The sequence below is a fragment of the Diabrotica virgifera genome, chromosome 6 (genome assembly GCF_917563875.1).
Source record: "Diabrotica virgifera virgifera chromosome 6, PGI_DIABVI_V3a".
NCBI lineage: Eukaryota > Metazoa > Arthropoda > Insecta > Coleoptera > Chrysomelidae > Diabrotica > Diabrotica virgifera.
The window spans coordinates 25,645,137-25,706,421 of NC_065448.1; the positions used below are offsets into that span (position 1 = coordinate 25,645,137).

General features: G+C 32.5%; 1 protein-coding gene across 2 annotated transcripts; it reads left to right on the plus strand.

Annotated features, from left to right (window-relative positions):
- Window positions 1–15,874: 15,874 nt before the first annotated feature.
- Window positions 15,875–60,632, plus strand: LOC114326998 (androgen-dependent TFPI-regulating protein). 2 transcript variants are annotated; one of them, XM_028275492.2, is made up of 3 exons: window positions 15,875–16,250; window positions 47,010–47,368; window positions 60,367–60,632. In XM_028275492.2, exons 1-3 carry the CDS (start codon window positions 16,026–16,028, stop codon window positions 60,542–60,544), a joined length of 762 nt encoding a protein of 253 aa, XP_028131293.1. In that variant the 5' UTR covers window positions 15,875–16,025; the 3' UTR covers window positions 60,545–60,632. The 2 variants fall into 2 exon arrangements, with proteins under 2 accessions (XP_028131293.1, XP_028131296.1); XM_028275495.2 differs by lacking the exon at window positions 15,875–16,250 and adding an exon at window positions 42,033–42,387.
- The last annotated feature ends 653 nt before the right edge of the window (window positions 60,633–61,285 follow it).

Sequence of the window (61,285 nt, forward strand, 5' to 3'; positions counted from 1 at the left end):
ATCTGAGCGTGATGACGTAATCGATTATTTTTTTAAATGAGATTAGGGGTTGTGTGATAGCTCATTTGAAAGGTTATTTAATTCTCTATTCACTAATATAAACATTAACATAATTATTTATACAGGGTGTACAAAAAAATTTCTTTTATTAAATTAACTTTGATTAAATTTGACAAATAGAAGAAAATTTTTTTTGTACACCCTGTATAAATAATTATATTAATGTTTATATTACTGAATAGAGAATTAAATAACCTTTCAAATGAGCTATCACACAACCCCTACTCTTATTTAAAAAAATCATCGATTACGTCATCACGCCCAGATGGATGACGTCACTAGTATTATATATATATATATATATATATATATATATATATATATATATATATATATATATATATATATATATATATATATATATATATATATATATATATATATATATATATAAAAACAAAAGATGTAGATCTTTGAAACACACTCAGTGATCAAAAGATCCACAGGTACTGGTTTAACGACCACTCGTAAGAAATCAAACAAATGAAATAGAGAATGTGGAAAAATCCCCTTACGAATAACTCACACATCCACTATTTCTGGCTGGGAAAAATTTTTCGAATAGAATCAAGATCCAAACACCAGTTCTTAGAAATGTGTTTCGCCCTCGGCGAAATCTTTACCGATGAGCCCACGGAGGTTGAAGAGGGCGAAACACATTTCTAAGAACTGGTGTTTGGATCTTGATTCTATTCGAAAAAATTTTCCCAGCCAGAAATAGTGGATGTGTGAGTTATTCGTAAGGGGATTTTTCCACATTCTCTATTTCATTTGTTTGTATATATATATATGTTACAGTGAAAGTTGACGTTTCAGGGAAGGTTAACCTTTACTAGTCACGGTCGACTCTCGCTGGGCATCTTAGTGAAAGTTGAATTCTGAAATAACAAGATCAACTTTCACTAGTGAAGGTTGACCATTCTTAGTGAACGTCAACCTCCCCTACAGCAGTCTAGGGAAAGTTACACAGACGTACAAACAAGATCAACATCCACTAGTGAAGGTTGACAATTCCTATAGTGAATGACAACCTCCTCTACAACAGTCTAGGGAAAGTTAGAGAGAAATAAAAGACTAATCTTAAATCACGTATACTTTTATAACAAAAGTAAATTTAGAATTTGAAAGATGAACAAATAAGAACAAAATAAAACGTGAAACTATAGTCTACAATTTAAAGACTATAATAGAGACGAAAATACTATAGTCAACAATAATAAAATTATTTGTTGCAACATGATAATGCTTTATGGCATTTGGAATTGCATAAAACATTGTTTTTTATGCAGTAACACTTCTTTGTTTGGCACTTCTTGTTACAACTGCACTTAAAAAATCCTTGCCCACTTCCGGTTGACTGAGTAGTAGCAACTGTTCGTAAAGTAAGTGTCTTTTCCATTGGAATTTCATCTTCTTTTATAATGTTTACTGGACAAGTATTAAACTGGGATCTGCAAATAAAAAGATACTTGCAGGCTTAAATGTAAAATTACTAATTATTATACTATGCGGTATTAAATACGTTCAAACAAGTTAAACTTCATAAAAGTATGGAATTTCAGTATGGAATTTTTATTGGAATTTCATCTTCTTTTATAATGTTTACTGGACAAGTATTAAACTGGGATCTGCAAATAAAAAGATACTTGCAGGCTTAAATGTAAAATTACTAATTATTATACTATGCGGTATTAAATACGTTCAAACAAGTTAAACTTCATAAAAGTATGGAATTTCAGTATGGAATTTTTATTGGAATTTCATCTTCTTTTATAATGTTTACTGGACAAGTATTAAACTGGGATCTGCAAATAAAAAGATACTTGTAGGCTTAAATGTAAAATTACTAATTATTATACTATGCGGTATTAAATACGTTCAAACAAGTTAAACTTCATAAAAGTATGGAATTTCAGTATGGAATTTTTATTGGAATTTCATCTTCTTTTATAATGTTTACTGGACAAGTATTAAACTGGGATCTGCAAATAAAAAGATACTTGTAGGCTTAAATGTAAAATTACTAATTATTATACTATGCGGTATTAAATACGTTCAAACAAGTTAAACTTCATAAAAGTATGGAATTTCAGTATGGAATTTTTATTGGAATTTCATCTTCTTTTATAATGTTTACTGGACAAGTATTAAACTGGGATCTGCAAATAAAAAGATACTTGTAGGCTTAAATGTAAAATTACTAATTATTATACTATGCGGTATTAAATACGTTCAAACAAGTTAAACTTCATAAAAGTATTAAAAATGTAAACTAAATTGACGACTGTGGCCTACTTAGGGTAAGATTTTACTTGTTATAATAGAATAATAAAACTTACCGAGCATACAGCTGTTTCAGAACACCATCTCTGGTTCCTATGCGGTAAAATCCATTATCCACTACATCCAACACAACGCCAAGAATTGACCGTGCATCCCCTCGGCCTCGGTCCACATCAGGAACAGGAACTCTCACAGTGCAACCTTTGTCAACAGGTTGTAGTTTATGGTCAGATGTACTTTTCATACGTTTTGCTTGATCTGTTAGGCATTTGAATGCTTCATCTCGTTGTCTTTTAATGTCCATAGTTGATTTGTCCAGGTCAGTTAAAAGGTAACTAGTACCTTCTAAGTGTTGGTCTTCGCTGTTCTCTGTAACACTCAAATCACCCTCATTTTCAAGTGTACTGGAGGTTTCCTGTATATTTTCACCTGTATCGTGCTCACCACTAACAGTAATGTCCCTAATAACGGCTTCAAGATCTTCTTCAGACTCTACATTTGTTAAAGCTTCAGTAGGGATACTGGAAGTAGCTAATCCGTGCTTAGGTGGACATCCAAACATGGCTTCATACGGTGTTCTTTTTATGCCGCTGTGTAAAGCACTATTTTTCATCAACTGAATAAACTTCAGACCGTAGCTCCAATTAGAAGATTTGTGGTCATGCATCCATATGGTAAGCATATTTTCCACATCCTGGTTAGCCCTTTCGACACTGCCCTGACTTTGGCTATGTCTTGGTTTCCCATGGACAATTTTAAAATTAGGCCAAAAATCAACTAATCCATTAATAATTTTATTCACAAATTCCCGTCCATTATCTGACTGCAATACTGTTGGGGCGCCTAGCAAAGTAAAAATATCTATTATATTTTCACAAACCTCATCAGCTGTTTTAGACTTTAGTGCTCTGAGAACAACAAACTTTGTGAGATGATCTTGGTACACTAATATAAATTTATACTCGCCGTCTGGCTGCGATTGGAAATCGATTAAATCAACTTGGCATCTATGATTCAACTCTTTAAAAAGCAACGGCTTAACTACAATACCTTTCTTTAGGCTTTTTTGTTTCTGTAGGCAAGGCTCGCAGAGACTTAAAAAGATTGATATATCCTTGTAGGTTATATTCTTGTATTTTGTTTTTAAATGTTTCACCATGCGATCTCGCCCACCATGTCCGGTTGTAATGTGAGCATCATTTAATATCTGAAAAAGATCTTCATCGCATATAAAATACTTGATGCTATCTTGTTCAGTTACTGGGGATATTAATTTGGTGATTCCATTCACCTCAATAACATCATACCTTTTCAAAAACCGGTAGTCATTGCCATCCTTATTAGATTTTATTTTTACAGTCTTAACCTTATCAATAAGAAGCTCATACTTCACCTTATTCACTGAAACACAATTCAACTTGGAATTTTCACGCTCATCTTTAAGTAGTTCGTAAAACTGCGCAGATTTAGACATTATCGTTCATTAACACTGAACCACTTTAAAACATAAGCGCACCACCTTCAGAATTAAAATACCACATCAGGATATAACACACAGTTGCACAATAACATAACCTCACCAACACTGACGGCCGGCTGGGCGGGAATGTAATATGCACAATGCTGCAGACACCAGACATCACTGGCACCAGGTCAAGGTCGTTCGCCCGCCGTGCACATCCGCCAGATGTTCAACATTCCCTAGGCTGATTCCGTGAAGGTTCACCTTCCCTAGTGAAAGCTGATATATATTTTCTACTATCAACATTCACTGGTCATTTCAGTGAAGGTCGACAATCACTAGCGACGGTACACCTTGACTAATATTCAGCTTTCACTGTAACATATATATATATATATATATATATATATATATATATATATATATATATATGCCAAAAAGTCCTAATTCAAAAATAAAAATCGACCTGTCTGAGGATTTCTCTTGAAATTTGCCCATTCTCGAGATAATGAGTTTATGCAAACTCAAACGTCCTCACTTATACTACAGTGTCGCGCCCGCTTGGTTAGCAATTAAAAAAACAAAGAGGTTTTCAATATTTTATTGCAAAAAACTCTTCGGGATTTCATCAATCAATGTTTAAAGAATATCTACGTACCTTGGCAACATTGAAATTTTTAGATAAATGTCCGATTTAGGGTTAAAAATGGCCGATTTCGAACTTAAGAGAGAAAAATCACTAAAGACCTTTTTTGTTTGGAATGATTCAAAAAACCTAAAAAAAATTTGTTCGATGCAAAAAGAAGAATTTTAGGAAAAACCCCTAATCTTTTCCCTCGCCTGGCAAGGTCTTATGCTCTTCAGAATCGCCTGTCATTGTACACATTTCTTCTAAACGATTTACTCAAACACATACTTAAATTTAAACTTTACAGGAGAAAGTTTATTTTACCCCCTAAATTTGCACTTTTCGATTCACCTGGTAGATACACGTGCACCGCTGATGCCTGCCAGGTCATGGTTTTTAGCCTTGGTGTGCTATGAATTATCACTAGACAAATTTCTAGCCTTACAGGACGACCGTCAGTCGGAGGGTTCACTAGCTCTTAGACTATTAACAGCTTTATAGAAAGTGACTTCATTTGCATCAAAGTACTTCACATTTAAACGCATTTTGATTATTTTTGTCGATAGGACACTTCGTTCAAACGATATCGAATTTTTGTGTGTCCATCCATAGTATGGTATAACTAGACCCAAACCCAGATATCCAAAGTGAAAGTTATCCTCCAACACCAAATTGTTCTATATGGTCCACATAATGTTCAGAAAAAAGTCACACCATTTTGAGCGTCGGGTTTGGGGGTGAGGGGGAGAAATCGGTAAATTCGTAGTTTTTTACGTTTTTCGTCAACATTTCTAAATTTATGAGGTTTAGCATGAACAACCTTCTATACAAAAATGTTCTATATTAAATTTGAAATAAAAAAGGCCCTATGCATAATCCTTCTAAAATGAACGGTTCCAAAGTTACGGACGTAGTATAGAAATTGGTCCAAAAAAGGCCAAACCCAAACATCCAAAGTAAAAGTTTTCCTCCAACACCAAATTGTTCTATATGGTCCACATATTGTTCAGTAAAAAGTTACACTATTTTGAGCGTCCGGTTTGGGGGGCAGATGGGGGAGAAGTCGGTAAATTAGTAGTTTTTTGACGTTTTTCGTCAATATTTCTAAAACTATCCTTTCGCGTAAACAATGTTCTATACAAAAATATTCTACATAAAATTTAAAACAAAAAAGGTCCTATACATAATTGTTATAAAATCAACGGTTCCAGAGTTGGGAAGTCTTTCAATAGAAGTCAATAACAGTCAATAACAATCAGAAGAACATACCAACAACAATAGGGGAGTAATAGGAAGTTCGAAACATCGGCTACATTATACCCAATACCTATGCAACACACAATACACAAACATATAATCCATGTTTACACAACCTACGTTTATACAACCAAAACTACGAAACACGTACAAACATATAACACAAAAAAAAAACACATAAAATAGTGAGAGTTTGATATTCCGAGGGTAACAACACCACCCTCAATTTTTTTTCAATCATAAGCATGCTGTTGCGCACAATTTAATATGTTTTACGTACTTATTGAATTTTAAAATCATTAATATTTGATAATATTTCGTCACCCCCTGGTCACTGGTACAATTGGCAGTAACAGTACTTTTTTGAAAGCTAAAATTACGTTAGTTTTATGCAAGTGAGCAAAAACTTAAAGAATCTTATCACCACGTTCCGCTCCAAACACTTTTTATGTTAATCCACACTTGTTTAATAAACTATTTTTGAATATCGTATTTTTTTCGCATAGTTCGTGACTATCAACAAAATTTTTAAAATATAATAATTAGCACAAATTAAGGACATATGCACTCGTTTGTTCAAGTGCACTATGCTATCCAATGTACTAAAAAGGTCAAACAATTTTACTATGTAGGCTAAACTAAGCGCCAACTTAAGATTAAAGTAATTACCATAGGGAATCCATATACGAGGGATACACCAATAATATAAGGGCTGATAGAATAATATTTCATGATGTATTGGTCACTTATTTTAATTTTTTTAGAATCGACTTGCTCCCTTGGATATCACAGTATTCTGTGGAAAATTGAAGGGCTGGGCTGATTTTGTTTCATATTCCTTTTTAGACGGAGAGGCAGCGCCGAAAAATCTCTCTGAATTTACTAAAGCTAGTTTTTTCACAGTTGATTACCGTGATTGTGTAGAGAAATATACTGCGGTCAGTCAAGCGAAACGTAGAACAGGTGGTACTGACAGCTTATCAAAGTTGCTTACCTGCGGAGGTATTCTTTTTCTCATGATCATCTTTCAGTGCGTCACAGTTTTTCGATTTCTTTCTAACACATTAAATTGTACGTGACAGAAAAAAAGGCACGTCCGTGATTACAGACATTTACAACATTTATTCTAGTTATTCTAGTTGTCGATAGATGGCGCCATAATAAAAAAAAAATTTTTAATTAGATAATAATATTACAAATATAATCTGTATAATTTATAAGACTATAGAAATCAAAGAAATTACCATTTTATAAATGCAAGAAACACATTTGATTTGTTTTTATTCCAAATTGAAAATAAAATGTGACAACTGTCAGATTTAACTAAAATGTCATGTTAGAATAAATGTCATAAATGTGTATTATCACGGACTTACCCTTTTTCCTATCATTTGTTACGCACTGAAAAATGCTCATGAAAAGGACAATAATTACATCCATTTACTAAGGCTGAAAATCAGGACACACATTCTAAATCTATATATATAAAAGAAAGTCGAGTTATGTTAGTTACACTGATAATAACTCGAGAACGGCTCATCAGATTGTTATGAAATTTTACAAGTGTATTCTACCGGACTGGGAATAGGCATAACTCTGAATTCATGCCCGTACGTCATAAAGGGGCTTGCCCCCCCTGATATATTTTTTTAATTTTTTGACAAACCGTTTTTTCTTAATTTTGTATGATGTAGAAGCAAAAGATACATACAATCCTAAATTTTCACTTTTTTATCTTCAACCGTTATTTTTTAATAGCCATTTAAATATTTTACTTCTATATATATAAAAGAAAGTCGAGTTATGTTAGTTACACTGATAATAACTCGAGAACGGCTCATCAGATTGTTATGAAATTTTACAAGTGTATTCTACCGGACTGGGAATAGGCATAACTCTGAATTCATGCCCGTACGTCATAAAGGGGCTTGCCCCCCCTGATATATTTTTTTAATTTTTTGACAAACCGTTTTTTCTTAATTTTGTATGATGTAGAAGCAAAAGATACATACAATCCTAAATTTTCACTTTTTTATCTTCAACCGTTATTTTTTAATAGCCATTTAAATATTTTACATCTATATATATAAAAGAAAGTCGAGTTATGTTAGTTACACTTTGTTAGTTTGTTGCCATACTCCTCCGAAACGAATTGACCGATTTTCATGAAATTTGGCAGGTAGATTCCCTGCTGAATTCCGAACAAAACGCTGCTATTTTTTCTTCTCTAGCGCAGTCCGTTTCTGAAATAGCGAACCGTAAGCCGTGGCAAAATTCTGAGCACAGAAGAAGAACCAATGGGAAATTTCATAAAAGAAAACTGCAACAGATTAGCTTTTGGACTCAAATTGGATAAAATATGAATTTTTTAATTTTACGAATTTTTAAAAAATCTTGCTTTCGCGTGGGCAAACCATCCAGTTTATTTATGTTTAGTAGATGAACTAACGAAAAATATCATGTACACTATTGCATGTACAGTCGGAAAAATGAAAGAATACTCATGAACGAACATATAAAACACGCTGTATTTTCCTGTCACCGTATCACAAAGAAAATTGTCCAGTGCAAGTACATGTAACAATAATTATTACATGTACTTGTGCTGGCCAATTTTTTGTGTGACACGGTGACAGGAAAATACAGCGTGTTTTATATGTTCATTCATGGGTATTCTTTCATTTTTCCTACTGTATGTATTAAATGATTGATAATATTTTTTGTTATTGTGATAATTAATTAATATTTAGAATTTTAACCTTTAACTACCCGCACATCAAAATATAACATAACTACACGCGTGGCGTTCTTTATACGCCACAAGAAAATATACTTAAAAACAGCGGATTTGTTTTTTTTTTGAAAAATTACACTTATTTGTTTGTTATAAACCTTACTCGTCGTCAGCGGATACTTGGAGTTCCTTCTCAGTAAGCAAATTGGGATATATAACTGGAATCTGATTCCATGATAAATAAAATTGCTAATAATATTTTTTTGAAACGATATTTTTTACCTGAGAAGAAGTATTGTTTATAAAGAAAAATATATTTGTGCCATAATGACTAAAAAACATTTGAAATATGTACTTATATTACTAATTGTATTACTATAATTGTGGCGTATGTTATCCACCACCGGAAACAACAAATAATAAATTGTAAATTACGATCTTCCTAGAATGCCGATTATAACGAAACTAAATCCAGTGTAAAGCACATTCCAGTGATAGGTTAGATAAATAAACAAAGACAAAAATTAAATTTTTAAATTCATTTGTAGTAGAATTCTTATATGTCGCGTACAAAAATACGCCAGCGCGTGTAGTTAAAGTTTAAGGTATGAATTAAAATAATAAAATTTATTTTACTTTAAAACCTAAACAGTTTTTCCATTCTCTTAGGCCAAAAATATTTAGCTACCTACTACATTCTCATATTTTGACGTTTATTTGTGTCAGTCGAAATGATTTGTAAATTTTGAGGTTAATGCCCCTTAATGCTAACAACCATATTGTCATAGAGAAAACTCAGTTGCCTCAGTTATCTCAATATAATACAATGTATGTATTTATGTATCTAAATCTATATATTGTATGTTCCCTATGTCCAGCTGAACGATTTACGTACTGTATACGTGGAATATCATATAATTTGTCATATTATGTATCTTTCTTATGTATTGTACCCTCGGAGATCGCTGGGAAAATTTAGACTCAAAATAACAAAATCCAGTTTGGCAACACTGTGTGAATGTTGATAGTATCATATCCCTTTTAAGATAAACAGATCTGTAATTTAGTCCAGACAAATTAATATATTTTTGGCCAGCAAAAATGAGATTTTTCAACCAAATACTCTCTCAAATATGATATGCAAAATAATTTTTAATTGTTTTCCACTCATTAAATCGTTATCGTCCAGTTATTGTCTTAATTATTTTAACTTTTAATAAGTGTCGACTAATTCTGAATGATTAATAAGTTGTTAAAACATTTTATCTGTAGCGGCTTCTGGAATGCCTTAAAACTATCGGATTTCATTCGACCATACTTACAAATTTTGCATAAAATATTTGGACATATAATTTTCTTTTTTATTCGAGGAAATTGCATTTCGATCAATTTTCATGTCTAGAAATTCATTTTCGAGCAGTTGATTTTGAGTAATTGATTTTTAGCCATTACGTTCAAGCAACTGATCTATAATCAAAATTATGACAGATTATCTAATTATGACACACTATCTAAGGTGCAACGAAGTTCACCGGGTCAGCTAGTTGAATATAAATAAAAGTTATTATAGTCGGTCAGCTATATGGCGGGACAGAGCCGGTCGGTCGGCCCCAATGAATGTACAGGGTTATTCACTATATTTTGACCCCCTTGTAAACTGCTTTATTTACAGAATTAGAAAAAAAATGTAAAATACAAAAGTTATTCGATTTTTTAATTATGATTTTTTGACATATATATCGTACTAGTGACGTCATCCATCTGGGCGTGATAACGTAATCGATTATTTTTTTAAATGAGAATAGGGGCCGTGTGCTAGCTCATATGAAAGGGTATTCAATTCTCTACTCTATGCAGTAATATAAACATTAAGATCATTATTTATACAGGGTGTCCAAAAAATTTTTTTGAATTATTAATTATTAATTTAATTAAAATTTTTTTATTATATACTGATATTAATACGGACACTGCAGGATCCACTACTAGTACTAGTATAAATCTTATTATATAGTGTACCTGCAAAGCCAAAATGAACAGATAAACTAAATAACATATTTTGTAATTGGAATATAATCATTTTTATTAAAACGAAAATGATTCGTCGTTAAAACTAATGACCAATTGGTAATACAAACAATCATATATTATAAAAAATAATCAGTGTTTTTTATAAAAGCAATAATTTTACCTCAATTAAAAAAATTGTGGACAAAATACTGTGGAGAAAAAATAGTACAAGAAAAGAAACAACTGTGGAAAAAATACCTAACAGACAGAAAGCAAGAAAGCTATGACAAGTACAAAGAAAACAGAACAGAAGTTAAACAGATGGTTAAAAATAACAAAGACAGAACGTGGGTAGAATTTGGAAATAAATTAACAGAAGCATTCGGTGAAAACCAGAAATTGTTCTATAACACACTTAAGAGCATGAAAAAACCAAAACCAAATACATTGAAAAACGTGAAGGATAAGAATGGAATCATACTTACAGAAGAGAATGAGATTATGGAGAGGTGGAGAGAATACTTTGAAGAACTCTTGGAAGTGGAACAAGTAGAAGGAGATAAGATAGAACAAAAAAAAATCAACACACTCCACAAGAGCAACAGGAACAGATAGGAAATATAACACAAAAAGAATTAACAAATTTAATGCAATCAACAAAATCAAGATGGGAAAAGCACCGGGACATGACGATATAACTGCAGAAAGACAACAAGAATTACTAAACATCATGAACCAAGCTAAAAATGAAAAGAAAGTACCACTAGACTGGCAGATAGGCATTATAACACCATTGTATAAAAAAGGAGATAGCAAAGAATGCTCAAACAATAGAGGAATAACACTTGGAAGCACAGTAGGAAAACTTTATGCTAGTATACTAGAAAACAGGCTAAGAGAAAAATTAGAAAACACCTTTAAGGAGAGCCAGAGTGGTTTCAGAAAAGAAAGAGGGACGAACGATCAGATTTTCATAATAAGACAAATAATAGAAAAAGCTCTTAAAACAGAAAAAGAAATACATGTATGTTTCATAGATATGGAAAAAGCTTTCGACAGAATTAAAAGAGAAGATATTTGGAAAGAACTAGAACTAGAGAGGAGAAAAATTGAACAAGATCTAATAGGATGCATCCAGAGTTTATACGAAAAAACGAAACGCTATGTAAAGACAAGAAATGAAAGATCAAAAGTATTCGACAGCAACATTGGATTAAAACAGGGTTGTGTCCTTAGCCCAGTAAACATAGTACTAGATGACGTAATAAAAGAATGCAAATGCAAATGGAGAAAATATAATGTAGGATATTGGAAGTTGAGAATGATACAAATAACAGAACTATGCTACGCAGACGACCTGGTGATCATTGCGGAGTCAGAAAAACAATTACAAGAAAATATAAACATATTGTATGAAGAGCTAAAAATCAGAAACATGAAAATAAACCAAGAAAAATAAAAAACAATGATAATTCGAAGACAAAAAGGAAAACATGAAATAGAAGTATGTAGATGGCAAGCAACTTGAACAGGTAGACAGATATAAGTATTTGGAGGTAATCATAAGCCGGGATGGAAAATTAGAAGATGAGATAAATAAAAGAATTGCAAAGACTGGTAATCTATACAATATTATCAAGAGTAACTTTTAAAAAAGAAAGAAATAGCTAAGAATATAAAAACGGAAATAGTAAAAAAGATTGTAAAACCCACTCTAACCTATGCCTGTGAATCTTGGGCATTAACAAAAAGGCAAAAGAATAGACTAATAAGCACAGAAATGAGATTTTTGAGAACAATAGAGGGGAAAACAAGGAAAGATAAAATTAGAAATCAAACCTTTAGAGAAAATCTGAAAATACACCCAGTTACAACAACAATCGAACAAGGACAACTTAGAGCTCGGACATGTACTGAGAAGAAGAGAAGAGAAAATAGTAAAACAAATATATGAAGCGAGAGATATGGGAAGGAAGAAGAGAGGAAGACCAAGAAAGACGTGGACAGAAGAAGTGAGGGAAGCGGCCGACAAAAGAAGAATAAAATGGGAGGAAACAAAAGCATTGGCCATGGATAGAAGGAAATGGAAGGAAATGTGGAAGAAAACGACGGAGAACCTAACTCCGTAATAACTCACACCGAAAGGTAGACGAGTTCTGGATTAAGTAAGTAAGTAAGTATAAAAATTATTATTTATTTTTCCATGTAGTGTTTTGGTGACACTTAAAATTACTGAGTATCATTGACTTTTTGCACTTGCATCTGTTTGTGCAAGAGTTTTTGTTCCAGCTGCATTGGACAAAACCTTGTCCCATACAACTGAATCTCTCGTACCTGCAACCCTTAACGATATTTTAGAGATAAACCTAAAATATTTTAGAGATATATCTAGCTTTTTGGGGTATTAATGTCTCTAAAAGAATTTTAAAATTTTTCAGATCAAAATTCGATTTTTGCCATCAAACTTTTTAGAGGTAGTAGATATAAACTAAGGCTCTGAAATATCGTTAACTGTTTCAGCTACGAGAGGTTCAGTTGGATCAGGACAAGATTTCGTCAAATGTAACTGAAACAAAAACTGTTCCACAAACAGATGCAAGAGCAAGAAGGCAATGATAATCCGCAATTCTAAGTGTCACCAAAACACTCTATGGAAAAATAAATAATTTTTCTAATTGGGGCATAATTATTGCTCTTATAAAAAACACTAATTATTTTTTATAATATGATTGTATTACCAATTTCCATTAATTTTAACGATGAGTCATTAACTTTTAATAAAAATTATATTTTCCAATTACAGAGTATTTTATTTAGTTTATCTATTTATTTTGGTTTTGTAGGTATATTATAAAGGCCTTACTAGTTTATCCTGAAGTGTCCTTATTAATATCAGGATAAACTGGTTTGGCCTAGGCCAAACTAGTTTATCCTATCGCATTTAGGACAAACTAGTTTGGCCTAGGCCAAACTAGTTTGTCATGAAATCGGGTTTGACCGGTAACATATATAGTATTATTATACATATAGAATAGTTAACATCTCTCTCTCTCTCTCTCTTGTCGTTTCCCCATTACTGAGGATCGTGATTTCTTCCAATATTCCTAACAATGTTTCTCCATTGGTCTCTATCTTCAGCTGCTCTAAGAGCTTCGCAGAATGAGTTTCCAGCTGAATGCTTTATTTGGTCAGACCATCTAGTTGGTGATAGTCCTCTTGATCTTCTCCCCGGAACGTTTCCAGAAACAATTAATCTCTCCAAACTATCGTCACCTCTGCGAACCACGTGACCAAAGAATTGCAGAATTCGTTGCAGACATATTGTGGACAGCCTTTTTTTAATATTGAGTTGGTTTAGAGTGGAAACGTTTGTCCTATGAGCTTTCCAAGGTATGCGCAGCATTCTTCTCCAGCACCACATCTCAAAGGCATCAATTTTTTGGCGCTCGCATGCGCGAAGAGTCCAAGTCTCTGCTCCGTATAGAAATATTGAGAATACAAGGGCATTCACCAGTCTTATCTTGATATTTTGAGAGATAGATCTGTCTTTCCCAACTTTGGTTAAGCGACTCATCGCATTTTTTGCCATACCAATACGTCTCCGAACTTCTGCTTCACAGTTACCATCGTTAGTTATACTAGACCCGAGATAGATAAAGGTGTTTACTATCTGGTATTCTTGTAACATGTTAGTCAGTTGAATAGGGTCGAATCTGCCGACCACCATTATTTTTCTCTTAGCTTTATTGATTTTCAGACCAACTTTATTGCTTTCGTACTCAACTCTTCGCAGAGGATCAAACATTTCTTGCTCATTTGCTGCTATAAGTGTAGTGCCATCAGCAAATCTTAAATTGGAGATTTTCCTACCAGCTACTGTTACTCCACCGGCCCATCCTTCTAAAACCATCCTCATGACATGTTCACCATAAATGTTAAATAAGTCAGGTGACAACACGCATCCTTGTCTAACACCTCTCTCGGTCTTGAATTGGTTTTGAGAACTTCTGATCTAGTTGTACTGTCGTTATATTAGACTGGTACAGATTTTTAATAAGTGTCACCAGGTGCTTATTTATCCAGCTTACACAAGCAAATGGCTTTTGGTAGTCAACGAAGCATATAATCATAGGTACTTGAAATTCTCTAGACTCTAGACTTTTCAATGAGTTCTCAGGTTCAGGATTTGTTCCCTTGTACCTTTACCCTTTACAAACCCCGCTTGTTTCTTAGGTATTTGGTAATGTAGATAGGTTTTTAATCTGTTTTTGATGATAAGCAACAAGATTTTACTAGCATGTGTTATTAGTGACAGTGTGCGGTGTGCGGTAGTTTTCACATCTAGTAGTAGTTCCTTTTTTGTGTAGTGAGATATAAATTGAGGTACACCAATCAGATGGCCATTTTCCTGAATTCCAAACAGCGACACAGATAGAATGGATGATATGTAATCCTTTGTCACCTAGTAACTGCAGTATTTCACATGGTATTGAATCAGTGCCTGGGGATTTATTTCTCTTTAGTGATTTAATAATTGCGTCTTTGACTTCAGCGAGTAAGACAGTAGGTTCTCTAGGGTAGTCAGAAGGCCACTGATTTTCTGCTGATACCTCGTTATTTTTATATAGTTCGCCACAGTAGTTCGCCATGTTTCCAATATTTCATCAGTATCGGTCTTTAAATTACCTTCCTTATCTATTACGGACCACGTTTGAGGTTTAAATTCTCTGGTAAGGAGTTTGATCTTCTGGAATAAGTCCCTCGGTTAATTTCGAGAGCCATGTTCCTCTATCTCTCTGCATATTTGAGAGATGTAATCAGCTTTATCTTTGCGGCACTGTTTTCTGATTTCTCTCGATAACGCTCTGTATTCATCGTTTGTTCCGTATCAATAGTTAACATTTATAATAGTTAATGCTAGAAACAGCAATGATGAAAACCCTGAAAGATGAAAGAAAAATCGAAGGTATTACACTATTGGACGAAGCTAGAAGTACAGATATACGACGGAGATGCAAGATGTAGAATTGTACAACATTAATAACTGGGTAAGAGACAGAAGAGTAGAATAAACTGATCAGATAAGCCAAATGACAACAAATAGAGTAGTACCTAAGGACGGGGAGAGACGGTTCCCCAATAGGAAGACGATCAGTGGGACGACCACGAAAAGGATGGAATAATATCTTACTGGAGGCACATTGAAAAAATAGACAGAATCTATACAAAAAGAAGAGGAGGAAGAAAATATTCAGTTAAATCTTTAGATTAAGATGATAAATTTAATTTGGAATTTAGATTAGAACATAAAATTCTTTTTTATCTACCCTTGTATGATAAGTTCATTAGAAGACTTGAAGAAAGTAAATTACCCCGTATACTTATCTGCTAATGTATATTTGTATATATAGAGATATTCAGTACGCACGATCAAGAATAATTATTATTGTATCACAACAGAACAGTTTAAAACGACACCACTGACAGCCTGCAAAATCATAACAGACCCGTGCGAATAGATTTTGACCTGGGGTCACTATTTACTATTTAGTATTTATTGTTCAAAGTTCTAAGAGTGACCAAATAGAAAAATGACAGCCACGAAGGACTCCGATACATTCTCAGAAGGTAAAAAAACATATTATAAGGAAAACTATACACCTATCGTGTTATTTGTGGCAGTTTTATCCCTAAATGTTTTCTCATTTTCACATTTCCTTAAACTAGGGGAACATTTGAAAGGGAAAGTGTACTTTGGAGAACAAATCGAATACATGGATAAATATAAATACTGTTTTTTTACATTATGGACCTTTGTAAGTATTAAATAATTCGTAAATGTATAATTATGTAATGTCTGATAAGTTGAGTGCATGTATGTGTATGTATGTAATGTCTGTATATGTACCGAAATGTAAACAAAGTCAATTTAAAAAATATTTTTATCTTTTCTTCTTTTTATCTTTGTTTTAAAAGTAAAAACTGTACTGTTTATTTTGGTAGTGACTGACGTTTCAATTTCTTCTTCTCTATCCACTGTTTTAAGTGCAAATGTACTGAAATTATACCGGCAGATTATTATCAAACTTCCGTTGAACCAGCTGTTTAGTCTGATTAAATAAAATAAAATCAAAATGTAACTCGGTACAGGTTGGAACAAATTTTCAAATTTTAGGTGAAAACAAAAGATAATTTCAAGAAAGTACGTGGTTCATTAAATAACGGGATCATTGTTTAAAAAAATTAAAAATGAGTCGTTTTGGCACTCAATTTACTGGTTTTTACCTTAGAGTAGGGAGAATTTCACAAGTGTAAAATTCTCCCTACTCTAAGATTTTTACGATTTTTTTCTGCAAAGTTGAAGGAAAAAGATTTCATTTAATACTTACTAAATTAAATTTGACCTTTAATTTATTTAAATAATTATAAATATAGCTTAAAGATCATATTTGCAAAACATTATTATTTTTATTATAAATGAGCACTACAAAATGTTTTATTTTACTCGATAAAAATTATCAGTAGTAATTGCACAAGAGCTCTGAAATTATTGAATTTTTCCCGAGTGACACTTTGACAGTTTTAATTTCACGAGCCGAAGGCGAGTGAAATTATGTCAAAGTGTCACGAGAGCAAAAATTCTATATTAATTTCTTTTTATTTGTCAACTTGACAGTATTTAACTCGTTATTTAAATTTAATAGGCCCTAGGGCGTTATTTTTCAATAACACGCCCTTGGGCGTTATATCGTATTTAATAGACTTCGCAATAATGCCATTATTTGTCAAATAATAAACCAGTCGGACATTAATAATTTAATGTCCGACTGGTATATTATTTGACAAATAATGACATGATTTCGAAGTCAGTTACGTATGATATAATGCCCTAGGGCGTTATTTTTAAAAACAACGCCCTAACGTCCTAGGGCATTAAATTTAAATGGCTAGTTAAATACTGTCAAGTTGACTAATAACAACTTAAGTAAAACTATGGTTACCACAATTACGTTACGACTATTGCTGGTAAATGTACTTATTTTAAAACTAATTAATTCAAAATTCACTCAAATTTTTTGCATATAAAAAATAATTTAGTCGGGCATTAAACGTTGAAAGCACCGCGGGTATTATAGACATAGGCGTAACCAGGATGATCCTAAGGGGGGGGTTACAACTACCTGAAAGGGGGGGGTTACAACTACTGGATGGTCTCTGAGGGCTACGGTGTTAAGCGTATAGAGCTCAAAGTGCATCCCAATGGGGGGGGGTTATAACCCCCAAATCCCCCCCCTGGTTACGCCTATGATTATAGATAATAACGCTTTCGGTCAACGTATATCCCTCGGACCAAAGACCCTCGGTATATACACCATTGACCGCAAGCGTTATTATCCTTATAATATCTTTGGTACCTTAATAACTATAACAGAAAATACAAAAACATAATAAGTACATATTTTATAGATTTATTAAAAATAACATCACAAAAAACTTATTTGGAAAATATTACAGAATGTGTATAGAAATATAAAATTACAAAATATTTTTCCTAAATTTATATGATACTATTTTGACAAATTCTAATCTATTTATTTTACATTCTCTTAATTCTAAAATTTTTTCATTTAGAAAATTTATTTTTGCTTTACTTTCGGCAACATTTTTTTTTTGGTGTCGAAACAGAATTCATTTTAATATTAGTCTGGGCTGATTATCGGAGAATAGGCCATTTTTGGGAAAAGTTATTTACCAGCAATTTTATTGCTGGAATCAAATTATAAAATCCTATATATTAATAATATAGGTATGCAAAGTCCTCAGATAGTGTGCTACTTTTTTTATAAACAAAATGGCGCCCGAAGATCGTGTTTTTTTCAATTATTGCTCTAGAACTCCGAAGATTTTAACTTTACAACAAAAACACTCAAATAAAAATTCACCGTGATTAAATTCTGCATAGAGACGTGTTTTTCCCGATCTGCTCTGACGAAAATTTTCCTCGGAAAATGCGGGTTTTCCCAACAAAATCTTTAATTTTCAAATAAAGTTTTAGATGAGTAATTATTTACCAATAATTAAATAATTTGGTGACTTAAAAGCCTTCTTGGTTTAGATTATAGTTCCAGAAGCTGGTGAAAATTAAACGAATATTTTAGCAACAATTCAATTGTTAATTAATAATTTACGGTCGCAATAATAACCAAAATAATTATGATACTCTGATCAAACTTTGAAATCTTATAAAGATGAGATGCCTATTTAACATTTTGTTGACAAAATATATATTTTTTATTTTTTTGCATGATCTTTAAATGTTTAAAAAATATAGTTATAAACAAATTAACGTTTCTCAGAAAGTTTTTATTATATTATAATTTTAAAAAATAGCTAAAATGCACATTTCAAATATCTTGAAAATGAATGCTTTAAAACTTTTTTGCAACCATTTGCAAAAAAGTTATGAAACAGCAAAGTAAACATACGATTACTACGGTGTTAATAATTTTTTTTAATTCTTTCAAAGCGTAGAAGTGAGTTTAAAGTACAAGCTAATTATTTATAAAACAATATCGATTATCAGCTTAATGGTTATATTTTAATTAAAGATTATAAATATATTTTTTTGTAATTTACACGCGCGAAAGTAGAATAATACAGTACCGTAGCTACCCGCCCACACACACAACCAGGGTTACCATGTCTAGGGATTTTCCCCGAATCTAGGGATTTTTTGAAGCTTTTGGAGCTCTGGAGGGATTTTTTTTGAAATCTAGGGATTTATTAAACTGTGCTGGCGCCATTTTTTGTTGTTATTAAATATCTTTTTGTTCAAATATTATTATTATTGTCATTATTTATTGTTCCCTGACATAAATATTCCTAAGTAAACATTAAAACATTACCTAATCAATGATTAAAGTGGATTAAACATAGTGTTTAATAGGTTATAAATTAAATTGACAGCTGTCATCTGTCAACTTCTTCTTTTTTTAGGTCAAATTGATACGATTTAGGGATTTCTAGGGGAAATTGAAGCTCCCGTCTAGGGATATTCTGAAATTTCATCTGGCAACCCTGCACACAACTCGCGCGAGTTTAAGCGTGTCAGTCGCTTCGAGTGAACATTTTATCTCCGGCTCTGTATCAAGCCTTCTTTCGCGCTAAAAATTACAAAAAAAAGTATTTTTAATCTTTGATTAAAATATAACCATTGCACTAATTTTTGACATTCTTTGTGAGTAATTAGATTGTACCATAGACTCACTTTTAAGCTTTGAAACAATTAAAACAAATTATAAACAATGGAGGTATCGTATATTTATTTTGCTGTTTCCTAACTTTTTGCAAATGGTTGGAAAAAATTTTTAAAGCGTTCATTTTCAAGACCTATGAAATACGCATTTTAAGTATTTTTTAAAATTAGAATATAATAAACAATTTCTAAGAAATGTTAATTTGTTTATAACAATTTTTTTTAAACATTTAAAGATTGTGCAAAAAATGAAAAATTTATATTTTGTCGACAAAATATTAAATAGGCATCACACCTTTATAATCTTTCAAAGTTTGATCAATGTCTCATGATTATTTTGGTTGTTATTGCGACTGTAAATTGTTAATTAACAATTGAATTGTTGCTAAAATATTCGTTTCATTTTAACCGGCTTCTGAATTTATAATCTATACCAAGAGAGCTTTTATTTCACTAAGCTGTATAATTATTGATAAATAATTACTGGCCCAAAAAATTTATTTGAAAATTCGAGATTTTGTTGGGAAAACCCACGTTTTCCGAGGAAAATTTTCGTCGGAGCAAATCGGGAAAAACATGCCTCTATGTAGAATTAAATTGGGGTGAATTTTTATTTGAGTATTTTTGGTGTAAAGTTAAAATCTTCGGAGTTATAGAGCAATAATTGAAAAAAATACGATTTATCGACGCCATTTTGTTTATAAAAAAAGTAGCACACTATCTGTGGACTTTGCATACCTATATTAATAATATATAGGATCTTATAATTCGATTAAAGTAATAAAATTGCTAGTAAATAACCTTTCTTTGTACTTTACTAATTAGACCAACGTATTATAACTATTTTTTTTTCAAAATTTAAAGATTATGCAAAAAAAAAGAAAAATTTATATTTTGTCGATAAAATATTAAACAAGCATCTCATCTTTATAATCTTTATAAGTTTGATCAATGTATCATGTTTATTTTGGTTATTTTTGCGATCGTAAATTGTTAATTAACAATTGAATTGTTGTTAAAATATTCGTTTAATTTTCACCAGCTTCTGGAATTACAATCTATACCAAGAAATCTTTGATGTCACTAAGTTATTTAATTATTGATTAATAATTACCTACCTAAAACTTTATTTGAAAATTATAGTTTTTGTTAGGAAAACCCGCATTTTCCGAGGAAAATTTTCGTCGGAGCAAATCGTGAAAAACATATCTCTATGCAGAATTTAATTGCGATGAATTTTTATTTGGGTGTTTTTGTTGTAAAGTTAAAATCTTCGGAGTTATAGAGCAATAATTGAAAAAAATACGATTTGTCGGCGCCATTTTGTTTATAAAAAAAGTAGCACACTATCTGCGGACTTTGCATACCTATATTATTAATATATAGGATCTTATAATTCGATTCCAGCAATAAAATTGCTGGTAAATAACTTTTCCATGAATTTTGCTAATTAGCCCAGAGCATATAGGTACTTATTTGAAATTGTAAATTATATCAATAAAATTATTAATGTTGGGATGAGGGCAGTAGAAAGAAGAATTATACTTGGAATGAACACTTTCGCATGGGTTTGTGGTTCTTTGTAAGGATGAAGAGTGCTCAGCCCAAAGATGTGGAGGAAATGTTGAATTTTCAGATATGTAATTATCAACAAGATAATCACAAAATTGGGTGACTCTTTCATCGACTGGTTTAATTTCTGCCAAAATAGCAAAAAAATCGCTAAGAACTTCGGGATATAAGAATTAAAGACCAAAACTATAAATAAGAAAATGCCTAATTTCGGTTGAGTTAACACCTTTTTTCTGGTATTCTGGTGCTAATCCCAGTGCTTGAACCTTTCTATACCATGCCCGTCCCAAATGAAAACGACATCCATGAAGATCTGCTTCAGGAAATGCCATACGAATACCATTATGAATGGAAATTTCAAAGTTGAAGTTGTTACTTTAGAGGATAGAGGACAATTAATTGTAAAACATTCTTCTATGATATATTTAAAAGCGAGATAATATGAAGACGACTTTTTATCTTGAAGTAAACAAACGACAAGAGGAATATAATGTCCATTTTTTAAGCCATGTATACTTAACAATTGAGTGAAAGAACGAGGACAGTATTCAAAAGTTCCGTCAACATACCAATTGGAAACAGTCGAAAGAAAACGAAGATTTGAAAAGCATGTTAATATAACAATATGATAATCTTTGTCATTTTTAATTATAAAATTTTCATTTCTATTTGTAATAATAGAAGATAAATCAAGAGCTTGATGAAATTCAGATATATTTTTGGGAAGTTTAATTAAAGAATTAGTGGTTCTAGCATAATATAAATTTTGTCTCACCTTATTGATATCATTGATAGTAAAAATGTCTCTATATTTGTCTTCTTAAGTTCTTTACAGATGAGCTTCATTGGTTTTTCGCTGAGATCTTCCACGGCTGCTCTTTTTATTGGATTGCTTACGGCTTTTCTATTGTAAACTTCGGCAGACAACTTCTCGTGGTTATGATCTAATATTGATTCAATTATCGTATTTTCACATCCCTGTGTTTCCACAAATGCTTTGCAGGTTTTTTTAGTACATTAGTACATATTTAGTACAATATAAACAAACAAAAAGATTAAGGTAAAAGTACCTATTCATGGAATCGTTAAGAAGAGATAAGAATCGGAATTAATTACCCAGAAAAGCTGGCTATTAGATTGTCGGAACAAGTTTCTTTTCTAAAAAGAAATATTGTCATACTGTGAAATATTTATGTCACCATATTTTATGTACATTTTTTAGTACCTATTTAAATTATGAATTGGCAACATTGTCTCATACATAGATTAAGTAGACAAAATATCAGCCTAAATGTTTAACAAACCCGAGGCACTTCGATTGTACCTGGGAGGCATTTCATGTATGAAAATATTTACCTGAAAAAGTGGGAGGCATTTCGATAACGCCGGTTAAAAAAGTAAATTGTTTACAAAATTTGACAATTTTTCCTTATTTAAACAATGCTCCCCTTGTATAAATCATAATAAATTTTAAAATCAATGGAAAAATCCCAATAGTTGGCTGTATACCATAGTTTAAAAACCTATACCGAAGTAAAAACTTCAAATTGTATTTTGGTATAAAATAGTTTATTTAAAACTTCTAAAAGTCATCCACATGGATTACAAAACGTTTTCGTTCTGAACAGAACGTCACAATTTCGTTGTTACAGTCACAATTTTAACCTTTTTGCCTTAATCTAACGTGGAAATACTTCATTCCAGGCACTGAAGATGTTCTGTTCAGAACGAAAACGTTTTGCAATCCATGTGGATGACTTTTAGAAGTTTTAAATAAACTATTTTATACCAAAATACAATTTGAAGTTTTTACTTCTGTATAGGTAGATAATAAATTTTCTTGAATCTTTATTTCAACTTTAATATAAAATAACATTTATTCCAATCTGTATCGAATTATAGACTGACTATCAAACTTAATAACGTTGAAATGGCTGCTTGGAAACATAATAAAAGACATAACATAAATAATAGGGAACTTTTTGTTTTTTAAATTCACTAGAATTGTGTTGTTACTTTAATAGACGGAAATTACTAATGCTCTCCAGATTATTTACCTATCATAACCAATATGTTTGGGAAATACAGACGCAATTTAGAAATACCTTATTTTTTGACGTTTAGACTTGTTTGTTTAATATTTTTTCAATAATTGGTCTAATTTTTACAAAAATTTGGTATTTTGGAAACGATTTCCGTACAGATAAGATCTTCTTGATTTTATACACTGTTTTCATCTAAGGCCTGGTACTTTATGTCTCGAGTACCGGGCCTAAGTCTATAAGCTACTTTAATTTAAGGTCATTCATTACCGATCCAATTTTTCTTTTCCTGATTTATTTATTTTATATTTAGCTCGTACATTTTCTTCGGTGTTAATGTAATCGATATTGTTGCGGTCTATCTATCTATTTAATAAGCCAACAACATATGTCTTTTGACATAGACCTCCTAATTTTTGTTTTTTTTTTATTCATTATCACTGTTAAAATGCATTATCACCCTTGTTGCAAAATAGCAATAATTGCGAAAGAAACCATAAAAAACAAGTATTCGCATTTTAAGCTTTTCAACCATTTCTGCTACACGTAGAACCTTCATATTTTACCCAGAAAAACTCGGTTTATCGGTTCAATAGATTTTGCAAAATAAATTTTGCAATCCAGCTTTAGCAAAAAAAAATTCCTTTTTTCAAAATGTTGCAGGACTGAAAATAAAGCGGATAGCAAGTTGACATTTTTTTACATATAGAAGAATACTGTACCTTTCATTTGCAATTTGTAAAATTAAAATAGGTTATCTAACACGGCGTCAGGAATTTTTTTAAATAAACATTAATTTTTGGTGCTGCGCGCAGGATAGCGGTGTTCGATTCACACAAGTTGATTTCCACCAAAATTTCTTCCAATCTTTATCTAATATATTATTTTCTTACTCTATATTTTGTTGTATTTTAATATTTTAATTCCACAAAAATCAAACTAATTTGACTATTGTTTGTGATATATTGATTAAACAATTGCAGATGTTTAAAAATAATAAACTTTTATTCTCTAAGTTAAAATATATGAACAAAGACAGTTTTTGCTAAAAAAAGTGTTATTTCAAAGGACAGAATATGTGTTTTTATTTTGCAATAAACAAATTTATTTATTTATATCGAAATGTACTAAAAATTAAAATTTATCAATCACTATCAAAGGTCATTGGAATGCCCAATCAGAGCAGACGTATCCGCTGTTCTGCGCGTAGCACCAAAAATTAATGTTATTATCCAGATTTAGCCATACGGCTCACACTCCCTCTAAGGGGAAAATTGACTCATCCCAGATACCTACGGTATCAAAAGGATTGAGCTCTGGTGGGACTCTTTCCGTGTTATCGAGCCCTAGGTGACTTGGAATGCAGGTGTATCTCCCAAAAATTTTCGTACACTTCTGGCCGTCGCAAGTAGTACAGCTTTCTGCATGGTCTTATAAAGATGTTCATTGAGACCCAGCTTTTTTATGCTTTCGAGGAGGGTCTTCGGAATGACTCCAGTAGTAGATATAACAATAGGTATCGTCTGGGTACTTTGCATTCTCCATTGTCTCCGTATTTGAATTTCCAGATCTCTATACTTGGCGATCTTTTCAGTAAATTTACTACGTAGATTATTGTTGTTAGGTATCGCCACATCAATTAGTGTTGTTTGTCTTGTTAATTTATTAACTAGTACGAGATCTGGTCTATTATGTGCCACTGTTTGGTCTGTGAGCACACTGCGGTCCCAGTATAGCTTGTAGTTGCCATCCTCAAGCATACTCTCAGGAACGTATTGATAATATGGGAGATGGTCCGTTTGGAGAAGTCCCAACTTGTTAGCTATCTCTTGATGAAGGATTTTTCCCACTGCGTCATGCCGTTCCTTATATTCAGTTGCAGCAAATGCCTGGCAGCCCCCTGTAATATGTTGGATGGTTTCTTGGGCTTGACATCCATATCGGCATCTGTCGTTTTGAACCTGAGGGTCTTTGACGATATATTTCAGGTAATTTCTGGTTGGTATAACCTGATCCTGAATGGCCAGTAATGAACCCTCCGTTTCAGGGAACATCTTTCCTGATGTCAACCAATAGTTCGACGCTGTATTGTCGACATAGTCTTGGCTGACCTCATTGGGATGTCGCCCGTGCAGAGGTTTACCCATCCAGGCGCGCAGTTTTTCGTCCTTAGTAAGGTGGTTTAAGCGCATTTCTGGTTCCCTCAGTTTGATCGGTGTTGTGTCATCTACTGCGCAAATTGCGCGGTGTAGAGTAGATGTCTCAGCCTGCATCTGAAAATAAGTTCTTAAATTAGCAATTTGTTTATCTAATTGCGCACCTATATCCATAAGTCCTCTTCCTCCTAAATACCGGGGTAATGTCGTTCGTTCTACTGCACTTTTAGGGTGGTGTTTTTGTGCCTTTGTGAGGTGTGTTCGTACTTTTCGCTGAAGATTTTCTATATCCGTTTTTGTCCACTTAACAATACCAAATGAATAGCTAAGCGCGGAACAAGCGTAGGTGTTTAGTGCCTTAAACAAATTTTTACTGTTAAGGTGTGAACGAAGCAGCTGTTTTACCCTTCTTATAAACTCAGTAGTTATCTCAGTTTTCATTTGCTTATGGTCAATTTTTCGCGCCTGCTTTACTCCAAGATATTTGTACATATCGTTGTCGCCCATAGCCTCGATGTTCTGGCCATTTTGCATATCGAATCCACCGGGCTGTACCTTTCCTCTGACTATATTCAAAACACGGCACTTGTCTAGACCGAACTGCATACTAATATCATTAGAGAATGTTTCTACAGTTTTTAGCATCTCTTCTAGGTGTTCTCGAGTGGAAGCCATTAATTTCAAATCATCCATATACAACAAATGATTGAGCTTCGCTACCACAGTATTATTGCTTTTAATGCTAAAACCTGAGTCAGTGGAGTTTAATAGCTGGGAAAGGGGGTTCAAAGCTAAACAGAACCACAATGGACTCAACGAGTCTCCTTGAAATAGGCCCCGGTTGATTGCGATATTTTCGGTTTCGATATTGTTTTCACCAGGTATTTGGAGGTGAATTTTAGTCTTCCAATCTCTCATTATATGCCTTAAAAAGGTCACTATGTTATCATTGACTTTGTATATTTTCAATATATCTATTAGCCATTCATGCGGTACTGAATCAAAGGCCTTTTTATAGTCAATAAAAGCAGTAAAAAGGTTCCTTTTTTTTGTGAATGCCTGGTTAGAAATGACTGAGTCGATGATAAGCTGTTCTTTGCAACCCATGGAACCCTTAGCGCATCCTTTCTGTTGAGGCTCTATGATATTGTTTAGAGCACAATGTTGGTAGATACGCCGGGTTACACAGGATGTGACCAATTTATACAAAGTTGGAAGACAAGTAATTGGGCGGTACTTGGATGGATCTTGGGTGTTATTTTGATCCTTGGGTATTAAATAAGTAGTTCCCTGAGTTAAAAATGATGGTAATTCCTGCGGATTAGAAATAACATGATTAATTAATGTTGATAAGCACTCATGAATACTCCAAAACTTTTTAAGCCAGAAGTTCTGAACTCCGTCTGGTCCAGGAGATTTCCAGTTATGAAGCTCTTTGATGACATTTGAGACTTCTTCAGTCGTGAATGGTTCGTAGTTAGCAGTGGCGTAGTGGTGACAGTTGTGCGTCGTATCTTCTATCCAGCCAGCATTGTTGTTAAAAACAGCTGGTGTGGAAAGTTGATTTCCCCAAAACTCATGAATTTCTTCTTGGCTTGGGTAAGACTTGTCGACACTTTCTACGGTGGAATTGAGTTTTCGGTAGAACGCCTTCTCAGAGTTCTCAAAAAGTGCATTGTCACATTTTCGGTTGTTACTAACTTTATACCTTCTTAATCGTCCTGAATAGACGGAGAGTTTTTGTTTTAATGTATCCAGACACTGTTGGGCTGTGTTATTTTCTGGATCGTATCTCGAGTGTCTTGCAGTGCTCCGCATTATTTCTTCAGCTCTCTTAATGACCTTTCTACTTGTTACACCTCTTACATATTCTGTAACTTGACCAATATCCCTACGCAGTAATTCAATTTTTCCGAGAAGTCTTTTTTCCCAGGGTGCAGTTCTGTTACCAGTCCTTCCGTTATTAGTACCCCGTCGTGTTCTGATCTTAACGCCCATTACATTAGCAATTGCTGTTGCTGCACAGTAGATTAGCATATGCAGATATTCCAATGTGTGGGCTTCTACGACATAATTGGGTAGGACTTCAGTGTTCACAATTTGTAACAGCGCACCTAGTTTCTTACAAGAGTTTATTCGTGGTAGCGGTGGTCTGCTAAGTGGATTTGTTCCATTAAACTCTTGTACGGCACGAGCCATTTCGTTTGCTAGACTATCGCGCAACTCGTTGTTTTCCTGCTGTGTATTGTCAGGTTGAGTTTCTGGTATGGGAATCTCAGGGATCTGCTCATCAAGGATTTCATTAGGGACTTGATCTAAAACTAGCCCTTGGTTGTTAATCTCCCGTTCGACTTCGCTTTTGATCGTATCGCGTCTAGCCTCTGGGATAAGGTTGTTTCTTATGATTACCCGGTATTGATCTGATACTCTTTGCTCCGATACTTGAATATCTGGGTACTCCCTGCAAAATTCGGCATACAGCTGTTGTCTGTAGCCGATCGTTTCTTGACCGAAGTTTGTCACCTTATAATAGGAGCGCAAAATGCTTTCGTTAATGGACACAGTCCATTTCATGCGCTGCCTCGGTCGTCCCGCTTGAGTGAGCGCCGGCTGATGTTCCAGCGCAGCACCTTCAGCGGGTGGAGCTCTTGCTGTTGTTTGGCTCGCTTGTGGTTGTTGTTGTTGTTGGGCTGTAGCTGATTGTATGACAGGGGCCCGCCTCCTCAACACCCTGCCACCGACGTCCCGCATGCTGTCACGTCCAGCGCCGGCTCCAGACGTGCCCTGGCGATCCCCAGGCAGCGATCCTAAACATAAATTATTATTCTCCATTCTCATGGGTGTGCATTTTATACCTACTGCCAGGTGTCAGTTTTTGTTCCACGGCAAGTATCCCTGCTACTCTCTGGGTACTGGCGCTACGAATACCCAGAAAGCATCCCCCATTCGCAGGGGGCCGCGCCTGATAGAAGAACTGACAAAAAACTCCCACAGGATGTTATTATTATTATTATTATTATTATTAAAGAAAAAGGAGCCGAGGTCTAGGACCTATATAGCTCCATTTGACTAAAAAGAACTATGCAAAAAGAAACCTAAACTTAAGACTTCATACGACTTATAAATTAATTTAATTTAAGAAACGAAAAATTATTGTTCCCGTGATACAGAACTAAAAGAGTCATATTTATTTTTGAAGCAATTTACAGATACAGCCCCGACGACGTCGTGTGGAAGTGAGTTCCAGGTATAAAATATTCTATTGGATATAGAGTTCTCACGACATTTACTGTGAAACTGTTGTCTGGCTAATTTGTATGGATGACCCCGCAATCTAAGGTCGTTACTCAAAGGGAAAAGATGTGAGAGATCTATCCCAAACTTTCCCTGTAACGCTCTATAAGCAATTATTAAATCCCCACGAAGTCGTCGGTCCATAAATGTAGGATAATTTAAGTAGGTTAACCGTTCTTCCTAGGAAGGACGACGATGGCCATAAGAAATTCTTGTTGCCCATCTTTGCACAGATTTAAGTCGATCAGAATCCCTTTGGCAGTCGACATTCCACACGGGTCCGGCCAACTCTAAAATAGGTCTTACATATACACTAAAGAGAGCAACAAAATTTTTTGGCGATATCTTAGAGAAAGTCTTAGATAATAAGTAAACTGATGTTCTAGCTTTATTGCATACCGACTGGATATGTTCAGACCAAGATAATGTTTCCGTCACAAGTACACCCAAGTCTTTTTGCTGCGAAACAGTTTTTAGAGAAACATTTGAAAGTACATACCGATTCCTTGGATTGTTTTTACCTAAATGTAGAACTGCACACTTGGATGTGTTTAATGGCAAGCACCAATCGTCTACCCACTTAGCAACCTCTTGAAGGTCGGTCTGTAGTTGATTGTAACCAGAAAAGGGATTTGCATATAACTTTGTGTCATCAACGAAAAGCGACATGTTACTTTTAAGGTGAATTGGCAGATCAGCAACGTACACTAGGAACAAAATCGGCCCCAACACTGAACCCTGCGGAACGCCACTGTATACACTAAACATTGAGGAATAAGAGTCACCAACGCGTACGCAAAATTTACGGTTTATTAAAAATCCTTTAATCCACTCAAGTAAGTTTCCTCTAATACCGTTATGTTCAAGCTTAAATAGTAGTCTCTTGTGAGGAACTCGATCAAAAGCCTTAGCAAAGTCTAAATATATAATATCAACAGGTTGATTACTGTCCAAAGAAAGAGATCAGTCATTAACACATGTTAACATATTAGTAACTACCGATCTTCCAGGTACAAAACCGTGCTGGGAAATAGGAATTCTATTATTGTTTAAGAGAAAGTTCATAACCGATTCGCGAATAACTGATTCCATCAATTTAGCTGCAATCGATGTTAGACTAATTGGTCTATAATTGTCAGGATCTAACTTGTCACCTTTTTTATAAATTGGAGTAACACTAGAGATTTTCCAGCCATCAGGTAAAGTGTGTGACAAAAATGAGGTTTTCATTATAAAACTTAACGGATGGATAATCGAGTTTGCACACTTCTTAAATAAAATTGCGGCGAAACCGTCTAATCCGGGAGCGGAAAAGGATTTTAAACACAAAATTTTTTGTTTAAGAATCTCTGGATCAAAGTCTATGTCACTAATATCGTAGTTATTTCTTGTAAAAACAACACGTAAAGTATTCGGAAGAGCCTCCTCGATTGTAAACACTTCTTGAAATTTTTTGGCAAAAATAGTAGAAACTTCCATTTTCACTGAGGTTGGTTCGCCTGTTTCGGTTTTTAAAATAGGTAACGAAACTTTACATAAAATAGAATTTCTGACATATTTATAAAGAGGTTTTTTGTTCTTATTTGAGGACAGTTGGTTTTCAAAATTTTGTTTAGATTTAAAAATAGTTGATGTTAAGTTATTAGAAAAAGTTCGATGATTGAGGTAGTCAGCATTCGTTTTACTTCGTAAATACTTTTTCCATAATGACTTTTTAAATTTTATCATTTCAAATATTTCTGAACTTATCCATGGCTTATTAGGATTACATCTACGTTGCACATAATGAGAGTTCGTGCGCATGGATTCATTCAGAAAATTTTCAAAAATTTCCCACTGTTTGTTAACATCCCTACCATTCAACATATCTGCCCAATTTGCAGTAGATACATCTAAGTTTACACGATGATAGTTTATTCTTTTATATGTCATTAGCATATTATTTTGTAATATTTCCGACTTGAGGATCTGTATGGAAGTTGAAATAACTGCGTGGTCCGACTTTCCAATTGGAGATGTAACCGAAATATTAGTTAAAAGATTAACATCAGAGGTTAAAGTAAGATCTGGCTGAGAAGGTTGTTGATTCAGACGAAATCGAGTCGGTTCATTGATTATTTGTTCTAATCCAGAATTTTCTAAGAAATTAACAAAAAGCTGAGATTGAGTATCATGAGGGTGATTGATCAGCGGCCAAGAAACGTTGCTTAGATTGAAATCACCAAAAACAATTAAGGTTTTATGTTTGGCTATGAGCGTTTCCAATTGACTGTATAATTCTTGATCACTTTGAACGGAACTGTAACCAGGTCTATATATACAAGCTATAGCAAAATTTATTTTTAACTTTTTAGAAGAAAAGTTTTCACAAACAATGTTAAATTGACAGAAGTCAGATTCCTTTGCATATGTGCAACATCCGCCTCCTATTCTCCCTATGCGGTCTGCTCTAAAAATTTTATACCCAGGTATATTTACCATAGAGTCCAAAATATTTTTGTGCAACCAAGATTCGGATACTAAGAACAGTGAAGGTTTTTCCCATTGCATAAAAGTAATGCTATCTAAAAATTTCGCTTGCAGAGAACAAAGCTTAGTATACATAATACGCCATTGATGAAAGCTCGAACTCAGTTTTTTGGTGAAAGATCAATTATACAGGGAATACCTTTCTAATACTTGATTGTGACGTTTTTTTCTCCATTCTCGATGCGTTGATTTAATTTAAGACGCAGGTCTTTTAAGTATTGTTCTTGCATTGAAGTTTTATCGTCATCAATCTTTATGTTTTTGTATTGCGTGTTCAGTAGTTTCCTTTTGTTTTTTAAAATAATTTTAGCGACGCGCGACGTGTGCATTCGGAAAAATAACTTTTAATGGACGTGTGCATTCGGAAAGATAACTTTTAATGGACGAATGTATATTTAAAAAAATTCCTGGCGCCGTGGTAGTTAACAGATTTTAATTTTGCAAATTGCAAATGAAAGGTACAGTATTCCTCTATATGTAAAAAAAATTCGACTTGCTATCTGCTTTATTTTCAATCCTGCGACATTTTGGAAAAATAAATTTTTTTTGCGAAAGCTGGATTGCAAAATTTATTTTGCAAACTCTATTAAACCGATTAGTCCGTTCTTTAACGGTAAAATATTGCAAAACCTCTAAATTTTAAAGAACCGCTTGGCTTGACATGAAATTTGGCATACACATAGCTAACAAGTCAAACAAAAAAAGTGATATTGTGCCGATATGTGCTTTTTCCCTGGGGGTGGTTTTCACCCCCTCTTGGGGGTGAAAAAATATTTGTCCAAATAAAGTCAGGAAATGGATAAACTGGCTAATTTGAAGTAACTTTTGTTCTATAGAGTTTTTTCACTAAGTCAATACTTTTCGAGTTATTTGGCAGTGAATATGTTCATTTTTTCAACAAAATAACCACGCTTTTAGACGGTTTTTCGCAAATAACTCAAATAGTAAGTATTTTGTCGAAAAAATATTCTCAGGAGAACTATAGCCTGTAAAAAATTTAAAAAAATGGTGTATATGTCACGTCTCTATACCTAGTCGAAACAGAGTTATAGCTAATGAAAAATAGGTTCATATTCGTCAAATTCCAAATGCAATACTTTAACGTGAAATATCCAAAAATGAAGCACATTTCGGGGAAAAATCATTTCAACTTATTTAAAGTGTTTAAAAAAAGCTTCATTTTTGTTTTATAAAAAAAATTTCTAGCATCAAAATTAAACAAGTTACGCTCAGAATAAAGTTAGTCCCTTTTGGTTTTGGTAAAAAAATCGAGTTAATCACCCCCTACTTAGTATCTTAAATGAACTTAATCGTTACGACTTCATAAGTTTCTTGACTCATGTATATATTGTTTATATGATCTGTAAGTTTCATCGGTTCAAAGTCCTTATTATTGATAGGGCTGTAGTTGAAAGGGTTGAACGAGTCACTTATCACGAATGTATGCAAATTTAGAAACACCAAATCTTAATCAATTTTTGTCTAACAGAAAAATAAAAAAATACATGATATTCAGAAAAGCATATCTGACTTTTTCTGTTTTTCGAGATTTTTGGTATCTCTAACAATTTTTAAGTTATTTTGAAAAAAAACTTATTTTTGAAAATTTAAATTTTTAAAAATTTTACTTTGAAACCAAATTTTTTTAAAAATAAGCACTTTGAATCGATGAAACTTACAGATCATATAAACACAACATAAGTAAAATAATTTGTGGAGCGGTAACGATTAATTTCATTTAAGTTGCTAATTACGGGGTGGTCTTCCCGATTTTTTTTTTTTGCAAAAACAAAAGGAACCATCTTTATTTTGAACGTAACTTGCTTAAATTTAATGCTAGAAACTTTTTGTAAAAACAGAAATAAAGTTTTTTTTAAACACTTTAAAAAAGTTATAATGGGTTTTCCCCAAAAAGTGCTTAATTTTTTGGATATCTCACGTCGAAATATTTCATTTGAAATTTGGTGAATATGAATATATTTTTCATTGGCTATAACTCTGGTTCTACGAGATCCAGAGACCTAACACGTACACCATTTTTTTTTTACTTTTTTATGGGCTATATTTTTGCTAGGAACGTTTTTTTCGACAAAATACTTACTTTTTGAGTTATTTGCGAAAAACCGTCTAAAAATGTGGTTATTTTGTTGGAAAAAGCTCTATAAAAAAAGTTACTTAAAATTAGTCAGTTTACCCATTTCCGGACTTATTTTGGACATATATTTTTTCACCCTCAAGAGGGGGTGAAAGTCACCCCCAGGGCAAAAGCACACATCGGCACAATATCACTTTTTTTCATTGACATGTAAGCTATACGTATGCCAAATTTCATGTCAATCCAAGCGGTTCTTTAAAATTTAGAGCAAAAACCGTGAAAGAATGGACTAGATCTTAAATGAAATTTACAGTATTGTTTTACTATATCATATAGTTTTTCTGGATGAAATATGAAGGTTTTAAGTTTAGCATAAATGGTTGAAAAACGTAAAATGCGAATGTACTTGTTTTATTATGTTTTTTTCGCAATTATTGCTATTTTGCAACAATTTTTAAAATTTCTAGCTAGTCTTATATTGTAGGAAATTTAAATTCACAACTTTTATGTCAGTACTACTTTTCTCGGAAATGAATAGTTACTTTTAAAGTTATAATCAAGAAACGAAGAAAAAAATCGAATTTTTCCTCAATTTTTTGACATTTTGATTATTTAAACCATGTTCCGGGCGTTTTTGAGTGGGAGGATAACTCAAATATTATTATATGAGTTATTTTCAAGCAACTTCTGCAAAAAAATATGAGTCACCTCTCAACATCCAAATGTACTAATATTTTTACAGATGCGCCCTGGGTCTATATAAATAATCAAATTGTTATGGTCAGAAGATTATGTCAGTCAGTTTAATCTTACAAGGGTCAGCAGTGGCGTGCTGGCCAGATAAATGAATCGGTGCAATCACCGAGAGGCCGCGGCCTCTTGAGGCCGGTCAAATAGGTTTTTTCACAAAAAATTTTAGATGTAACAAAAAAATATTTTTTAATTTCAAAAACAATTATTTACATAAATTATTGCTATATAAATTATATTGTACATAAATGATTGCTACAGATAATATTTATTTTCATACATACAAGTAGTATATTTATGATTTTCCAATTTTCTTCAAACATCTAAATCTAAAATATGTACTCTGCAGAATAAAAAATGGAAAAACGTCTTGCAAATTTTTGACCGAATTATTGGAAGTATCGAAGAACGATTTGTCTTGGTCATGACGATTTGATCAAGACAAATCATTTTATGATAATATAAGCACTCTACATCTTAGAAATTTTGATAAAATGAAAAATGGTATATGTACCTTTAACGTCATTTAAATCATTTACTGAAAAATTAAAAAAACATTATCATACCATATTATCTGCGATTTCAATTAGAGAAGAACTTGTGGATTTTCTGATAAATTGATTGTATTAAAAAATAGGATTTTTTACAGTCTACAGAAAATATGAAGGATGATATTATTAATCTAAGTGATAATGAGCATGAAGTAACATATGAAAGTGTTGTTAATATCGTGAAAATTCACCTCCGTGTGGTACTAAAAATTGTAAAGATTGTATAGCTTGCTGTTACGCTGTTTTGCTTAAGTACAACTTATATTAGTGTGCTTATCCAAATTTAAATAAAGTACAAATATTGTACATATATAAGCATTTATTCACTCTTTTAGTGACACAAGTATCTTGCTAAAAAAGCTTGTAAACGTTGAAATACATAAAAAATTGGTTAAGAAGTACCTGCTTTAACACAAGATCACTTGGAAACATTTATGCTAATAGTTATAGAAAAAAAGTATTAGCTTTGTATGAGCTTAAAAATGATGAAATAACGTACGAATTTGCTCAAAAATCTATTTTAATGCGGAAATTATTAAATAATTGCAAAATAATGTTTAGATTATTGCGTTTAAGTGTTAATTTAAATATTGTTAAATTAAAGTATTTGCACTATATGTACTTAAATTTGTACTATCTTGTATTATTGATTTACTAAAATTCAACTAAAAAATTCTCAAAACAGAAGGTAAAATGAGGATGGGAGGCCGCTTTTCTATAAAATCACAGGGCCGCTTGAAACGTTCCAGCACGCCACTGAGGGTCAGTCCAGTTTAAGAAATATTGGATTTTTTAGAAATTTTGATAACGCTTTCTCTGTCAGCACATGACATAGTCATGTGCTGACTATGTCATGTGACTCATGTCAGACATTCGTGACATGAGTTTACCAGCTTTTGTTGATATGTTGACTGACATAGATTGATATATTAAGTAATCAGTTAATTAAAGTTCGCTTCAATTGATTGACGTATCTTTTGGGGAAAATATTGGCTGTTCAGCATTTTCTGAAAACTCCTGAAAGTTGGATTATTATGCACTCCATGAACTTTTCTGTTATCAGTTTATAAATAGCTCTTGAAAAATGGGTCAGTTACAAATTGCTATCGTTAATTTTATCGTGTTCTTGTCTGTATAAACATTTCATTAAATGGTAAACATCTTATTGTTGTCTTATTACTTACTTACTACTTATTACTTTCACTTGCAATATTTTTAAATGCTTATAGTAAATAATCATTATTCAATGTTTTCCAAGATATCAGAAGGTTTTGTTGAATAGTTGTTTACATAGGAATATTAATTGTTGTAAACAATATGAATATAAATAAAAATGGGACAACAATATTTTTCAAAGTATTCACAAAACGTTACTGATAATAGCAAATGACATTATTTTCATTTTCAATAGCAAAAGATATCTTAATTGGTTATTTTCAAGAGAAGGCTTTCTGCTACTAGTACTGTTAGTTGGTAAATAACTGAAGGTTTTTGATAAATAACTTATGCCTGGTTGCACTAACAAATATTAAGCTCTAGCTTAGCCCAGCTCAGCTTATATATCTATAGTTTTCGATTTTTACCAAAGCACGTCTTAACTGAGACGAAGTTGAAGATGCAACCCACGTGGTAATCCATTGTGGCAAGCTGAAAATTTATCTTTTTTATTGGTTATTAGTCCATTAAAATGTTACATTTAGGTTGCATTTCTTAGAGGAGTCAATTTTATTTTTTTAATGTGTAGGGGGGTTTAGTAGAAGCTTAAGTTCAAGTTTTTGGGGTCGCCACCCTTGTCCCCCCGGCCGCCATATTGGAAAAAGAGGTGCAAAGGGTTTTCGCGCTGTATCTTCTAAACTAGCAATCCTACAGAAAATTTAATTACACATAAAATGTAGCAAATTAAATTTTCTACAATTTTATATCTATTACTTTTTATCGTCAAGTGACCAACAAAAAAGTTATAAATAAAAATATGAGAGAATTTTGTAAGAAGTTTCCTTTTGGAGGTTATAACTTTTTTTCCGTTCATTTCACAATAAAATAACATCATAGCGATTTTGTAGAGGATTTTTCAATGAACAATTTTCGCTATAACGTTGTTTAATTTTATTTATTATCTAGGTTTTACAGCGCTCCAATCTTGACCAGATTCTCGAATTCTCATAGGAATACAATAAAAAAAAATACTTTTCTATCTATATATTAGTCGAGCGGCAGCAATCTTTATGCCGACCTCGAAAATCAAATTTAAGGTGAATGACCAATTTTGATCTATTTTTATGTTTTCGAGGTCGCTGAATCCGAATATGAAGTTTATTTTTATCTAGATTTGGTGAAACATGTTCAAAAAACAAATTTTATACAAAAATGCCGAAAATCAATTTTGATGATTTTTCAAATTTACCTCGCTGTATCTTTGGTCGCTGTAAATATTTCCTTTTGAAAATTTTACAGTTTAATCTCTGAAGTATGTAGATATCAATGGGATTTGTCCTAAATATGTAAACACATTAAAAAAGGAGTTGTTAGTTTTTAAACATTTTGTCATCATATTTCGTTAGTTTCATGTTTACTTAAAAAAGTTGAGTGGCAAACTTTTTAGTTTATAATTTTAACCAACACAACAATAAAATATAATTCATGAAGAAGTTTTTTGGAACATTTCAAGTCAAAATATACAATAGGAAAAAAGTTATGTTACTTCATAAACAAGCGACACACCCCAAAAAACGCTTATATCTCGAGATCCTGACCACGGTGTGGCGAATGGGTAGTTTTGATCATACTTTATGATTTTGATAGCAAAAATTCGTTTTTTGCTCTTCTTAAGAATTTTGCAATATGCGGTTGCGTTATTCTTCTTCTGAACCGCCGAATTTGTCCTCAAACAACTTCTTGGGCCGTTTCTATATATGCTTCGGGTTATAAGTTTTATAGTGGGGAGAAAGGTCAAAAACAGATTAATAATAGCATAGGAATGTTAAAATCATAATAAATTGTATGAATAAAAAATGTATATAGATAGAAAAGTAAGTCTAACTTTTTTTTTATTTTTATTATATCCCTATGAGCATTCGAGAATCTGGTCAAGTTTGGAGCGCTGTAAAACCTAGATAAATAAATAGAATTAAACAAATTTATAGTGGAAATTATTCGCTGAAAAACCCTCTACAAAATTGCTATAATGTTATTTTATTTTAAAATGAACTGAAAAAAAGTTATAACCTCCAAAAGGAATCTTGTTAAAATTTTTTTACTTATTTTTGTTTATATCTTTTTTGTTGGTCACTTAACGATAAAAAGTAATAAAAATAAAATTGTAGAAAATTTAATTTGCTACATTTTATGTTTACTTAGATTTTCCGTGGGGTTGGTAGTTTACGAGATATAGCGCGAAACCCCTTTGCACACCATTTCCAAGATGGCGGCCGGGGGACAAGGGTGGCGACCCCAAAAACTTGAACTTAAGCTTCTACTGATCCCCCCTATACATTAAAGAAATAAAATTGACTCCTCTAACAAATGCAAGGTACGGCTTAAAAAATGTAACATTTTAATGGAGTATATTTTATTAGGTTGAAAAACTTAGTCTTTCATTTAGCAGATGCCGCTACGCACCTACTACCTTCACGTCAGTTGCAATGGGGGACTAATATATCGAAAAAATTTTACCAGGATTAGAGAAAGCAGCCTATGCATTCTCTGAAGAGCCTCTAACAAGAGGTAAAATCGTCGATAAGAAGGCTGGCTGCACTCTCTAATCTAAGTAGAAATTAAGACGGTTTTGCCTTCGCATTGCAACTGAATAAAAATGGTATACATTTTTATTTTTATAAGTTATTTATTGTTTATTATTTATGGAAGATCCAAGCAGAGAATACACCAGGATATATTCTGTGATCCAAGTATTTTGTTGTTAAAGGTGTTCAGAATTGTAAGCGTTCCATAGTAACAATAAATATATTATTAAAAAATCACTTTATCACTTTTCCTCTTTTCTCGATTGAGTTTAGTTTTTGTTGTACAGTATATAAATTATTACAATCACTGAATACATAGTTAGTTAGAAAATTATTAAGCAATTATACAACTAATAGGTATACAAGAACATTCAAAAGCCATATCTTTAAAGTTAATGATGATATTGTCAAGTAATGTTTACATATCCATACCAGTAAGAATTTTACTACACGTAATTTGCCGTGTAAAGACAGAAAAAGTAGGGATAGCCGTAAAACATTTGCGCCTACACTCTTAAGCGCCGGACTCCACTTGCGATTTGTAGTCGCGCGATTGTTTTGTCGCGAAGATTGAACACATTGTTTCAAATACGAGTCAATCCATTTGCGACTAAATAATCGTGGATTGACTTGTATTTGAAACAATGTATTCAATCTTTGCGACAAAACAATCGCGCGACTAGAAAATCGCAAGTGGAGTCCGGCGCTAAATGATGAATTGCTTGCAAATATGAGTCTATTTTTAATAGGTAATAATAGGTCTTCCAATTTTAGCATTGAAGACGACAGGCGATGTTAATATAATTCTTTCTTTGTTAATTTTATGAGTTTTTGCAAATCTTCTTACCATTTTATTTATCTCATTGTACCAACTGACCTCGTTTGTAGTATTTTCTTTGGCATTCTTTTCATATCCATTCTTTCCACATGACCTGCCCACCTAAATCTTTGTGCTCTCGTGACTTATTATATTTGGCTACTTGTAAAGCATGTGATGGGAGGAGATAAATATCTAATACTCCAGTTCATTATTTAAGGAAAATCCAGGAAAAAGATTTATAGGAAGCTGATAGCTGATTTAACTCATGACTGAAGAATCTTAGGGCATGGTTTGGATGTAGTAACAACGAATTATTTAGAGCCGCACTCTCAAAAGTAAAAATCGCTTTGATGATTGCCAACCTTCGAAGCGGAGACGGCACCTAGAGAAGAATGCGCCACCCAGAGAGTTATATTATACTCCATTTAATAATAAAAGGCTAAGGAGACGGAAGAAAAGGGCCAGGTCGAAGAAAAACGTCATGGCTTAGAAACCTAAGAGAGTGGCTTGAGAAACTCCAGCTTCCATTTTCCGAGCTGCCGCCAACAAAATTACTATAGCCAATTTTGATAGCCAACACTCCATAATCGAGCACGGCACATGAAGAAGAAGACATGTGTGAATAATTTTATTCCACTTTAAAATTCCTGAAATTCAAATACTCCTCAGTGCGAACTAACCAGCATCTGAAAGAATTACTAAGAAGGGCTGTCACCATTTATTCATTGAGATTTAAAGAATTATCAAAAGAAGTAAAAAAGCTCTGTAAACAATTTTTCAACACCTCTTTTTTGCATAACTTTTTAATGCGCATTTAATGACGGCTTCTAAAAAAATTCAAATTTCTATCAAAGAATATCAAGGACCTTGGCCACCCCTGTTACAGACGACAATTAGATAAGAATTATTGTTTCATTAGTAGATAGAGATCTAGTACCTACTTACCATTGCAATCTAAATCACTTTGAGAATCTGGTTGATGGAAAAATGAAGAAATTTTGGGTATCTTCGTCAGAACTTCTTCCTTTTTTGTTTCATTTTTCTTTTCATCGCTCCACTCAGCTACTCTCTTTTTATTTCACTCATTTTTTCACTTCACAATATTTTCAGAATTTAAAATGTAAACCTTCTGAATCGACTGCACAAATTGAACCTAATAAACCTAATAAACTCTAATAAACCAAACTCAAAAAATAGATTTGAAAACAGATTCAGTTTTTTCAACAACATTTGTTCTTGTTATATTATATAAGCCAAGTGTGACTGGACAATGAAAAAATGGGCTAAACAATAAATAGATTAAGTACACGAAAATATACCCAAAACAATATACACACTTTTCCAAATCGTCAAAGATTAAGCGATAACAAAAATTTCAATTTGGCCATTTTACAGTGTGTCACCGCCAACAGTGAATGAACAATGAAAAGTAACTTGAAACCAAAAACAAAGCTACTTTGTTGTTATGGAATACGGCGGCAAATATTATAGATAAAGAATCCATTACACGAAAAGGTCGACATCCAAACAATACACTGTTTCAAAGCGTTTTATTAGGGAAATTGTAGAATATTTTGTTCAATTTTTTAAATGGAAGTTTTATTTCGACATGCAGCGCCGGGCCCCGTATAATTGATACGGCGCGGCGGTAGCTACGCCTTTGCTCAGCAGCCGACTTCTTTGCTCTGAAATTATTAATTGTCCTGGTTTTGAGAATAGTCGTCTTCTAATCATGTTCATGTAACACAACATTCCTGCGTTGCGACGCCTACAGTAATATCGAATATCGTATCCAAACTTTTTAAAAATATGTCACCTTAGCACTTATATTTCTCCAAGAAATTAACGCACCACCCATCTTTATTTATAAATCCATGGCACCATACCACCTTAAAAACGGGGCATTTTTAATGTCTCAAATTTCCTAAACCTGTTGTTATTTAAATTTAAGTGATTTTTTTAATATTTGGTCTTATTCTATTCTTTATAAATATCGCAGTAATAATATATATTGTTGGTAGACAGGTCAATTATTGTCAGTGTATACCGGGTGTACCAATCAAACTGTGTTTTTTCTTACTTTATAAATGCTTTGCTTACCAAATAGGGAGGGGTTGAAATTTTTCTTACAAACTGACGATTTATTTTTTGCTCTAAAATCGGTTGAGATATGCAAATGAAATTTTGTGGGTTTTAAGAGGTAGTTTTAACTTTAGTCAGTTAGAACATAGACAGCGATCGTGGGTTCAAACCCCACCCGGTGTCAGTTGTTTAGATATTTATTAATTTGGCTAGTCTTTACTATGGCTATGATATTTTGGCTAGTCTTTACTATGGCTATGATATTCAAGCTTAAAATGTACCTCTCTGTTACGTTGTTCTAAGATATGCAATAGGCTAATGGGCAACTGCGAGACTTGCAAGACTCTTGCTGCAAGACCAAGACCAAGACCGGGAGCGCAATACCAAGACCAAGACTGTCTAAGGCTCGTCTTGGTCTTGCATTTGGGCAACACTACCTCCAACAAGAGGCGGAAATCGTCGATTTAGACTGCTGGTTTGTGCTCTCTGTTCTAAGTGAAAAATAAGACAGTTTTGCCTTCGCATTGCAACTGAATAAAAATGGTATGCATTTTTATTTTTTATTTTTCTTTAAATGTTTAAAATATACGTTAATGGCTGACGCCTATCCTGTATATTTAAATGGTCAACTTTTAAAATATTCTTTATGTACTTACTGTCTGTGTGTTATCGTGAGATTCTGATTAAGAATATTTAAATTTAGTTTACCAGAGATAATAGAAATGTAGTTTATTTTAAACATAGTCCAAACCGTGATGATTTTTGTTACTGTTTAGTGTCCATATCATTTTTGTTGTACTACTCAATCGACTAAAAGTGTTAGTCTATCAGTAGGTATAAGTTCATGTCAACTAGGAGGTTGTGCTAGTAACTACTGTTCATAATGGGAAATCTGCTAGCTTTGATGCTGTTCGTTAGCGCCCTTACACTTAATCTCTATTCTTTGATATTCTTCGTTGAACTTGGAGATTCAATGAAAAACAGTGGTAAGGAAAAAGAAGAAGAATTTGAAGAAGTGGCCGTGTTTGCTGGTTTTGAATTTTGTTTCTTTACGCTATGGAATTTTGTAAGTATATACGCGACTTTGTAGGTGTGTTGTGTTGGTAACTAGATATCTGATGTTAATTTTACATGCAATCATTGTTTTTGTACGAACTTTGGACCCTATAAATTTTATCTTGTCAGACAAAGATTTATTTGTCTAGTTTTGTACGAGGATGAGTCATTCATTTTCAATTCAAATTTGATTGAAATTCTAATTAACATAATGTTCAAATAAGATTACTGGACATTTTCGTATTATGTGAAATACCTGATTTTTTCCAACGAAGCCATACGTCTTATTAGCTATTTTTGTTGATTAGTTTTTAAATTTATAGAATACTCATCATGGTCAGCCCCCTTCTATTCTATTTCTATATGTGGATTCCTCTGTCTTATCTTATCCCATTACCAGCTTCCATAGTGTTGTTAGTTCTTCTTCTACTTTTACTTTTATTGTGTTGTTTGGGCCGATATTTTAGCTCGAACTGCTCTATAGTTGTTTTAAATTGTAACTATACTACTCTTTTAGCTTCTTCAGTCAAAATATTCGTCTTCTTCTCTCATTTTGCCTTGGATTAGGAGTTGAAAAATGAAGACATATTTTAGTGTTCTTTCTTTTATTGTCTTTTCAACTTCGTTTTTTCTTTATTCTTCTTAAAATTCTTCTTCATTCTTCAGAAAAATGCAGAAGCACATATGTCATCCAAAGATATGGAGTCTAGGAAATCTGGGCAAAAATTAAAGCATACATCTTAGATTCAGCTAAAGAAGCTCAGGTTGAAAGAAAGACAAATAAAAGCAAGTCTTTCCTAAAGTGTAAAACTCCGTGGTTCTGTACAGAGATGAAGGAAAAAAGGAAAGAGAAAAGGCTTACCTGAAATACACGTCAACAAACCGATGATTACAGATTACAGCAGAGTAAGAAATAAAACACATGCACTTTTAAAACGAATTACAGACGAGCACTGGAAACGGGAGAACAGGAAACTTGCACATTTTTTTTTATTACATAATAATGTTCAGTTTTGTATAAAAATGAGATTTCCAAAATTTTACGCTTCAAAAACTCATAATAACTTAGAAGTACAAATTTAAAGTCTTCTTTATCTTGAAATAGTTCAAACGACCCGTGACGTCACAGAATTTGACTATGTGGTTCAGTTTATGGTTATATTTACGTATATTCTTCTTCTTCTTTAGTTTATTGACCTCCACCTACTTGGGTATTTAGCCAGATCGTCGTCGGGGAATAAAGGAAAAATATTTATATTCTAATGACATTTATCGTATGTCACTGTAATAAAATATACCAGTTTGTTGAGATTGCAGTTTGATACAGTTTTTGAAGGAAAGGAAAGAAGGTTTACTATTGAAAATAAAACCATTTTGTAAAAGTACAAATTTTCTATGAATAGTTCAAACGATCAAAAACATTTGTAACGTCACATAACTGTATTTTCTACTGACGTTTATAATGTCTAATCCAAAATTATATATACAATTGGTGTAGAATGTAAACATACAACCCAGTGACGTCACGACGCATTTTGGGGTGGCTGGTATAAGTTGAATTTTTAGTCGTCTTTAGGGGCCAAACGAAAGACAAACAAAACTTTTTTATTTTTGATACAGGTTCTAAATTATGTTCTGTTGTGATTTATAATTTATACCATTTTTTTCGAATTTAAAATTTTATGCAAGTTTCCTACTGTAGTATGATGTTTATGGTTTAAATGGAATTTAAAATTTTGTTTGACGCAGGCGATGCAATATTGATAGCCAAAATGAAGAGTATGTAGCAGTCAAAGACTAGTTCACAGATTTAATACAAGAGGAAAAGAATTTAACATGACGATTTCAACTCGACAACTAAAAAACAAAATTGCTTATATAAAAGAAGAAGAATATTAGGTATTTAACTGATAATTTACAAATAGACTGTTGTCAAACTTATAAAAATTATTGACTCATCCTCATATAAACGTACTGATAACAAAAATCACAATTACTAGATTACAAAAGTTAATTTTCATGATCCTTGAGTATTTATTTATGAATGAATAATTGACAGGTCAGGACCTACTCAAAACAATGATTTATTTTAAAATGATATAAATTTTTATATTTTACGATGACGTTTACATTGTATGAATTCGTATATACAGACAGGAAGCATAAATTCATTTTTTCGTGGATGGGCGCTTTTGAAAATAAATCCGGTAACAGGTCGATTTTTATTTTTAAATTATGATTTTTTGTCATATATATCATACTAATGACGTCATCGTGTACCTGCACCCTGTATAAACATAATTGTGTATACAGGGTGTGCAAATTTTTTTTTTAATTAAATTAATTGAGACAATAAGAAGAATGTATGTAATTTATTTAATTCAAAATATATTTTACTGCAGTCAGAAAACAGAAAAAAATGTTTAATTGATAAATAAACATTGCTTTTCGCTTAAATTAAATGTTCAAACCGCCAAGAGGTAGGTGGATGACAGCCTAACATTGAATTCAAGAGAAAAACAATATTTATTTGTCAAATAAACATTTTTTCCTGTTTTCTAACTGCAGTAAAATGTATTTTGAATTACATAAATAAATTACATAATATATTCTCCTTTTTCTCTTAATTAATTTAATTCAAAAAAACATTTTCGCACACCATGTATAAATAATTATGTTAATGTTTATACAGGGTGATTGATTAGTAGGGTAAAGCTCAATAGCTCCGCTATAGTAATAGATAGCAATAAAAGTTAATAACAAAAATTTTAGCCACCTTTAAGCTTCACATTACAAAATTAGTTAGAATGTTACAGGGTGTTCGATAACACAGTGGCAGACCTAACTTATGTTTTTTTAAATGGAACACCCTATATTTTATTTATTATTCGAAATCCTGTTAACTCCTCCATCACAAAAATATAAAGGTTTGTTATGTTATACAGAGTATTTACAAAGTTATGACCAATTTTGTATGAAAATCGTAACAAGTTCAACTCCCTGTATAAATAAAAATAAGCACAACAGCAATGGTTTATTAATGCCATATTTTTTATTTATTGTCAAAATTTTTAAGAATTATTGATATTGCTAATTTTCTTTATATCAAATACAGGGTGAGTCAAAACGCAGGTACATTATTTTCTCAATAATGTTAAATGGAACACCCTGTATTTTATATCATTATTGAAAGTAACATTAACGTACTTTAATTTTTATATAACATTCCCTATGCCCAAATTTATTAGTTTTCGAGATATTTTCATTTTTCAGAGCAAATTATTTTAGGTGTTTAAATTTATCTAAATTTTAAGTAAGCCATGACTGAATTGACAATTGAAGATTACACACAAAAAAGAAGAAAAAACACACAAACACAAAATACAATATTTTGTGTGAAGACAATTAAACACTACTTTTGTATGTAAATGTAACAATGTAACAAATGAAGAACGAAACATAATTTATCAGTAATACATTTTGCAAAAAACATGTTTGAAAAAATTAGAAGCTACTTTAAATAAAATATTTTTAATATTTAATTACATAAGGTGTTCAAAATTATTTTCTACCACATTTATGTACGTCTAAAAACGATTATTGAATGAGCTACTTACTCTACGGAGCATTTGTAAATTAACACATCGAAATACACTTTGTATTCTATTTTTCATCTCATCCCTTATTGTTGGAGGTATTTTATAACCTTCATTATTAACGTAACCCCAAAAAAATCAGTCCAGTTTATTAAATTCTGGTGATTTGGGTGGCCACGCTACTGGTCCATTGAAAAATGCAAATATCTCGAAAACTAATAAATTTAGACATAGGGAATGTTATCTAAAAATTAAAGTACGATAATGGTACTTTTCAATAGTGATATAAAATACAGGGTGTTCCATTTAAAATTACTGAGAAAATAATGTACTTGCGTTTTGACTCACCCTGTATTTGATATAAAGAAAATTAGCAATATCGACCATTCTTGAAAATTTTGACAATACGTTAAAAATATGGCATTAATAAACCATTGTTGTTTTGCTTATTTTTATTTATACAGGGAGTTGAATGTAAATACCCTGTATAACATAACAAACCTTTATATTTTTGTGTTGGAGAAGTTAACAGGACTTCGAATTTAAAATAAAATAGGGTGTTCCATTTAAAAAAACATAAGTTTGGTCTGCCACTGTGTTATCGAACACCCTATAACATTCTAACTAATTTTGTAATGTGAAGCTCAAAGGTGGCTAAAATTTTTGTTATTAACTTTTATTGCTATCTATTACTATAGCGGAGCTATTGAGCTTTACCCTACTAATCAATCACCCTGTATTACTGAATAGAGAATTGAATAACCTTTCAAATGAGCTAGCACACGACCTCTATTCTCATTAAAAAAATCATCGATTACATCATCACGCCCAGATGGACGACGTCACTAGTATGATATATTTGCCAAAAAGTCATATTTTAAAAATAAAAATCGACCTGTTTCAGGATTTATTTCCAAAATCGCCCATTCACGAAAAAATTAATTTATTCCAACCTTTACGTGCTCACTGTATATGTTTGTATGTATGTATGTCTGTAAGTTGTAAATCATTTTGTTTGAAGATAATTATATTTTAGATTTTCCAACTAGTCTTTATGATAGTAGCTATTATGGACGAAGCAGCAAAATTAATGAAACTACCCATTTCTACTCAGAATAAACTAAGCAAAACCAGAGCTGTGATGTTTAATACTGTGCTATTTCCATCTACTTTAGTGGTAGTCTCAATATTTTGGACACTGTGGCACATAGACAGAGAACTGGTCTTTCCAAAAGTTCTAGATCTCTTCTTTCCACAGTGGCTTAACCACATGCTACACACTTTCATACTCTTGCCAGTTATCATTGAAATAATGTTGCCGAAGAAACACAATTTTGTGAAATTCCAAAAAGCAGCTCCAGCGTTGGCTCTTTTGTTTTTAAGTTACACGATTTTGTAAGTATATTTTTGGATACGAAAACGTATACACAAAAGTATAACGTTAAGTATTTGATTTTTTTTAGTAATATTTCATCAAAAGTCGATTTTTCATTAAATGTCTAAATGTTAATTTTTATTACCTCAGAAATCGGTTTCTTTCATACATACAGTCCGTACAATATAGATACCGTTGCACGTCATTATCGACGTCAGAGATTTAAGTTGACATTGTTGCCCAATTACAAAAAAAATCTTGAATTCATTTTAAATCAAATACATCACATAATTTTTGCGGAAGTGGATTATACAATAAAACAAATTAATGTTCATTGTAAATAAATAAAAACATCAGAAATAGAAAACAACAATTAAGTTATAATCTTACCTTACAGTAAATAATAAAAACAATAAATACACTAAGCATCAAAATTAACGCACCACCTTAAAAATGAGACATATTTGATGTCTCGTATTTCCTAAACCTGTTGTCCGATTTTTTTTGTATATTATAGCTTTATTTTTTAAGAATATCGATGTAATAATATTATTGCTAAACAGGTAAGTGTCATTGTATACCGGGTGTAACAATGATAATGTGTTTTTTCCTTAAAGTTTGGAACACCCACCCCGTGGAATATTCTAGCGTATACATGAGATTAAAATTAAAACTCAACTGTAGCCTTAGGGTTTCTTAGCACTTTGCTTTTTGATTCATTTACTTATGTGGGATCATAAAAAAGTAAGGTGCTTTAACAACTGTTATTCATCAATACTGGGTGTTTCTAAATAAGTGCGACAAACTTTAAGGGGTAATTCTGCATGAAAAGATAATGACCGTTTGCTTTATAAACATATGTCCACAAATGTTTCGTTTCCGAGATACGGGATATTGAATGTTTTCTTACAAGCTGACGATTTATTTATTGCTCTAAAACCGGTTGAGATATGCAAACGAAATTTGGTAGGTGTTAAGAGGTAGTTATTGCGCATTTTTTGACATACAACTAAGAAATTAATATTCACCATTGGCGTGCATACGGGATATATCTAAAATGTTTATTACGCACGCCAATGGTGAATATAAAATTCTTAATTGTATGTCAAAAAATGTGCAATAACTACCTCTTAAAAACTACCAAATTTCATTCGCATATCTCAACCAGTTTTAGAGCAATAAATAAATCGTCAGTTTGTAAGAAAAAATTCAACATCCCGTATCTCGGAAACAATGCATTTGGGGACATATGTTTATTATTTTTTCATACAGAATTACCCCTTAAAATTTGTCGCACTTATTTAAAAACACCCTGTATTGAGGAATAGCATTGCTAGTTGTTAACGTACCTAACTTTTTTATTATCCAACATAAGCGAATGAATCAAAAAGCAAAATGTTAAAAAAATCCTAAGGCTACAGTTGAGTTTTAATTTCAATATTTTATATACGCTAGAATATTCCACAGGGTGTTCCAAACTTTGAGGAAAAAACACACTATCATTGTTACATCCGGTATACAATGACACTTACCTCTTTAGCAATAATATTATTACGTCGATATCCTTGAAGAATAAAGCTATAATATACTGAAAAATCACTCAAATCGGACAACAGGTTTAGGAAATACGAGACATGAAAAATGTCCCATTTTTAAGGTGGGATTTTGTCCCATTTTTAAGGTGGGGGTTAAATTTTGATAATTAGTAATAAAACAATTACATACTTATACGCTCTGAGCTTCGCTGGTGTCGTTCCTGGCGGATTACTAATTCAACTTTCACCGGTAATTTTTAAATTTATTATTTAATTGTTATCGCTTAATATTTACAACGCAAAAAAGTAATTAAATTGTAATCGATTTTTTTAAGATTTTGCTAACCATTTTGACGTTCTATTGATAAAATATGAATTTCTTACTTCGGATACTTTCACAATTATCGTGTAGATGGCGCAGATTAATTTATAATTACATATTACGGAACATTAAAAAAACTTAAATTCAGCATTTAAAACGTACGTATATTTAAGGTAAAAATATATACCACAGCTTTGACCAACTAAAATTTTTTATAATTAATGTTTTTAATTTTAATTTTAAATTAATCACTTTGACATTAATGTCAAATTTCCGGTAAACGTTTACAGACTTGCCACTACTGGCGCTCGCGAATTTGTAAATATCCCCTCTACGTACGAGCTCACAGCGTATAGTAAAGAATAAAAACAAATCTGAAGTGTCATCACCGCAACTGTCAAATAAATGTTACCAATTTATGCCACAATGTCACCTTTGTTCGATCGCAGTTAGAGTGTAAGTGTAATCCTAACAAGTGTGCTTTATAAAAACGCTTTATATTCCACTTATACAAATTAAATGAAACAAGTCAGGGTATGTTTCTTTAAATTTATATTAATAGAAATATTCCAATATTAGGTTTGTTCCAACATGAACTTTTGGACGGTCCAGAAACCGTCACGAAACTACTTGTACCGTTTGTTGTGCGCATGTTCGTAATTGTATCGCCCAGTTATCGTCCCATGACGGTAATCATATATTTTTCATTTTTGTTGGTGACAGCTTGTGTGCTTTTAGTCGATCAAAGGCTCAAAAACTTTAAAGAATTAAATCCTAGTGCGCAAGTCAGTCCAACCAGCACATTATGCATTTGCCCGATTACTGAAATGATCATCACGAAACCGTCACCGAAAGATCACAATTCTTGTTGGAACAGTGGGAAGGACGATCCGATGACGATCATATTTTTCTTGGAACGGATTTTGTTTACTGCGCAGAAGCGTTACCGTTTCGTGACGGTTCTCGGTCGTGTTGGAACAAACCTATTATGTCTACGCCTATATAACAAAATCTGCCCAGTGGCTGTAATTTCAGTGTACTCGGCTAAACGTTTCTAAAAAGGAACAGGAATACCACTTAAATATTTCGTGTTTGTATCATGTGAAGAGTACAGGGGAAAAACAAGGAATGTCACATTTTATACATATCGAGATAAACACCAATAAAGGTACTTATCAACTGAGTTGACACTCAATTTTCAATATGTGAGGTTCATCCCTCTCTTATCACATCCACGGGGGTTTTAGAGTCCTGTGTTGCCCTGGTAATATCCAGGAATATTTGCAACATCCATCTATTTTAATCATAATATGTAGTATCATATAAAATCTTACAACTTTTAAAGGGTTTTTACCCATAACTTTTTGGTGGCTCACGCATGCATCCTATTGGCTTAACACTGATGATGGATTACTTGTTAATCCGAAAACGTTTTGTTTTGTGATGTAACCCTTATTGGGGACTTTTAAATATACCTTTTAAAAAGGATCCTGTATTTTTTGTGATTTATGGTATACAGCCAGCTACAGGAATTTTATTTTCCTCGTGGATTTTTATTCATTTTTAGGCCGACGTATTGGGAGCTGTCTGCGAGCTCCTCCACCATAATTTGTTGATCCTCAACCCTCAATTATAGTAGAGGAGCAAAGTATGCTAAATGTGCAGTCATTCGAGCGCTTTGGGGACCTATTGGGTTGTGATTATTAGGTCCTAAAACCAAAAAAAGTTAAGTAAAATTTTCCATTTTAGTGGGGACTTCCCATTTTTAATTTAATTTTCCAGTTCCAACAATCGTTTTTTCCGATTATAGCGGCATCTATCCATAATTCGAAAAATTGTTTTCAATAAAGTTGCTTATTTTTATGCAGAGGATCCAAATCTGCAATAAAAAATGGGGGCTTCCATTTAATATTTTAAAGTAACCCCCCACGCCGCCTTCGTGGGGGGTCGTGTTTGGTACCATTCGATAGATTTTTCAAAAATATTGAATAAGTGTATTCTGCATTTTTTCGATCTGATGTTTATTTTGCGAAATATCGCGGGATTTGTATTTAAAATTTTAAATTTACCCCCCACCCCTCTTAATGGGAGGTCATGTTTGGTATCTTTAGATAGATTTTTGAAAAATATTGAACACGTAGTTTTCAGTTTTTCGATCTGACGTTTATTTCGCGAAATATTCGCTTTTTTTGTGAAACTTTTTGACTCGCCCATTTCCGTACGCCCCGCTCAAATCGTCAGATTTTTGAAATACATATACACTCTTTTGCATGTACTTAACTTACCTTATCTTAATCTGACAATTTAGAGTATTTTTAAGGATAGATTTTTTTTTCGGGCCCCCCTGAACGAACGCCCCTTTGTTAAGAGCCACAATAATGGTAGAGGTACATCTGCAGAGTACCACGTTTCTCACCATATGATAATTTGACGCGCTCGAGTAACTGCAAAAATCCCCGCATGGGCTCCGCTACCATTATTAGCTTTAAAAATTTTTGCCAATTTAAAATGTCATTTGTAATATAAATGGAAAAATAATAATTGTTTTAGAAATAAAATCGAAACTACATAATTTGATCTTACCCTCCAAAACAATAACGTATTATACTTATAATAATAATGCAACTTTGATGTAGTATGTACATATATGAAAATGGAGATGTACATCATTAAGCATCTAATGACTGATCATTCCAAATTCCAAAATTCTAAAACTGGTGACATTTATCAGTGTCGTGGTAAAACATTTTTATATAGACGAATACGTATAGATACGTACCTCCTATTTTTGATATCTACGTTTTTCACCCTTTATATAACTTCCTATTCTCTGATATTTCTTTATCTCTGAGCATAGCCTGATTATATCTTTGAGCAAACGACATATCTATCATGCAAATGACAAAAAATTTACATGCTGCTAATGCTTCGACTTCGAAGTATAGGCAAGTTATATGTATGTACTTAAAAACTTTTTTATTTGTTATTGTTATATGAACAATAAAGTAATTATGATAAGTTTGCCAATACAGGACATTTAAGTGAAGTAGAATATATTGTGGTAATGAATGTAAAAACACGTACAAAATATAATTGGTATACACTACATTCACACCGTACCTAAGACTTCCAAAATAAACAAAGAAGGTGTAGATTTGAAAATTAGTCGTTTGGTCTCACAGACCTTTTCACAATTCGACCTGAAACATATTTGAAATATCTATATTAGTGATGTTGATTATAGTTACTTTCGAGTATTCGTTACAAATCGTTACTTTTGTATAAAGTAATCATTTACAGTATTCGTTACTTTGATTACTATGATTACTTTTGTTACTTTTGTATTTGAGTACCGGTAATCATATCGAGAATCGTATTTCTGAGTAGGTAGGTATTTTGTATAGGTATTCCGATATAACAACGACCTTCACCGATCTGTTTTTACTCGCTAGGGTACGATTGGTAGAAAGTAATCAAGTGTACTGGTTGTAGATACAATACTCGTTACTCGCTCTGATACGATCGGTACGAAGTAATCAAAGTAGATACAATAGACGTTACTCGCTCTGATACGATTGGTACGAAGTAACGAAGTAATCAGAGTAATCAAAGTAATCAAAGTAACGATTTGCCTCTCTGTATAGTAATCGTTACTTTCGGTATTCGTAAGTAACCAGTACTTTGTAACGAATAGATACTTTTTCAACATCTCTAATCTATATACCCTAGTCCAGAAAATCTACGCTTCTAAAAAAGCCTTTTATCTGTTTCGTCTTTCCTGGAACAAGATCTAATACGACCTGTTTTCAATCTTCATGTCTGAATCCTTGTCCACAATTGTGATATGTAATATGATAGTGTGATTATATAGTTTTTTTCTTTATATATTGTAACACTTTGTCATGATATTGTACAAAGTTTCTTTAACTTCTGGACCTCCCTGGTTTATTAGCCCGTTAACAAGTCTTAATAACTTCTTTTAATTCCTTCCTTGTCGGTACTTCTTTGTAGATACGAGAAAAATCTCAAAGAGTAATAAAATGTACGTTTTGCTTTTCTGAATATTTTTGAGTTTTTGTTTTCTTGTTAGACAAAAATTGGTTATGCTATGGCTGTTCAAAATTTGCCTAAACTCGTGATTAGTTACTCGTTCAAGCCATTTTAACTACAGCTTTTTGAAAACGAAGCACTTTGAACTGATGAAACTTACAGATCATATAAATAATACATAGACAAAGTAACTTGTGAAGTGGTAATGTTAAAATTTATATGTGATGCTAATTAGGGGGTGATTTTCGCGATTTTTTTACCAAAAAATAAAAGGGACCAACAATATTTTGAGCGTAATTCACTTACTTTTAATATTACAAGTTTTTTTAAAAAACAAAAGTAAACCTTTTTAAACTTTAAAAAAATTAAAATGAATTTTCCCCTAAAAGTGCTCCATTTTTGGGTTATTTCACATTGAAATATTCGATTTAGAATTTGACGAAGAAGAACCTACTTTTCATTAGGTGCAACTCTGCTTCTACTGGGTCTACAGACCTCATGCATACACCATCTTTTTCAATTTTTTATAAGCTATATTTTTGCTAAGAATATTTTTTCGATAAAATACTTATTTTTTGAGTTATCTCCGAAAAACCGTCCAAAAACATGTTTTATTTTGTTAATCATGAACATATTCACTCGCAAATAAGTCGAAAAGTATTGACTTAGTGAAAAAACTATATAGAAGAAAAGTTGTTTAGAATCAGTCATTTTATCCAATTCCGGTCTTATTTTGAATGTATTTTTTTTCATCTTCGAGAGGGGGGTATTCCCCTCCATTTTTTTAAAATGGAGGGGATGTAGAATTGTAAACTTTTGCTTATATAATAATAGACAATTTCAAGTACCTATTCCCAAATTTTCATCCTTCCTTTATTTTTTTTGGTCAGATTGTTCTTTGATCGGGCTAGTAGAGATAGGGGACCAGATACATTCACTGTAAGACCGATAATAGAATTAATCGTTTGATTATATAATAATAACTTTAAAGACCCTCTTTATTGTTAAAAATATTTATCACGGCAACTATATCTGTTTATATTGGCTGTCCTTTTACTGTCGTAATTTGTTGTAAAACAATGGTAAATTATTTATATTTTTGATATAAAATCAATGAAGGTCGCAGTGTTGGACACAATACTTCTTTTAGTTTTAAATGTTTATACAGTGTATATAAATATACATACTACAGGAATACAGTGGAGGGTATATAATTATTTCAAACAATTAAATCTTGTATAAAGTAGAAGGTTTAAGAGGTGAATAAACTCAGATACAAATGTGGCAGATGTGGCAGAAGATCGAAAAGTCTTCGTAATGGTGATTGCCAACGTCAAGGTTAATTTTTATCAGTCTCTCATTTATGACTTCTTAAGCAGGAAACCCATTATGAACGCCCGGCTTGGCACATCCCGGCACGGCACAGGACAGGCCGGTACGTCCAAAAACCCATTTGTAACGGCCGGCACGGCACGGCATCGGAAAAATGATCATTTGCCATGGAGAGCTCGTCGGAAAAAGAAGTTATAATAGTAAGTGCAATTTGTGCTGAGATTGAAACAGACGAAAATACAAAAAAACTACGACGGAAATATCGGTTTTGCTTCAACGGATTTTATTCTCCTCGGAGAATTTCGGCCGTTCTGGACTGTGCCGAACCGAGCTGGCCGCTCATAATGGGTTACGTTGCATTTAAAACTATACAAGTGAATTTGGACTGTCCTGTGCCGTGTCGGGCGTTCATAATGGGTTTCCTGCTTTAAGTATTTGTGCATTTCCTTAGTTTCTTTTGTATTAATATCGCGATTCCCTGTTAAGCTCTCTTGTCCTTTGGAACCCCTCTGTAGAAGGGATAATATTATTCAATGTTTTCTGATCCTTAACCGTGTAGTTTTGTTTCTGTAATCACTGTGATATCCAATTTTAGTCTAGATAATATTTCACACAATATTTCGTTTATTTTCATCTGAACAGCGAATCAGCTCGATTTTTGACCCTTCGCTTCGTTATCGATCATTCGTTATCTGTACACTAAACAGATACGAAGCGAATACGTTCAATAACGTAATATAACGTATAATAATTATAAATATCGAGGTCCACAGTACATTTATCATGTCCCGTACGTATGCGATTAAACCTCGCCCAGGTGTACCGTAGTCTGATCCTATTGTTGGCATCCATCTTGTTGACCATTTCCAATATATATGTTATAGTCAAAGCCCGAATTCCAGGCACTCCTAGGTTTGACTAGACAATCCTCAGATCTGACTGACGGTCTTAGTCAAAGCCCGAAACAAATTACAGTTTTGACCTTTGACTAGTCAAACCTAGGAGAGACTAAGTTGGTCAGGCAAAGGTCGAAATTAAATTTTATGAAATCGGGGTTTGACTAGTCAAACCCCGATCAACTATTAAAATGTCGTAATTTGTTAGATTAGGTTTAATAAAACGTAATTTTTTTAATTGTAATGTTTATTATTTTTATTGTCGTAATTAAAATAAAAAAATTAGTGCTTATCCTCGCATGTTAAGGCATTATCATTATGGCATTTAGAGTTGCACAATACGTTTGACCTTTTACACTTACATGGTTTTGAAGAGCATAATTTCTTATTGCAGTGGTATTTTATAAATCCTTGTCCTTCAAATTTAGAATATTTTGTACTAATTTCTCTTAGAGACAGGAAAATTCTCTTTGCTCTCTCTTATTAGATTTCTTGAAAAAAGTGTGTTTATTGTTCCATATTTCGTATCAACTCTAAATAAACCGTCAATTATTGTTTTATCTTGTATGATACCCAAAATATTTCGAGCATCTCCTTGGCACGCGTTCGAGCATGCGTTGTGCACAGACAGAAAAGATTAAAAAAAATAAAGGAAATGCGATTGAAGGTCTTCATGCCCAGCCTAATGCTATGAAACAATTAAGTGAAAAAAAGTCCTCCAATTTCGATCGGAAAAACTGTAATAATACCTATCCCCAGCTTTGATAGGGCCAAAGGAGATGCTTGAAATATTTTGGGTGTCATCATACAAGATAAAACAATTGTCGGTTTATATAGAGTTGGTACGAAATACGGAACAATAAACACACTTTTTTCAAGAAATCAAATAAGAGAATGCAAACAGGAATTTCCTAATTTCGAAGATGTTCCAGACGTTAAGCTGTCTCTGTATCTAAGAGAAATTAGTACAAAAGATTCTAAATTTGGAGGACAAGGATTTATAAAATGCTACTGCAATAAGAAATTCTCTTCCAAATTACTTACGTGTAAAAGGTCTAACGTATTGTGCAACTCTAAATGCCATAATGCCTCAACATGTGAGAATAAACACTAATTTTTTTATTTTAATTACGACAATATAAAAATAATAAACATTAAAATTAAAAAATGACGTTTTATTAAACCTAATCTAACAAATTAGACATTTTAATAGCTGATCGGGGTTTGACTAGTCAAACCCCGATTTCATAAAATTAAATTTCGACCTTGGCCTGACCAACTTAGTCTCTCCTAGATTTGACTAGTCAAACGCCGAAACTGTAATTTATTTCGGGTTTTGACTAAGACCGTCAGTCAGACCTGAGGATTGCCTAGTCAAACCTAACCTGCCTGAAATTCGGGCTTTGACTATAACATATATATCGCCAATCAAGTATCACCAATTTTTCGGCAGTTCTGATTGGAGGATTTCTAGATCTCAGTAGGTGATGCTCTTTTGTGATGTGTGGTATATCTTGAAGGGTTGGTAATTGTACGTTGGCTACAATTTTTTGGTACTCTCTTACTAGTTTTGCTGTACGGCGTAGATTGGTGGAGCAATATTACTCAAAATAGAGAGCCATCTCACTGGGGTTGATTTTATTTATATCAAGTGATTATTCACATGGTTTTATTTAGTTGGATATCGATTTTGTTGGTACGTGAACTATTTAGCGGTACTGATGCACAATATTCTGCCACTGAAAAAACCAAAGCTAAGACAGAATTCAGAAGTGTATCCGCAGAAGCAGAAGTTGTACCAGCAATTTTGATATTATATATTCTTTCTTGTTCTCAGTTTAGCGACTGCGTTTGTAAGATGACTTTTTAGTCGAAGAAATGAAGCTGAAAAAATGGCAAAACCTCGCAATTTTTTCGTCCAGCATCGATTTGTACAAAAATTTGGGATTAGGCTCATTACACCCTCTAGTTCATTTTCTATATTGAGCCGTTGTACGCTTTTGGTTTTTTAAGGGTGAAAACTACCCCTAATTTTAAAAAATTATAAAATAACATTTTAAACTTTAATATTGTCAACATTTGGTTCTTATTAGTTACATAATGATTGTTTTATGCTTTAAGATATACTATCATAATATTTCAACCCTTAAAACCACCCTTGTTGGATCTATATGTAAAAAATTTACTTATCCTAAAAGAATAATTTCGGCTTGCATCGATTTACATAAAAATTTGGGATTAGGATCATCTCACCCTATACTTCATATTCTATATCCTGATTAAGGGCGTTAATTATTTTTAGGGGTGTAAACTACCCCTTATTGTCAAAAACTATATAAAAACATTGTAAACTTTAATATGGGTAAAATTTGGTTAAATAATGATTGTTTTATACTTTAGGATATATCATAATATTTCAACCCTTAAAAACCACCCTTAATAACATTACAGTTTTTATAAGCAGATATTTTAATAGATCTATACAGAAAAAAAGTAGAATTAAAGAATTACAAAAACATTTATTCACACAAAAATACGAATTTTAAAATATGTACAAATACAAATACAAATAGTTTTTTAGTCATCTTCCAGTATACGAACCGGTTCTGTGGTATTATACATACATTGAAAATTACCCATAAGAGGACTATCCGAATTTTTCGAAAAAAAAAAATTCGTTTTATAAACAAAGCTCCATCATTTTTGGCGATAAAAAGTTTTTTCAAAAATGACTTTGTAGTATTTTTTAAGAGTTATAAGATTGTGTAAACTAAATTCCGTAAGATCCCTTAGTTTTTAATTAGGGTGGGTTTAAAGAGCTCGAATAAGGGGGTGTTTGCTCGTAAATAGAGGTTTTAAACAGCTATATCTTGCGAACTGTTCACTGTAATGAAAATCTATGCACAAAAAAATTTTAGGTATTAATAAAGCTACAATTTAGTAGTCCATCATTTTTTTTCGTATCTCTAGTATTTTCAGAGATATTTTGAAGTAAAAGGTGAAAAATGGGAAATTCCAAAAAATTAATTTTTCTTTAAACTCCAATTTTTTTAAAATTAGGCTTTTTAAATAGGTCAAACTTCTTGAGTGTATTGATAATACAAATGTAAAAGGAATTACATAAAGGTGAAGACCAATTTTTAATTAGGAGGGTAGTTAGGGGGTTGTTTTCACTGATTTTTTCATAGAGAAAAGCAGGTACCGACCTTCTTTTGATCATGTCGCTTAATTTTCAGGCTAGCAACTTTTTATTATTATTTTTTGAAAGGCCTAACTGTATACTTGAAAAAAGATTATTTAAGTTTTTCTCGAAAAATCCAAAGTTTTTCCGTTATTTTACTTTGAATATTTCAAATTATGCATTTGACGAAAAAAGCTAACTTTTAACATGCCGTATCTCGGTTTGTATTGGTCTTAAAGATGTTACAAAAAAAGAATTTGATTTGAGTTACTAAAAGATACAATTTTGATATCTACAGTTTTTTTGATTAAATGCCTATTTTTCGAGGTACATATTCTCAAAAAACCCTCTAAAAAAGTAGATTTTTTCATCGAAAAACTGTCACTTTCAAGCGCGAATAACTGGAAAAATATTAGTTTTACGAAGATAATGTAAAAACATTTTTGTCTTAGAGTTACTGTTTACATCGATTTACATGGTTAAAATATAATAAAAAATTCCCGCCCCCGAGATGGGGTGGCAACCACCCCAAAGGTTTTAGCGTACAGCGGCATAATATAGAAAATAATCCTTGGACTATTCCCTAACTTCTGTGAAAATTTCAAGTAAATCCTCGACTATTTCAATGTCAGTGGTCTGTCAAGTAGGACGCTTTATATCTCTGTAACTCAAAAACAATTGATTTCTGATCCTTGGAACTGCCTCTCTGCAAAGTTTCAGCCAATTTAGCTGAACTCACTTTTACCTAAGAAAAGAGAAGGGATCCGTTATAAGTTTTAATGGTATTAAGGGGTTACATAGGTCTTGCGGGTAAAAAAGTGACTTTTAAAAAAAAATTATATCTCGAAAACTAAAAATTATTTTTATTTATAATTGGAACATGTAAAAGTATAGTGCTTAAGGTACTCTCAAAAAAAATTTCAGCCAAAAATATTCATTGTTGTAGAGTTGACTGCAATTTTTCGATAACAGCCCTTTTTTGCGGTGGGCAGCATAACTCCAGCACAAGTCCAGTCTCATCTGAAATCAAAAAATTAAAAATTTTCTTGTAGTTTATACCTCTGGCTAGTGAATGAACGAAGGAACTTTTATTAGGTGAAGTTGTTTTTGTTTTACAAAAAAAAAACTCTTTAAAAATGGTCATTTTTGAAAAAATGGGAAAAATTGGGGTCGAAAATGTGTTTAAACTTATGTAAAATCTTCAAATTTCATTTTTAAATTCCTTCGTTCATTCACTAGCCAGAGGTATAAGCTACAAGAAACTTTTTGATTTTTTGATTTCAGATGAGACTGGACTTAATTATGCTGCCCACAGCAAAAAAAGGGCTGTTGTCGAAAAATTGCAGTCAACTCTACAAAAATGAATATTTTTGGCTGAAAATTTCTTTGCGAGTACCTTGAGCACTATACTTTTACAAGTTCCAATTATAAATAAAAATAATTTTTAGTTTTCGAGATATAATTTTTTTAAAAAGTCATTTTTTTTACCCGCAATACCTATGTAACCCCTTAATAACTTTTGACACCTATATTTCCGCCAACTGATTAAGATGTAAATGGATATAACTTTGAGTCGTAAATAAGTACGTGAATTGTAATTAAACTTTTCGCTACAAAATAAGCAAACAATGATACATCCTTTATTTACATAGAATATTAAAATATGCAAATTTTTAATAAGCTTTTCAATTAAACTTTTTAGATACTTTTCGCTGTACTTCCGTCATGGTGTGTGGCTATATCCAGTGTACAAAGTCTTAACATGGCCACAGAGACTTCTCTTTAGCGCGGCTCAACTTTGTGGGGCCTTGGGATACCAAAAATTAGGAATAGTATTACAAAATTCCAAAAGGTCGCAAAACAAACAAAAAGTTAAATAACGTTAGCTGTTTGTTGAATTTTATCTAAAAAATTATTTATATCATCTTTTTTATATATTTTTATAGAATAAAATGTTTTATTATCATACGTATTGTTTTCAGTTATTTCAGCTAGATTGGTTGAATGTAACCTTCACTAATATTATAAATCGACACCCCATCGAACAAGGTTGTAACTCATTTTTAGTGATTTTACAGGAGAGGCAAAAAACGAAAACATGAATTTTTAAAAATTTGTAGCGAAATAATTAGAGAGCGTTCAAGTATTACGTAACGCGATTTTTGAAGATTTTTGACCCCCCCCTCCCCCATACGTAACGCACTATAATGGGCGTTTAATTATTACGTAATGCAATTTTTAAAGATTTTTGACCCCCCCCCCCCCAACCTGCGTTACGTAATACTTGAACGGTCCCTTAGACTCTTTTACACTAATGTGATATGATATTTATAACATAATAAGGGATTACTGTGAGATGTGTGTTTTGTAATTTTATTAACTATTGAAAACCTTGAGATTAAACATGAGTATTCGTAGAAAAAGGTTGTAACTCGCCTAACAACCATTTTACACTCTCCGTGTTAATTATTTTCCCGTTTAACTATTAAGCAAGAAACCCATTATGAACGCCCGGCACGGCACAGCCCGGCACGGCACAGCCCGGCACGGCACAGCACAGGCCGGCACGTTCAAAAACCCATTTGTCACGGCCGGCACGGCACGGCACCGGAAAAATGATC

Excerpts from the sequence above, each read along its gene's own strand:
- LOC114326998 (XM_028275492.2), top strand. The coding sequence starts at position 16,026 with ATGACAGCCACGAAGGACTCCGATACATTCTCAGAAGGTAAAAAAACA. Across the intron at positions 16,251-47,009 it reads TTTTTACATTATGGACCTTT|ATTTTCCAACTAGTCTTTAT; the intron begins GTAAGTATTAAA and ends ATTATATTTTAG. Across the intron at positions 47,369-60,366 it reads TTTTTAAGTTACACGATTTT|ATACTTTTCGCTGTACTTCC; the intron begins GTAAGTATATTT and ends TAAACTTTTTAG.